The sequence below is a fragment of the Mobula birostris genome, chromosome 29, assembly GCF_030028105.1.
Source record: "Mobula birostris isolate sMobBir1 chromosome 29, sMobBir1.hap1, whole genome shotgun sequence".
Lineage (NCBI taxonomy): Eukaryota > Metazoa > Chordata > Chondrichthyes > Myliobatiformes > Myliobatidae > Mobula > Mobula birostris.
Window position 1 is genome coordinate 13,905,494 of NC_092398.1, and position 58,606 is coordinate 13,964,099.

At 46.8% G+C, this 58,606-nt stretch overlaps 1 protein-coding gene across 1 annotated transcript; it reads left to right on the forward strand.

The window, feature by feature from the left end:
• The first annotated feature begins 15,883 nt into the window (after nucleotides 1-15,883).
• LOC140190003 (ras-like GTP-binding protein RHO) lies at nucleotides 15,884-19,529 on the forward strand. The gene has a single exon (XM_072246390.1). The coding sequence runs from the start codon at nucleotides 16,123-16,125 to the stop codon at nucleotides 16,702-16,704; it is 582 nt and encodes a 193-aa protein (XP_072102491.1). The 5' UTR covers nucleotides 15,884-16,122; the 3' UTR covers nucleotides 16,705-19,529.
• Nucleotides 19,530-58,606: the final 39,077 nt, after the last annotated feature.

Consider the following 58,606-nt stretch of genomic DNA (forward strand, 5'->3'; position numbering starts at 1 on the left):
GCTAACACAATTATCAAAATGCAACTTGTGGGATCTTGCTGTGCAAAATTTGATAATAATCAAGCAATCAATTCAATTTTAATAATTTTGGCTAATGTGTGGCCTTTTTATTGTGTGGGCTGTGCCTTACTGATACCTTTATGTGCTTGCTATCTTGTACTTGCTATGTGTGCTTTGTGCTGGGTGTGACGGTGGGTATTGTGTTTTGTACCTTGGCCCCGGAGTAACACTGTCTCGTTTGGCTGTATCATGGGTATTCATGTATGGTTGAATGACAATTAAACTTGAATTGAATTGGTGATGTCTGCTTAAGGATAAATATTGACCAGAATAATGGATCAACTACCATCTCCAGGAGATGGCTAAAATAAGCTTAACATCTTATCCGGGTGACCATACGTCCATCGCTTCAGCACTCTCTCACTATTACACTGGACTGCCAGCCTAGTTCCTCACATGGTCTGTACATACCGGCTGTGTGGTGGAAAAAGCACAACAGTGCCTCTTCCGCCTCAAACGGTTCAAGTAGTTTGGCATGAGTCCCCAAATCCTAAGGATTTTCTACAGGGGCACAATGAAAGCATCCTGACTGGATGCATCACTGCCTAGTATAGGGACTGTACTTCCCTTAATCACAGGACTCTGCAGAGAGTGGTGCGGACAGCCCAGTACATCTGTAGACGTGAACTTCCACTATTCAGGACATTTACATAGAAACATAGAAAATAGGTGCAGGAGTAGGCCATTCAGCCCTTCGAGCCTGCACCGCCATACAGTATGATCATGGCTGATCATCCAACTCAGAACCCTATACCTGCCTTCTCTCCATATCCCCTGAACCCTTTAGCCACAAGGGCCTTATCTAACTCCCTCTTAAATATAGCCAATGAACTGGCCTCAACTGTTTCCTGTGGCAGAGAATTCCACAGATTCACCACTCTCTGTGTGAAGAAGTTTTTCCTCATCTCGGTCCTAAAAGGCTTCCACTTTATCCTCAAACTGTGACCCCTCGTTCTGGACTTCCCCAACATCGGGAACAATCTTCCTGCATCTAGCCTGTCCAATCCCTTTAGAATTTTATACGTTTCAATCAGATCCCCCCTCAATCTTCTAAATTTCAGAGAGTATAAGCCTAGTCGTTCTAGTCTTTCATCATATGAAAGTCCTGCCATCCCAGGAATCAATCTGGTGAACCTTCTTTGTACTCCCTCTATGCCAAGAATGTCTTTCCTCAGATTAGGGGACCAAAACTGCACACAATACTCTAGGTGTGGTCTCACCAAGGCCTTGTACAACTGCAGTAGTACCTCCCTGCTCCTGTACTCGAATCCTCTTGCTATGAATGCCAGCATACCATTTGCCTTTTTCACTGCCTGCTGTACCTGCATGCCCACTTTCAATGACTGGTGTACAATAACACCCAGGTCTCGTTGCACCTCCCCTTTTCCTAATCGGCCACCATTCAGATAATAATCTGTTTTCCTGTTCTTGCCACCAAAGTGGATAATCTCACATTTATCCATATTAAATTGCATCTGCCATGAATTTGCCCACTCACCTAACCTATCCAAGTCACCCTGCATCCTCTTAGCATCCTCCTCACAGTTAACACTGCCGCCCAGCTTCGTGTCATCCGCAAACTTGGAGATGCTGCATTTAATTCCCTCGTCTAAGTCATTAATATATATTGTAAACAACTGGGGTCCCAGCACTGAGCCTTGCGGTACCCCACTAGTCACTGCCTGCCATTCTGAAAAGGTCCCGTTTATTCCCACTCTTTGCTTCCTGTCTGCCAACCAATTCTCTATCCACATCAATACCTTACCCCAAATACCCTGTGCTTTAAGTTTGCACACTAATCTCCTGTGTTGGACCTTGTCAAAAGCCTTTTGAAAATCCAAATATACCACGTCCACTGGTTCTCCCCGATCCAGTGACAGATGTGTAAAAAGGGCCCCGAAGGATCACTGGGGACCCGAGTCACCCCAACCACAAACTGTTCCAGCTGCTACCATCCAGGAAATGGTACCACAGCATAAAAGCCAGGACCAACAGGCTCCGGGACAGCTTCTTCCACCAGACCAGCAGACTGATTAATTCACACTGACACAATTGTATTTCTAAGCTATATTGACTGTCCTGCTGTATATCCTACTGTACACACTATTTATTACTTAGACGGAGACCTAAAGTACAAAGATTTTTACTCCTCACGTATGTGAAGGATGTAAGAAATAAAGTCAAGTCAATTCGTGTTTAAGTGGGAGAGGGACCTTCCCGCTAAGTCCTGTTCGCCCAACACCAATGAAATTAATCGCTTAGTCTTCACATCACATCCCAAACCTGTAACATTCTCCAAGCTTGTAACTCTATGAAATCTCCCTGCTCTACCAATTCCAGCCAGCTGCACTTCAACAGTCTTTAACTAACTTCAGATGTTATAGCTCTACGCTCTCAAACCTCTCCTGAAGCTTCAAACTCACACATCAAAAACACAAAGGAGGTTCAAAGACACCACTTTGGATCAAGCACCAACACTCAGTTGCAACAGAAGCACCCTGCCTCGTGCAGAGCTGGTAATACGGCCGAACACCATCAGGAGGCGTGCTCAGCACAGCACGGGAGGCTGCACCCTTTCACTCTCAGCCATGCTGGAAGGTCGCAGGGCAGGCAGCAGATATCACAGAGTGAAATACCAGAGGAAACTGAAGATGAGCAGCTTGGGCAGAGATTTTTAGACGTCAGGGCAAAGTTGAATGTGGGGCGATAGAACTGTGGGTGACCAGGAGGAGAAGGAAATCATAAACACAAGAGGTCCTGCAGATGCTGGGAGTATTGAGCAACACGCACAAAATGGTGCAGGAACTCTGCCTAGTCAGGCAGCATCTTTAGAAGGAGTAAACAGTCGACGTTTCAGGCCGAGACCATTCACCGATCCTCGAAGCATCGACTGTTGGCTCCCCTCCATTTGTAGCTGCCTGACTTGGCTCGAGTTCCTCCAGCATTTTGTGTGTGTGCAGTTGGAATTGGTGGTGTGAGGAGATCTCAGAGGTCGTGGAGCTGGGGGAAGTTATAGACAGTGATTTACTGAGAATTAATGGGGTATTTGGAGGGGAGGGGGTGATGATACGGCCTTTGCCTTTCACAAGTTACATTTTCAAGCTTACCTGGTGATCTCAGATCACCTCTCAACGCCGACGTGTTTCCTTGGGAGCGAGACTGGGCACAGGAAGGGAGGCTTCACACTTGCCCAGCTCTTGCCACTGCCACAGACGTAGCCCTGCCCAATACTGCTTCCCCCCGCCCCGTTACATCTGAAACAAAGAAAAACTGCGACATCATTAACCCTTTCAACTCACTGAAAGGTCTCCAGAAAGAGAGAGAAAAAATAAACAACACTCATATTATATAGCCCACCTCAGCAGACTCGCCACCTTAACATAGAACATAGAAATTTTCAGCACATTACAGGCCCTTCGGCCCACAATGTTGTGCCGACCATGTAACCTACTCTAGAAACTGCCTAGAATTTCCCTACCACATAGCCCTCTAGTTTTCTAAGCTCCACGTACCTATCTAAGAGTCTCTTAGAAGTCCCTGTTATATTCACCTCAACCGTCATCACCAGCAGTACATTCCACACACCCACCACTCTCTGTGTGAAAAATTTACTTCTGACATCCCCTCTGTACCTACCACTAAGCAACTTAAAAGCAACTTAAAACTACGCCCCCTCATGTTAGCCATTTCAGCCCTGGCAAAAAGCCTCTGTCTATCCACATGATCAATGCCCCTCATCATCTCATACACCTCTATCAAGTCACCTCTCATCCACCGTCGCTCCAAGGAGAAAAGGCCAAGTTCACTCAACCTACTCTCGTAAGGCACGCTCCCCAATCCAGGCAACATCCTTGTAAATCTCCTCTGCACTCTCTCTATAGTATCCACATCCTTCCTGTAGTGAGATGACCAGAACTGAACACAGTACTCCAAGTGAGGTCTGACTGGGGTCCTATACAGCTGGAAGGGGTCTTGCACGAAATACATTAAACGTTGCAGGAAACCACGGCAGACTGACAAAAAACAGGGAACAGTAGTGTACGCAACACTCACAACACGTTGGAGGAACTCAGCAGGTCAGGCAGCATCCGTGGAAGAGAACAGTCAACATTTCGGGCCGGAACCCTTCGTCAGGAAGGGTTCTGTACTGACGAAGGGTTCCGGCCCGAAACGTTGACTGTTCTTTTCCACGGATGCTGCCCGACCTGCTGAATTCCTCCAGCATGTTGTGAGTGTTGCTTTGACCCCAGCATCTGCAGAGTATTTTGTGCTTAGTGGTGTACGCAACCTTCAACGTAATTCCTGCAAGACCTCTTCCACCAAATAGCTTCAACAGTGTACCAGAGTAACAGGGTGGGGGAGGAGATGCTGCCTCTGACCACTTTAGACATCTCATTCATACTGCACGACCCAAATGAGGAAGATGGGCAGAGAGCACGGAGGGGAAAATGAAGGCCACGCTGACAAATCCTTACCTTTCAAATTCATTTTACTTTCTGGACCAGTATTAGATCATAGTTTATCAAATATGTTCATGATCTACACACACACACACACACACACACACACACACACACACACACACACACACAGAGTCTGTTTCTCACTCTCTCTCTCTCTCTCTGCAGACACAGAGCATAGAACAGTAACAAGATCACACACTTCAGCCCACAATGTGGTGCCAAGCCAGCTGAAATGTAAATTAAAATAAACTACTACTACTACTACGGCGACTCAGGTCTAGGGGGCCTGAGTAAGGCATTAAAATAAAACCCAAACACTAATCCCTCTTACCTACACAATGGCCGTATCTCTCCATCTTCCTCACATTCATGTGCCTATCTAAACATTTAGACAAATGAAGTAAATATTTGTAATTGACTTATTTGAAAGATACACTTATACACACTGTATTTCTCACAAAACAGATAAATATAATTTAGTCATTCAGATAAGTCCTGATTTTACTAATAAGCATCCCGATGACATGAACATTGACTTCTCAAACTTCCGCTAATGCCCCATCTCATCCGTTATTTATTTATATACACTCTTTTTCTCTCTCTCTCTCTCTCCTTTTTCTCCCTCTGTCCCTCTCGCTATACCCCTTGCCCATCCTCTGGGCTTCCCCCCTCCCCCTTTCTTTCTCCCTGGGCCTCCTGTCCCGTGATCCTCTCATATCCCCTTTGCCAATCACCTGTCCAGCTCTTGGCTCCATCCCTCCCCCTCCTGTCTTCTCCTATCATTTCGGATCTCCCCCTCCCCCTTTCAAATCTCTTACTAGCTCTTCCTTCAGTTAGTCCTGACAAAGGGTCCCGGCCTGAAACGTCGACTGTACCTCCTCCTATAGATGCTGCCTGGCCTGCTGTGTTCACCAGCAACTTTTATGTGTGTTGTTCAGTTTTACCAGGGTTTTGCCTGGTTTAGAGGGCACGTGCTATAATGAGAGGCTGGGTAAACTTGGGTTGTTTTCTCTGGAGTGCTGAAGACTGACAGGAGATCTGATAGAGGTTTATGAGATTATGAGAGGCATAGAGAGAGTAGACAGGGAGTATCTGATTCCCAGGGTAGAAATGACTTCATTGAAGGTGAGAGGGAATAGGTTCAAAGGGGATGTGAGGGGCAAGTTTTTTTTTAAACTCGGGGAAAGGTGGATGCCTGGAATGTGCTGCCCAGTATGGTGATAGAGGCATTTAAGAGACATTCAGATAGGCTCATGGATGTGAGGGAGATGGAGGGATATGGACATGGTGTAGGTAGGAAGGATTAGTTTGGGGGATTTTTGATTTACTTTTGAGCTGGTACAGCAGAACATTCTGGGCCGAATGGCCTGTTACTGTGCTCTGTAAACATGCCCTTGCACACCACCTGACCAAAATCCTTATTTCATTGAAACCCAAATAAGAAAACTGCATTTCAATCATCTTTTTAAATCGCCTCTGATTCCTGGGACTATCCTGCCTAATTTTGGAGATCTTGAGCCAGAGGAAGGAAAGGGAAGTCACAAGCCAGTGGCCCCCTGGCCTGCAAATATATCCTTGGCTAATTTTGGAGATCTTGGGCCAGAGGAAGGAAAGGGAAGCCACAAGCCAGTGGCCCCCTGGCCAGCAAATATATCCTTGTATTGCTCCTGAATTTCCCACCAACTTTCCCTATCAAAACAAACCAGAAGAAGGTGAAGTGGAAATAGATTCAAAGTCCAAAATTCAAAGGAAATTTATTATCAACATGCGTATTTGCCATCCTGAGATTCATTTTCTTGCAGGGATTCACAGTAGATAATTCAGCCATGGATGGTTCCCAAACTGTCTGAGAGAGGAGGGTTGGGCATGGGGCACAAGAGAAAATCTGCAGATGCTGGAAATCTGAGCAACAGACACAAAATGCTGGAGGAACTCAGCAGGCTTGGCAGCATCCATGGAAAAGAGTAAACTGCTGACGTTTCAGGCCGAGACCCTTCATCAGGGTTGGGCAACCCTATCACATAAAAACCCAGAGCCACAGAAGCTCCAAAGACCTCATTCCTGGGAGAGGAAGGAAAGGCTGGCTGATCACAAAGGACTCCTGATCAGTCAGGGCATCAAAGGATATGGCGAGAAGCAAGGTGCATGGGGTTGCGTGGAATCCGGTATCAGTCATGATAGAGGGGCAGAGCAGACCCGACGGGCTGAATGCCCTAACTCTGCTCCAAAGTCCTACAGTCCTATGGACTCTGGTGAGCTGCTATCAGCAGCCTATGCCCCAGCAGGGATGATAAGCTCAAGAAGGAAAATATTCAGAATAAATACAAAGAAGCAGGATAGAATCAATGAAAAACTCCAAAAGACGGGCAAATAACCAATGTGCAAAAGAAGACAAACTGTGCAAATACAAAAAAAAAGTAAGCAATAAATAATACTGGCGGGAGGAAGAGATAGTAGCGTGCTGCGCGTGCGCAAATCTCCGGTGAAAATGATATCGTATCTGGTAAATAGGGACCGTGGACAATTCTGATTTGATAGAGAGGGATGTGAAAGCACAGAGGAACATCTGGAGAAATTTCTGAAACGCCAGTTCGCTGCTGTTGTTACTGCGCAATCGAGAACCTTCCGGAGGGAAGGCCTCAAAATCCCCGGCTTTGCCTGCTGTTGGTGACCGAGATTGAGGTCGAATCGCTCGGATAGAGATGGTGCTTGGTACTCGGTGTCGGAGGGCTGATCAGAGGCTCGAAGTTTTCGGACGACTCAGAGTCAGACTGTTGTCCGGCATGGCAGGGAGAGTTTTTTTCCTTCTCCCGTCTGCGTGAGATGTGGGACATTTGAGAGACTTTAAACTTTTTTACTGTGTCACGGACTATTCTTCATCAAGTTATGGTATTGTTGCACTGTTGTAACTATATGTTATAATTATGTGGTTTTGTTAGTTTTTTCTGTCTTGGTCTGTCTTGTGTTTTGTGATATCACACCGGAGGAAATATCGTATCATTTCTTAATGCATGCATTACTAAATGACAATAAAAGAGGACTACGTGTCTTCATAATCTAAATATTGAGAAGTTGAATTGTAGAGTCCATGTTACTGTTTATTCTCACGTCTTGTGGCAGCAGCCTTTTGTCATTCCCTTAGCAGTTTTTGTTTACGAGGACGAAGCGCTAGCTCAACACCCAACCCTAAACCAAGCGTGCAAGGAGCTGGCCAGTTTCAAACCCGGGACCTTTTGCCTCGGAGTCTGGTGCGGATGCCACTACGCCGCTAACCCACTTGGGGAATCCATGAGGCAGAACAAAATGTGAAGGTGTAAGTGGCGGGAAGAATGAGTTAGCATTTAGTGACCAAAAGGCACAAAGCAAAAGAGTTGTTTACAGTTGTGGACCTAAAGTTAGAATGGGAAACTTAGTCATCTGGCATCAGTTCAGAATTTAACTGCTAAAACAACAACCAGTACTAAACAGGAAAGCACCCTTGCTCATCTTAAGGTAACAGCCACTAATTTACATGGTGGTGGGAGGGCAAGGAGGAGACCTCACTTTGTTTTGGGGTTCCCCAAAATATGGAAATAAACACAGCGCCAACCTCAACCTGTTTCTGTCTTCTTCCAGATGCTCACACGAGTGCTTGCAGTTATAAACAGGTCACGCCTTGGCAGCATTTTAACTCTGATTGTTTTTAGATGTCGCGTGGGCAGAGGGCTGCAGTGGGGCGGCAGGGGAGGAGGGGCTCGTTCCAAATTCAGGATTCAAGTGTATTTGTCGTGTGTGTGTGTGTGGGCCTCAAAACATACCGGGAAACATGTCGTTTATGTAACAACCAACAGTCCAAAATTAAAGCTGTCCCATTCCCTTGGTCTGGGTGGGAGAGAGGAATTGTGGGGGGGGGGGGGAGGGGGGAGGGGGAGAGGAAATTGGAGGGGGGGAGGGGGAGAGGATGGAAGTTGATATGGGGGAGGGGAAGGCATGTAGGTGGGGGAGGCGTGGAGGAGATGGTGGAGAGCGTGTATTGGGGCGGACTCCAAGAAGATGATTCACCCATGGTGACTTTCCCTTATCGTATCTCGTCTTCGTCAGCTACGGGGACTTCAGCACGAAAACCCAGAAATAAAAGCTGCGATTTGAAGAATTCGCAGCTGCATGGGACACAAAACGAGAAACTACACACTGCCTTTCAGAGCTAACAGTGAGCGATGAAGTCTACCCACATGTGTGTGTGTGTGTGTGTGTGTGTGTGTGTGTGTGTGTGTATACAGATATAGTTCAACAAGAATTTATTTACAAAGTACATGTATACTACCATATACCATCTGAAATCAATTTCCTTGCCAGTGTTTACAGGGAAAACACAAATAATTTACAAACAAGAGACCACCTGCAGATGCTGTGAAATCCAAGCAACGCACACAAAATGCTGGAGGAACTCAGTAGGCCAGGAAGCTTCTATGAAAAGGAGCACAGTCGACGTTTTGGGCCGAAACCCTTTAGCAGGACTGGAGAAAAAAAGCTGAGGACTAGATTTAAAAGGTGAGGGGAGGGGAGAGAGGAACACAAGGTGATAGGTGAAACCAGGAGGGGGAGTGATGAAGTAAAGAGCTGGGAAGTTCATCGGTGAAAGAGATACAGGGCTGGACTCTTTTCCATAGGTGCTGCCTGGCCTGCCGAGTTCCTCCAGCATTTTGTGCGTGGTACTTGGGCCAAATCCACTACCCTTTGTATGATTTTCCTCTCAAAGGCAACGGGCCAAGACCCTTCGGCAGGAAGGGAGAAAAAAAAGATGATTTTGCAGATTTAAGAGGTGTGGGAAGGGGGTGGGGACGAGAGAAACACAAGATGATAGGTGTCTTTATTCACAATAAGTTACACAGAAATGGACAAAGACTGAGAAATAACCAACGTGCAAAGTTCAAGGTAAATTTATTATCAAAGTATGTATCTGTCACCTTGAAATTCATTTTCCTGTAGGCATTCCCAGCAGAACAAAAGAGACGCAACAGAGCCAATGAAAAACTACACACAAAGAATGACAAACAACCAACATTCAAAAGACGACCAACTGTGCAAATAATGAATAACCCCGAGGAGGTGAAAGTGAGTTAGTAGGTCGTAGAATCAATTCAGAGTGGTGCTGATTGAAATCATCCACGCTGGTTCAGGAGCCTGATGTTCGTAGGGTAATATCCGTTCATGAACCTGGTGATGTAGGACCTAAGGCTTCTCGATGGTGGTAGTGTGAAGAGGGCACACAGGTGTTCATGTTGTTTCTTATTTTACGAGCCGCGCCACCCAGCAATCCGCCCCCCCAATTTAATTAAAAATTAAATGATCAATTAACCTACCGACCAGTACAGCTTTGGACCGTGGGAGGAAACCAGAGCACCCGGAGGAAACCCACGTGGTCACGGGGAGAACGTATAAACTCCTTACAGGCAGTGGTGGGAATTGAACCCTGGTCGCTGGTACTGTGAAGCATTGTGCCATTCAGTCCATTGTGTCTGTTCCACATTCGATCACGGCTGAACTCGGATCCCACTCAACCCCATACACCTGCCTTCTTGCCATATCCGTTGACGTGCTGATTAATCAAGAAATGATCATCTTCCGCCTTAACTATACCCACAGACTTGGCCTCCTCCACAGTCTGTGGAAAAGCATTCCACAGATTTACTACTCCCTGGCTAAAAAAAAACAGAATTTATTTAAATTTCACATCCGTCTCATAACGTGAGGGAGTAAAAATCTTTGTGTTATGACTCTGTCGCAATGTACAGACATGTGAATTTAAAAGTCTAATGGCTTGTAGAAAGAAGCTTCCCCATAGCCTGTTGGTCCTGGCTTTAATACTGCGGTACCGTTAGCCAGACGGAAGCAACTGAAACAGTTTATGGTTGAGGTGACTGGTGTCCCCGACGATCTTCCAGGCCTTCTTTCTGCACCTGCTGCTGTAAATGTCCTCAATGGAGGGAAGTTCACATGCGCAGATGAGCTTGGCTGTCCATACCACTCTCTGCAGTGCCCAGCGATCAAGGTTGGTGCAGTTCCCTTACCAGGCAGTGATACAGTCAGTCAGGATGCTCTCAATGGTGCCCCTGTAGAAGGTCTTGAGGATTTGGGGGCCCATGCCGAACTTCTTCATTTGCCTAAGGTGGAAGAGACGTTGTTGTGCTTTTTTATTTGCCACCTGGCCAGTGTGTACAGCCCTGGTGAGATCATTGGTGATGTGTATACCGAGGAACTTGAAATTACTCACCCTCGTAATTGCAGACCCATCGATATTGAGCCTGTCTCTGTTCCTCCTGTGATCCACAATCAGCTCTTTGTTTTTTGGACATTGAGGGAGCACTGTGTCATGGTATCAACCTCTCCTCCGCAGGCTGTCTCATTACTGTTAGAACTAAGGCCAATCAAAGTTGTGTCATCTGCGAATTTGATCAGCAAATTGGAGCTGCGTGTGGCGGCACAGTCGTGGGTATAAAGGGAGTAGAGAAAGGGATTCAGGACACAAACCTGGAGGGCACCCGTGTTGAGGGTCAGAGGGGCAGAGGTGAGGGAGCCCATCCTTACCACCTGTCGCCGATCTGATAGGAAGTCTAGGATCCAGCTGCACAAGTGGAGTACAGGCCGAGCTCACTGAGCTTCCTGTCAAGTCTGGGAGGGACTCCTTACCTCTGTTCCAAACATAGAAACATAGAAAATAGGTTCAGGAGTAGGCCGTTCGGCCCTTTGAGCCTGCACCGCCATTCAGTATGATCATGGCTGATCATCCAACTCAGAACCCTGTACCTGCCTTCTCTCCATACCCCCTGATCCCTTTAGCCACAAGGGCCATATCTAACTTCCTCTTAAATATAGCCAATGAACTGGCCTCAACTGTTTCCTGTGGCAGAGAATTCCACAGATTCACCACTCTCTGTGTGAAGAAGTTTTTCCTCATCTCGGTCCTAAAAGGCTTCCCCTTTATCCTTAAACTGTGACCCCTCATTCTGGACTTCCCCAACATCGGGAACAATCTTCCTGCATCTAGCCTGTCCAATCCCTTTAGAATTTTATATGTTTCAATCAGATCCCCCCTCAATCTTCTAAATTCCAGAGTATAAGCCTAGTCGATCCAGCCTTTCATCATATGAAAGTCCTGCCATCCCAGGAATCAATCTGGTGAACCTTCTTTGTACTCCCTCTATGCCAAGAATGTCTTTCCTCAGATTAGGGGACCAAAACTGCACACAATACTCCAGGCGTGGTCTCACCAAGGCCTTATACAACTGCAGCAGTACCCCTCTGCCCCTGTACTCGAATCCTCTTGCTATGAATGCCAGCATACCATTCACCTTTTTCACCACCTGCTGTACCTGCATGCCCACTTTCAATGACTGGTGTACAATGACACCCAGGTCTTGTTGCACCAATTTTGAGTTTTGAGTGAACCAATTTTCAATTTTGAGGCTGTGCCCTCTAGTTCTGGATACCCCCCACCATAGAAAACATCTTCTCCACATCCACCCTATCTAGTCCTTCCAACATGTGGTAGGTTTCAATGAGATCCCCTGCATTCTTCCAAAATTCCAGTGAGTACAGGCCCAAAGCTGCCATAAGCCCTCACATGTTAACCCCTTCATTCCCAGAATCATCCTCGTGAACCTCCTCTGGACTCTTTCCAACGACAACACATCATTTCTGAGATATGGGGCCCAAAACAGTTGACAATACTCTAAGTGCAGCCTGACTAGTGTCTTAAAAAAGGCTCAGCATTATCTCCTTGCTTTTATATTCTATTTCCATTGAAATAAATGCCAGCCTTGCATTTGCCTTCTTTACCACAGATTCAACTTGTAAATTAACCTTCTTGGAGTCTTGCATGAGGACTCCCAAGTTCTTTTGCACCTCTGATCTTTGAACCTTCGCCCCACTTAGATAACAGTCTGCACTAGTGGTCCTTTTACTGTGACGACAAACCAAGTTATCAGAAGATTGATACTGATGAGCGAGATAAGGGAGACAATGGAGAAGCATTCAAAATGTTAATGAGAGAGGAGAGAGAGATAACGGAAGAGAAACACAATTAAGAGTATTGACAGACCGGTTGCTTTGAACCTGAACTGTTTGATGGACAGGCGATACCCCAGCAGGGGGATAAAAAGAACAGGTTCGCTAAGGCAAGACACACATCACGAGATCACGAGATAACGAGACCCTGGAAAAGCGGTGTGCCCCCACAAGTTGGTGGGAGTCGGAGGTCTGGTCGCGGGAACCGACCATAGATGCACAGGGTGAAAAGGGTACGATCGGTGGGAACCTGGTGTGTGTGTCCGCCCTTGCCTGGGTGCTGGGTTCACCGCGGAAGAACGGTTGTATCCGGAACGGAGGGGTCACAGTCGGTGACCACAGAAGACGTTAAAAGGGTTCACCCAAAAGCTAACTGCGAAAAACAAAGGTCTGTCTGGATCAGATTTGCATATTATCTCCCTCTCTCTCCAACAGCACAACAGCGATTACTGCGAACTGTACTAAGCTGACTGAACTCTGTGTCACTTGAGACTGACCATTTTACCCCTAGACTGCGATAGAGCTTGATTGATTCCTATTACCCTAGTTCTGTGTACATGTGCATTTTATCATTGATAACATGTTGCATTTATATCCTTACGATTAGAGTACTGTGTTACTTATTTCTTTAATAAAACTCTCTTAGTTCCAGTAATCCAGACTCCAACTAAGTGGTCCATTTCTGCTGGTTTGGCAACCCAGTTACGGGGTACGTAACATTACCAAAATGCATTATCATACATTTCCCAACACTGTATTCCATCTGCCACTTTTTTGCTCATTCTTCCAATTTGTCTAAGTCCTGCTGCAATCACATTGCTTTCTCGGCACTACCTCCACCTATCTTCGTATCATCCACAAATTCTGCCACAAAACCATCAATTCCATTATCCAAATCTTTGACAAACAATGTGAAATCTAGCTGTCCCAATACTGACCACTGAGGAACACTATGATTCTGTGCTGCTGGTAATTCACCTGCGTGTACACGGGCTATCAGAAAAGTGCATGTCCTCACTCAGGCTGGTTGTCAATTCGTCTCAGACACCAGGGTTCAATACAGCTCTAGCATTCAGAGTTCTGGACCTTAGTCCAGAAATAAGAGTTCAAATCCCACAACAGTAGCAAGGAATTCCCACACATCCGATCGGACACACTGGGGCTCAATGGCTCACACCACAACCTATACCCATTACGAGCAGAGGTAAAACAGAAGATTTCAGCTGGCAAGCCAAAGAGTCCCAAAGGAAGTTTTAAAAAGGCTGCGCGCGTGTATGAAGACTCACTCTATCATGGGCAGACATAGGGGGCAGCACTTCAGCCACTGGGAGGAGGATAACTCCAGCCAAGGACGGAATGTTTCCCTGCTGAACGTGGTGGGCATGCTATGTTGGTAGGGGAATGTGTGGTGACACTTGCGGGCTGTCCCCAGCACATCTTGAGGCCGTTTACGCAAAAGGACGCATTTTACCCCAGGTTTTGATGCACACGTGGTAAATAAATGAATTTGAATCTCGACTCTTCCAGTTTAGGCAACGAGGAGGCCCATGTGGTTACCGGAGTCTGTGCTGTCTTCTTACCACCGGAGCATTTGTGAGGTCGCTGGGCAAGTTTCTCTCATGGAAACTGAGCTTGTGAATTTACGACTGAAGATCTCTCCACCAGGTCAGAGATCATCAACAGTTACCACGTCTGCTCTCAAGGACAACAGGCACATGGAGGCCCAGTGTTAACAGGAATACATATGCCCACCTGTGAACTACCCACCCATCTGTCACGTCAGTCACACCTTTGATGGTACGTGTGGCTCACCTCAGAGACACAGAATTCGACTGGAAGGTGGTCACGCTCCATCCCCAAGGACAGGCTGAAGAAAGAAGATAGCAATTCACAGACACACAAGGGATTCTGCAGATGCTGGAAAACCAGAGTAACACACACTAAATGCCGGGGGAACTCAGCAGGTTAGGCAGCATCTCTGGAGAGGAATAAAAATAAGGAAATCAGTCTTGAAGAGGGGTCTTGGCCCAGAACAACTGCTTTTTATTCACCCCCGCCCCATCAGTGCTGTCTAACCCACCAAGTGCCTCCAGCATTTTGCTCCTGTTACTTAAGAGGACCTATAAAGTGGCTGAGCTGGTAACCTGGTCCAAACCAGGGGCAAACTGATCTCCATTCAGACTGGCATCACACACAAAATACTGGAGGAACTCAGCAGGTGAGGCAGCATCTATGGAAATGAATAAACAGTCGACAGTTCGGGCCAAGACCCTTCGCGAGTTCCTCCAGCATTTTGTGCGTGTTATTTTGGATTTGCAGCACCTGCAGAATTTCTGGTGTTTTCCAGACTGGGACTGCCTGGAATATTAATCCAAACCCATCACTGTAAAGCAGAGCAGTACACAAAATGTATGGCTCGGATTTCCAGCATCTGCAGATTTTTCTCTTGTTTGTGGACTGTAGAGCGCAGGACCTGATTATAATGTAAACTCGGGATTTTGAAATTTTAACAACCCAGCAATCTCAGAACGCCTGGCAACAATTAAATTCGCCCTACTGAGTCACTGATCAAAGTTCAGGAGAAATAAAAGGCTGCAGATGCCGGACTCTGGGGCAACGCACCATCTTCTGGAGGAACTCGGCGGGCGAAGAGGAAAACAATTGCCGACGCTTCGGGAGTTCTGAAACGCGCCTAATTCCTGACCCCCGCCCCTCACACGGATACCATTTGACCTGCTCAGCTCCCCTAGCGGACTGTTCATTGCTGGAGTTCAAAGTTGGTCCGGGATCATAAGAACATAAAAAATAGGAGCCGGAGTGAGCCATTTGGCCCGTCGAGCCTGCTCCGCCATTCAATAAGATCATGGCTGATCTGGCCATGGACTCACCTCCACCTACCTGCCTTTTCCCCATAACCCTTAATCCCCCCACTATGCAAAAATCTATCTAAACTTGTCTTAAATAGATTTACTGAGGTAGCCTCCACTGCTTCACTGGCAGAGAATTCCACAGATTCATCACTCTGTGGGAAAAACAGTTCCTCCTCATCTCCATCCTAAATCTGCTCCCCCGAATCTTGAGGCTATGTCTCCTCAGATCGAACACTTGCCGGTAAACGTTCCGGTACAACTAAACACAGAAACGGATTTTTTTTAAAAAGATGCGCTGTGCAATTAAAGATTAGATCAACCACTACCTCTGCTGTTACCTAAGAAGGGAGACTGTTTACACAAGGTTAGATTACAGCCCGCTCCACATTTCCTTTTCCCCTGGTTACTCGCCTCGCCTTTTATCTCAGGTGAGGTGTTGGCTCCGTCCCACAACCAGCAGAACCTGATTGGGAGGTCAGCCTTCCAGCTAAGCCCATAAAACGCAGGCAAGTCGCACCTTGTGATACTCGGGAGACTAGCAGCGAAGCCAAGAGACAGATCACCACCGCGGGAAATGTTTCTGCTCCCGCACACGGAGTGGCCTAACTGACCAACAAATTTCCCCCCGCCCTGTGGGCAAATCGGACCCTCGGTAGTTTGGAAGCGGCGTTTTCCTGTCAGCCATGAGCTTGAGGAAGAAGCTGGTGGTGGTTGGAGACGGGGGCTGCGGTAAGACCAGCCTGCTGTTCGTACTGAGCCGGGACCAGTTCCCTGAGGGTTACATCCCCACCATCTTTGACACCTACGTGGCGGATATCGTGGTGGACGAGAGGCAAGTGGAGCTGGCGCTGTGGGACACGGCGGGCCAGGAGGACTACGACCGCCTGCGACCCCTCTCCTACCCCGACACCCACGTCATCCTGCTCTGCTTCTCGATCGACAGCCCCGACTCCCTGTGGAACATCCCGGAGAAGTGGGTGCCCGAGGTCAGGCACTTCTGCCCCGGCGTGCCCGTGCTGCTGGTGGGCAACAAGAAGGACCTGCGCGCCGACGAGCGGACCCGGCGGGAGCTGGCCCGCAGCAAGAAGGAGCCGGTGCGGTGGGAGGAGGGCCGGACCGTGGCCGAGAAGATCGGCGCCCACGCCTACCTGGAGTGCTCGGCCAAGACGAAGGACGGCGTCTGGGAGGTGTTCGAGACCGCCACCCGGGCCACGCTGAAGGACGCGGAGCCCGGGTGCTTCAAATTTTCGTGCGCGGTGATGTAGGGCGGACGCCGCCGGTACAGATCAAGAGGGCACAAATCTTAACCCATCCAAGGAGGGAGTTGAAGTAAGGGGGAGAGGGGAGGGGGTCTTTGAATGGATTTTTATTGACTGGTGGGGTGGGGAGTCTGCATCTCAGTTGGACGATAAAGAAGGTACTGTTTATTTGGCAGCACTTTTACCTCAAAATCACTGGAGAGACTGAAGTTCGGCATCCTTGTGAGGATGCACTGAGGGACCCCTCTTCCGGGTGGGCCGGTCAACCAGAGCTGGATCCTGTGCGGCGCGCTCCCCGCTACTGTAAGGAGTAAAGCCTCTCTTCTGAACAGTGTTTCACCACCCCCCCCCGACCCCTGCCAACTTCACTCGAAAGTAAAACGGATTATTTGATTATTTCCCGTGGGATCTTGCTGTGCATATTATGGCTGCCTTGTTTCTTCTCGAGTAAATAGCACTTTAAAAATGACTTAAGTGACTCTTAAAGCACCGGACACCTTCTGAGATGAGATAAATGCAAATCTTCCTTTTTTTATTTTTAGAAAATGTTCAAACTGGCTTTTAAAAAAATTACCTCTGTTAACAAATAGAAGTATTTTGTGTTGTGGCAGATGACTGCTATGGTTCAATTGATAGACGTTATTTTGTGTCTGTGTGCAGAATGGCTACATTTTCTTTACAGACAGTAGGTAAGGGGCTATACTCCTGTAATTTAATAATTTCCTTGTCTTTTGATATCTATTGGCTGAAATATGAAAGACAGAAAACTTATTTAACACTGATTTGTCATGCACTTTTCCTTGTGTCGATAAAGGGTGTGGGCAAGTTCTGACCATCAGATGGTAGCCATCACAAACTATATTTAATAATAATTTAATTTATTTTTAATTTGGAGATACAGCACAGTAAATGGCTCTTCTGGCCCAATGTGCCCGTGCTGCCCATTTACACCCACGTTGACTCAATTGACCTAACAGCACGCACACCTTTGGAAGGTGGGAGGAAACCGCGGCGCTCGGAGGAAACCCTAACGGGGAGAACACACAAAAATCCTTAGCAGGAGGAGTGTCACTGCTGGACAGCAGTGGGAGCTGAACCCTGGTAACGCACACAAAATGCTGGAGGAACTCAGCAGGCCAGGTAGCGCCTACGGAAAAGAGTACAGTTGACGTTTCGGGTTGAAACCCTTCAGCAGGACTGGAGGGAAAAAAAGCTGAGGAGTAGATTTGAAAGGTGGGGGGGGGAAGGGAGAGAGAAATGCCAGGTGATAGGTGAAACTTGGAGGCGGAGGGATGAAGCAAAGAGCTAGGAAAGAGACAGAAGGCCATGGAAGAAAGAAGAAAGGGGGGGGTGGAGGAGCACCAGAGGAAGGCGATGGGTGGGCAAGGAGATAACATGGGAGAGGGACAAGGGGATGGGGAGGCATTACTGGGAGTTTGAGAAATCCATGTTCATGCCATCAAGTTGGAGGCTGCCCAACCTAAGTTGTTCCTCCAACCTAAGTGTGGCCTCAGCACAACAGTGGAGGAGGCCATGGATATGGGAATGGGAAATGGAATTCAAATGGGTGGCCACTGGGAGATCCCACTTGTTCTGGCAGACAGAGCGTAGATGCTTGGTGAAGCGGTCTCCCATTCTACGTCGGTTCTCACCAATGTACAAGATTGAACCCCGGCCACTGGTACTGTAAAGCGAGGTGCTAACCGGGACAGTATCGTGCCGCCCTGTTAGCGAGGAGTGCCAAACTATTGTTTTTATGAAATTAGATTGCGCTCTCCTTAGTGCATCGTGGGAAAACACAGAGCATAACAGCACAGTACAGGCCCTTCGGCCCACCATGTGACGACTGTTTAACCTACTCTAAGATCAATGTAACCATTCCCTCCTACGCAGCCCTCCATTTTTCTACCATCCACGTGCTCATCAAAGAGTTTCTTAAATGCCCCTATTGCCTCTACCAGTAGGTGATAAAAAGCCAGCAGACAATATATAAATCCAGGCCATCACAGTTTAAGATGTCCAGGTTGCAGGGCCTTAACTCAATTCACCTACAGGGCCACTGTGCAACAGAGTGGGCCTCCTGCCCCCACTGTGAGGAACTGCAGAGGCAAGAGGGAAGATTAAAAGGGGTTCTCTAGCCTAGGGAGACTGTGGTCGTGCGATAAATAGAGTCAGAGGACTACAGCACAGAAACAGGCCCTTCGGCCCATCTAGTCTATGCCAAACTTACTCTGCCTAGTGCCATCGACCCAGAGCTCTCTATATCTGTCCTGCCCCTGGACACCCAAACTTCCCTTAAACGTCAGAATCAAAACTGCGTTCACCACTTCCCCAGACAGCTTGTTTCACACTCTCAATATCCCCTGAGTGAAGAAGTTCCCCTCAAATATTTCACCTTTCACCCTTAACCTATGACCGTTAGTTCTAGTGTCACCCAACCTCAGTAGAAAAAAAAGCCTGCGTGCATTAACTCCTCATAATTCTGAACACCTTTATCAAATATCCCCTCATTCTCTACGCTCCAGGGGGGGGGAAAAAAAAAGTCCTAACCTATTCAACCTTGCCCTCTAACTCAGGTCCTCAAGTCCTGGTACCATCCTTGTAAATTTTCTCTGTACTCTTTCAATCTTATTGATATCTTTCCTGCAGGTAGGTGACCAGAACTACACACAATTTGCCTTCAACAATGTCTTGTGCTGCTGCAACATGATGTCTCATCTCCTGTACTCAATACTTTGATTTATGAAGGTCAATGTGCCAAAAGCTCTGTTATGATCCTCCTGTATATTTTCCCACTTGGGATCAATAAAGTACAAGTTATTATTATTGTATATCTGTGACGTCACTTTCAAGGAATTATGGATCAAGGGTGAGAATCAGAATTGGTATATTCCCTTTTCACCCTCTAATATTTAACACTTACAACATGCTGGAGGAACTCAGCAGGTCGGGCAGCATCCGTGGAAAAGATCGGTCGATGTTTCGGGCCGGAACCCTTCGTCAGGACTGTAGAGGGAAGGGGCAGAGGCTCTATAAAGAAGGTGGGGGGAGGGTGGGAAGGAGAAGGCTGGTAGGTTCCAGGTGAAAAACCAGTAAGGGGAAAGATAAAGGGGTGGGGGAGGGGAGGCAGGGAGGTGATAGGCAGGAAAGGTGAAGAAAGAATAGGGGAAAACACAATGGGTAGTAGAAGGAGGTGGGATCATGAGGGAGGTGATAGGCAGCTGGGGGAGGGGGCAGAGTGACATAGGGATAGAGGAAGGGAGGGGGAGGGAATTATCAGAAGTTGGAGAATTCTCTGTTCATACCAAGGGGCTGGAGACTACCTAGACAGTATATGAGGTGTTGCTCCTCCAACCTGAGTTTAGCCTCATCATGGCTGTAGAGGAGGCCACGTATGGACATATCTGAATGGGAATGGGAAGCAGAGTTGAAGTGGGTGGCTACTGGGAGATCCTGTCTGTTGTGGCGGACGGTGCATACACTGTCCTTTGTCTTTCCCCTTACTGGTTTTTCTCCTGGAACCTAGCAGCCTTCTTCCCACCGTCCCCCCACCTTCTTTATAGGGCCTCTGCCCCTTCCCTCTACAGTCCTGATGAAGAGTTCCGGCCTGAAACGTTGACCGATCTTTTCCACGGATGCTGCCTGACCTGCTGAGTTCCTCCAGCATGTTGTGAGTGTTGCTTTGACCCCAGCATCTGCAGATGATTTTGTGTTTAATATTTAACACTTCTAACATCTAATATTAGAAATAAGGTGAAACATTGAACACTTCACCTTATGTGCTTCTTAAACACAAAAGGGACGGCTGTGTGAACCAACCTGGGCCAAACGTGGCTGGTTGAACTGCGCCGGGGAGAAAGACCGCAAAGCAAGCGTAAACAGGTGGAAGATGGAGTTCTCACCACAGAACACACCGTATTCTGAGCCAGTTTGAAATTCCTGCCAGCAGGGCAGTGACACAGCCAAGGAATGCCACCCAGGCTGCTCCGGGAGCCCAAACCAGCAGGAACACCACCCAAGGAGGATTTCAGTTGGGCGATGAAGAGACAATAGGTAGCTTTATGTTCAGCATTTCCCCCACTCCAGGAAGTGCTCGTACACAAGGTCATTTTTTTTTAAATGTAGAGATATGATGCAGTAACTGGCCCTTTCACCCCAGTGAGTCAGTGACATTATACACCCATGTGACTAAGTAGCATACTAATCCATACACTTTTGGACTGGGAGGAGGCTGGAGCACCCAGAGGAAAATGCAGGCGATGATGGAGAGGGCGCACAGGCTCCTTATCGACGGCGGTGGAACTGAACCGGGGTTGCTTGCGCTATAATAGTGTTATGCTAAACCGTGCCTCGCGTGGAAGCTTCTTTGACAGTGACGTCCAGTCTTGTGACCCCGACTATCCGGAAGGTGAAGGGTTAAAAGGCTTCAGAATGGAGCCACTACAAGCCTCGTAACTCACTCATCCATCTTAAATTGCTGCATTGAAGTCCTGGATAGCAGGGGTGGGGTGGGATAACCTGCTCATTAAGTCAAAGCAGAAAGGCCACTCTCTGATTTAAGGGCACATGGTAAGAGGAACCTCAGTTATGAGTTGAGGTGGGGAAACAGAGACACAGGACCACAAGGCATCATCATCATCATGTGCTGTGTCATATGACCTGGGCGATCATGGTCTTTGACCATGATTCTCGGCAATTTTGTTTCCATTACATACAGTAATTGGTTTTGCCATTGCCTTCTTCTGGGCGGTGCCTTTACAAGACAGGTGACCCCAGCCATTATCAATACTGTTCAGAGATTGCCTGTCTGGCGTCAGTGGTCGCATAACCAGGACTTGTGATCTGCACTGGCTGCTCATACAACCATCCACCACCTGCTCCCATGGCTTCACGTGACCCTGATCGGGGGCAAAACAGGTATTATACCCTGCCCAAGGGCGACCTGTAGGCTAGCACAGGGAGGGAGCACCTTACATCTCCTTTGGTGGAGACCTAGCTCCACCCCGCCACCCTTCATAAGACATAGGAGTAGAGCTAGGCCATTTGGTCTAAAAAGTATATTCTGCCATTCCATCATGGCTGTTTTATTGTTCTCCTCAACCCCAGTTTCCTGCCTTCTCCTCATAACCTTTGATGCTCTTACTAATTAAGAAACTACCAATCTCTGATTTAAGTAAAACCCAATGATGTGGCCTCCACGGATGTCTGTGGCAACACATTCCACAGGTTCACCACCCTCATGGAATGAGACTGAAGGCTGATTTATACTTGTGCGTCAACTCGACGCCGTAACCTACGCAAGTGGCCTACGCGCATTGTGAGCATTTATATTTGTGCGTTGGTGTGTCTGCGTCGCTCTGCAATTCAGGCACGTTGCGCTTGCGCACACACCTGCCCGTGCAAGGCTTCATGGTCACTGTGGTCTTTCTCTGAGTAAACAAGTTTAAAGCGAGCACCTTTTTTCATTAAAGCGAAATGTGTCCTCCATAATTTCGGAAGTCTGTAAATATGGAAAGCATTGCAGCCAGAGTTCCTTCCCTGCCCTTCAGTCACCCAATGGGAAGCTATTGCAGCGTAGGAGGAAATGCGATGCTACCAGGCGGACCAGTCACAGTTGTTGCTGTCTGCATTGCTGCGATGCGTAGTTACATTTTGGGAGAGATGCGTGTCAGGCTACGGCGTAGGGATCCGCATAGGCTCTGCGTAGGGTTTGCGGCTACACCGTACCTACGGCGTCGAGTTGACGCACAATTATAAATCAGCCTTGAGGAACGAGCACACTGGACAGGGGTGGTGGTCACCACCATCAGAGAGTCCGATGTGGGGTCCATTCAACAGAAACAGAGTGGACAAGACGGGGAGATTGAAAGCGTTGGCTGGCGGGTGGGGGAAAAGACGGAGTCACGGTGCAAAGGCTTATAGTGAGTAAGCACATGCACTCTTTAACCAGGGAGTGGCGAGAGTTAAAGATTAGCCTGTTTATTGGGATTACATCATGGATAACAAAATTCACAGGAAACTTTCACTACTGAATGCAGACTCAGCAGATAAAAGCTACACGTTTCTTAGGGTGCAGTCTAGCCTTGTAATCATCTCTCCCTCGCTGTCTATTTTAAGAAATTGACTACAGCTCAGCACTTGACTACAGCTCAGCACTCAGCATTAACACAATCATTCCTACAGTTATGATCCAAAGCTTCAAAACCTAGGCCTTTGTACCTCCCTCTGCAACTGGATCCTTGACTTCCCAACCGGAAAAACCACAATCGGTGCAGTTTGGAAGTAACACCTCCACCTCACTGACAATCAACAGCAGTGTACCACGGGGATGTGTGCTTGCCCACAGCTCCACTCTCTCTACACCCATGACTGTGCTGCTAGGCATAGCTCAAACTCCACCCACAAATTTGCTGATGACAACTATTGTTGGCAGAATTTCAGATGGTGACGAGAGGGCGTACAGGAGTGAGATAGATCAGCTTGATGTGAGGCGTTGCAACACCAAACTTGCACTCAATGTCAGTAAAACCAAAGAACTGATTATGGACTTCAGAAAGGGTAAGAGGAGGGAACACACCAGTCCTGAGAGGGATTGAAAGTGAAAAGGGTGAGCAATTTCAAGTCTCTGGGTATCAATATCTCTAAGGATCTATCCTGGGCCCAACATATTGATGCAGCTACAAAGAAGGCACGACAGCGGCTGTATTTCATTGTGAGTTTGAGGAGATTTGGTACGTCACCAAAGACACTTGCAAATTTCTGCAGATGTACCGTGGGGAGCATTCGAACTGGCTGCATTACCTCATGGTGTGGCATAGGGGGAGGGAGGGGGTGCTACCACACAGGATCGAACTAAGCTGCAGAGAGTTGTAAACTCAGTCAGCTCCATCATGGGCACTAGCCTCCCCAGCATCCAGGGCATCTTCAAGGAGCGATGCTTCAAAAAGGCAGCCTCCATCATTAAGTACCCCCATCATCCAGGTCATGCCTTGTTCTCATATCTACCATCAGGGAGGAGGTACAGGAGCCTGAAGGCACACACTCAGCGATTCAGGAACAGCTTCTTCCCCTTTGCCATCCGATTCCTGAAAGGACATTGAACCCATGAACACTACCTCACTACTTACTTATTTTTACACACTTATTTAATTTTATATATAAAAAACACACACACACGCACACAATAATTCACAGCTTCTTTCATCTATTATTATGTATTGCATTGTACTGCTTCCGCAAAGACAACAAGTTTCACGACCTATGCCGGTGATATTAAACCTTATTCTGATTCTGATAACCAAAGCTTTCTGCGCCAAGTTCAGATAACTCTGTGAAACACTTCAGGAAATGCACTGTTCAGTGTAAAGCAAGCACTTCGAATCACCATGTCTTCTAGAATATGGTTTTAAAGTCTCAGATCACTGAGGCTTTTCTCCAGTTTTGTGCACAGGACACATCCCCCAGTATAGGTGTATCTGAGATCCAATGATACACATTTCCAAGATCTCTCGCTCGCACACACACACACACACACACACACACACACACACAACTGAACCGCACACCAAAAGATCAAGTTACGTGCTATGTAAATGCAAGGCCCCTCGCTCTGTCCAAACTGGTTAAAACTGACAGACAAGGGCCAGAGTGCGAAGCAGGAGATAAGAAATGGTGTGTGAGTGTCTCATAAGTAACAGCCCACTGCTCACCCCAGACAGAGTTTTTAATGGTGAACTGCAGGCCCTCTACTTACCGAGGGGAGATCACTGCCGTTGTGATTGTTGCTGTTTATATTCCCTCCCCCCATGCTAGTACTGCGGGATTCTCCATGGATTGTCACCTTGTCGTGGTGGAGAGGCTTGTGTGGTCCTGAGATCCTGAGAGCGATGCTGTCTGGAGCTATGCTCCTGGTAGGGTCACCATGGCGGTAAGGTCGAGGGTGAGGTCCCTGACAAAGAACAATCCAACCAAGACCTCAACGGTGGAACAGGCGGATGAAGTTACTTCGAACTCAACGGCTGTGAAGGCGGATGAAGGCCGCAACAAATCCATCAGCTCCAATCGTCGTGGTTTCCATGCCACTGGAGTCAGTTGGTTGATTTGTGAAGTATCGTGTGCTTCTTGGAGTGCAACATCAAGTACACGTTAAACAAATACACGCACAGGCGTCTTCACTCTGTGAGCCACTTCTTCAGAGCGAAGACCATCATCCTTGACCTCGAGGGATAGCCACGACGTCTGCGGGAGCTCTACAGTGCCATCTGCAACCTCAAAGCCACTTACCCCGATGGTGTCTTCATTGTTGCTGGTGACAGCGATCATGCCAGCTTAAAAACAGTCCCGTCAAAGTTCTGCAAGCACATCTGCTTCACAACCAGAGCCAGAGAATGTATTAGACCTGGTTTATCCCAATGTCCATGGAGCCTACAAGCCTGCCCCCAGCCCTCATCTCAGATACTCAGAGCACATATCCATTTTGCTAATCCCTGCATGCGGACCTTCGGTTAAACGAGTCGAACTAGTTCGCAGGGAGATTAGGGGCCACATCAGCACTGTTGGACTTCTTAGAAAGCACGGTTTGGAGCATGTTCGGGGGGGAGGAGGCTCTACCTAAAATGGTCATGTCAACATTAATGAATATGCGGGATCAGTGACTGGCTGCATAGGAAAATGCATTGAGAACGTTAGACCGTGATTAAACAGTGCCAGGGCAAACCAGAAGCCATATCTGACAGCAGAGCAACACACACAAAAAATGCTGGTGAACGCAGCAGGCCAGGCCCGAAACGTCGACCGTACCTCTTCCTATAGATGCTGCCTGGCCTGCTGTGTTCACCAGCATTTTTTGTGTGTGTTGCTTGAATTTCCAGCACCTGCACATTTCCTCATTCTGACAGCAGAGGTTCATGCGCTGCTTAGGGTTTGGAACGCTGCCCTCGGATCGGGAGGCAGGACAACTTTAAGGTCAGCAGGAGTCGCGCTCTCCCGTGCCACCATGTAGGCGAAGCGTGAGCCCTCACAGAAAATCCACAGGCGCCTTTGTGACTCCAGGACACATGGTACATGTGGCAAGTTAGTCATCGTCATACTTTATTGATCCCGGGGGAAATAGGTTTTCGTTACAGTTGCACCATAAATAATAAATAGTAATAGAAATAGTAATAGTAATATTACTATTAGTAAATAGTAATAGTCATGGAAATAATAACTAGTAATAGAAAAATAGTAATAAACAGTTAAATAGTAATATGTAAATTATGCCAGTAAATTATGAAATAAATCCAGGACCAGCCTATCGGCTCAGGGTGTCTGACCCTCCAAGGGAGGAGTTGTAAAGTTTGATGGCCATAGGCAGGAATGACTTCCTATGACGCTCTGTGTTGCATCTCGGAGGAATAAGTCTCTGGCTGAATGTACTCCTGTGCCCACCCAGTACATTATGTAGTGGATGGGAGACATTGACCAAGATGGCATGCAACTTGGACAGCATCCATATACAAATCATAACCGCTTACAAGTCCACCCTGCTCATCAGCATCAGCGATGCCTCCCTTCCTCAATGTCCTCTATCCACAGTTTGACACTTTGATTGATGTGACGTCGAGGAAAGCCCCCTCTCCTCCCGAGGGCAGGCACGCTGTCTGGCCACAGCTGAGGTAAGGAAAATCGTAGCCGGGTTAAAGCCATGCGAAGCTGCAGGGCCAGACAACATAGATGGTCAGATACAAATGGATTATGCATCCCATCTAACAGAGGTCTCAACAGTCATCTTTGATATCTGTTTGGACCAAACCACTGTCCCTGCGGTTCCTAAGGTTGTCATAGCCGGGGTGATAGTGAGGATAAGCTCCCACTACCTATAAAGTGCTCCAAATGGCGTGCGACTCTAACAGCCTCTGACAACCAAGTCCAACTCTTGGCCTTCACGTGTGGCTTAGCTACTAGGCCTAGTGGAACTGTTTCTACTGACAAGAGAAGGGGCAAAGACAGACCACTGGAGCCTCAAAACCAGTTGCTTCGGGCAGGTGAGGCTCGTCAGCCTTGGACAGCAGCCGCCTAGGAGAAGGAAAACCCACTGCGTGGGCAACAGCTGGTTCTTCAAAACTTCCCGGCCGGGCTTGCGCTCTGGAGAGTACACAGTCCACCAGAGGCGCAAACCCATGATCCCCTGGGATTGACGGCTGCCGATTACGACTGTCCCTGCAGACTTCAAGGTAGCCACCATCTTCCTGGTGCCCAATGTTAGAGTGGATTCTTTTTGGGTAGATGATTTGTTAACACTTAAATGACTTTGGCCACCAGACTTCTATTTTAACTGTTTGACAAAGGACTGTGGATTGAGTCCACCACAATAGGCTTCCTAAAAGGTGTAAATACCAGATGCTTCTGGTACCTGATGCTGTAGTTTTGAAAGCAGTATCACCTATACATTATAAATATTAATTGTATGAATTGTCTTCTATGTTAGCACGGGAAATGCCAAATAAATGTATTGTAGACTTAACTTACATTCCTAAAGGCTGTAGATACCAACCCAGACATGTTGGCGTCAGGAGGAAAGGATGGTGTGAGATTTTGTATGTAGCTTCAATAGGAAGCATTGTCTATGCATTGTCTGTAACTTTCTAAGTAGCGATTGCCTTTGTGTTTAGCATATAAATATCAAGCCCACATTTAGCTAGCAGACCTTTCTGTGGAAAGCGTCTCCGCTCGTTAAGATGCCTGCTGTGCCTTGTTGTGTCGAATAAAGAAGCTGCTTTGTATCTACCAGTGACTCTGTCTCTCCGGTAATTTCATCCACGCCACAACACCCAAAAGAGTGGCAGTAACTTGCCTAAGTGATTACTGCCCAGGGACTGACTTCAACAATGATGAAGTGCTTTGAGCAGCTGATAATAGATCATATAAATATCCCACCTTCCAGCTACTTTAGACCCTTTCCAGTTCACCTACCACTCAATCCAGTGCACTGGTGATGCCACAGCATTAGCCCTCCACTCTGTCCTGTCCCACCTAGAAAACGATGCCTCACTGGCCAAAGCTCTGTTCATCGACTTCAGCTTGGCATCTAACACGACCATCCTCCAGAGACTGGTGGGTAAACTGTCTGTGTTGGGACGCAACACCTCTCTCTGTAACTGGATCTTGGACGTCTTGATGGAAAGACCCCAGCCAGTCTGAGTTGGCGGCAACATCTCAAGCTCCATCACACTGAGCACTGGTGCCACCCCAATCCCCACCCTAGGGCTGTGTGCTCAGTCCGCTGCTGACTCACGACTGCACTGCCAGACTCAGCTCACATCACATCATCGAGTCAGGAGGAGAAAATGGCGGCGCGACACAGCACGTGCGGCCACTCCGGTGATGACGTCTGTTATTTGTCAAGTAGGGTACTGTGCACAATTCTGATTTGATGGAGACAGACGTGAGAGCACGGAGGAACTTCTGGAAAACTTCTGAAATTCCCGCATCGCTGCCGCTGCTACTGTGCGGTAACCGGAATCTCCGGAGCAGAAGGCCCCGAATCCTCAGCTTTGCTTGTTTCAGCGGCCGGGGCTGGGTCAAAGGCGCTCGGCAGAGGATGGCGCTCGGGAGGCTGTATCAGAGGGGTTGGTCGGAGGCTCGTCGGAGGCTCTAAGTTTTCGGACGGACGGACTCAGTGTCGGCTGTGGTCGGCTGCTTCCAACGCATGGGCAGTTGTCAGTGCCTGCAGGTTTATGGCAGGGAGTTTCTCCCTTTTGCCGCCTGCTATCGGGGACTCGGGAGTCGATCGACTCAAGGACTTTTTAGACTTTATTTACCATGCCCATGGTCTGTTCTTCATCAAATTATGGTATTGCTTTGCACTGCTGTAACTATATGTTATAATTACATATAGTTCTGTCAGTGTTAGTCTTTGGTTTGTCCAGTTTTTCTGTGATATCACTCTGGAGGAACATTGTATCATTTCTTAATGCATGTATGCATTTCTAAATGACAATAAACAAGGACTGAGTGTTCTCATAATCCACAGTGGTCAGCCTCATCAGCAACGATGATAAGTCAGTGTCCAGGGAGGAGCTGGAGAGGCTTGTCAAATGGTGTGGGAACAACAACCTGAGACTCTATGTGGACAAGACAAAAGGGATGACTGTGGACTTCAGGGAGGTGCAGGTCAACCATTCTCCATTGCTCTTCAATGGCTCTGCCATGGAGAGAGTGAAGAGTCAATGTTGCCTTCTTGTCAGCTTGAACTACTCTGGCCATTCTCCTTTGACCTCTCTCATTAACAAGGGATTTTCACCAGCAGAGCTGCCACTCACTGGATTTTTCTTTTTTTGCTTTTCACATCATTCTCTGTAAATGCTAGAGACTGTTGTGCATGAAAATCCTAGGAGATCAGCCGTTACTGAGATACTCAACCCATCCTGCCTGGCACTAACAATCATTCCACAGTCAAAGTAAATTAAATCACATTTCTTCCTCATTCTGATGTTTGGTATGAACAACAATTGAACTTCTTGACCATGTTTGAATGCTTTCACGTACTGAGGTGCTCTCAGATGATTGGCTGATTAGATACTTGCATTAATGAGGTGGTGTACAGGTGTACCTAATAAAGTGGCCACTGAGTATTTCTAACATTACACACACACACAGCACATCAAAAAGCATCCAATGGCTGAACTGCATACTGAAAGATCATATTAGGTGCTATATAAATGCAAAGCCCCTCACTCTGTCCAAACTGGTGAAAACTGAAGCAGAGGCTGATGGGAAACAGAAGATCTCATGAGGCCAAACTTATACAGAGATAAAGAAGATCTTGCACCATTTTTGCTGGCGGCAGTATTAGGGCATATTCTAGAGTTAGGGTACATGGTAAATACTGACTTCAGCAACCAACCTTCAAATGTGAATCTGGATTGTAGATTAAATTTAAAATGTGGCTCGGAATAGTCAGTTGCAGACCGGGAAACAGCCACTTATCTGGTATATATCTGCATATGCATGAATGCAATTGACACCCCACTGTATGAATAGGACTCAGTTGACAGCACTCAGACTAAATTGTAGACCAGCAGACATTTGACTGAGATGTCTGCATATGCGTGAATATAATCACATCCCATTGGATGAACACGACAGTAATTAACACTTATTTTTGGGTGGGAAGATCCAGGCATTTGAAAACTACATGCAATTCAAACAAAGCATCAGGGGAAACAACAGGAATTCTGCAGATGCTGGAAATTCAAGCAACACACATCAAAGTTGCTGGTGAACGCAGCAGGCCAGGCAGCAACTCTAGGAAGAGGTACAGTCGATGTTTCGGGCCGAGACCCTTCATGAGGACTAACTGAAGGAAGAGTTAGTAACAGATCCATTTTGGATCTCCCCCTCCCACTTTCAAATCTCTTACTAACTCTTCCTTCAGTTAGTCCTGATGAAGGGTCTCGGCCTGAAACGTCGACTGTACCTCTTCCTAGAGATGCTGCCTGGCCTGCTGCGTTCACCAGCAACTTTGATGTGTGTTGCTTGAAAGCATCAGGGGAAAATTGTTACTATATAAATTGAACTGTTAGCTTTGTTCTTTAACATATAAAAATGTGCTGCAATGTTGGACTGGGGAACCTCTCTCTCGTGTATCTCCCAAAAGCTGTCAGTGTGTGCGTGTCAAATAAAAGACTCATTTATATCTACCAGCTGTGTCTCTCCAGTGACTTTGTTTATGATACAACAGCAAGTGAAGGACAACCCAACCACTGAACCGTCTGGTCTGCATAAACATGACAAATGGAAGCAGAGTATCAATCACCATTTACGATGGAACTCTACTCCAATATATATACAATGTCACACCATGAAAATCACCCGTTCACATAAGGAACTGTGTAATTCACCCATTATCATGAAAATATCACTCCCAAATTGGCTACGTATGTCACAATAAAAGATCAGTTTTATTTGTCACATGTACCTCAAAACGTAGAGTGAAACGCATTGTTCTGTGACAAATCAAATCAGTGAGGATTATGCTGGGCAGCCCGCAAGTGTTGCTACGCTTCTGGCGGCAACATAGCATGCCCGAAACTCACTAATCCTAACTGTACATCTTTGGGATGTGGGATGAAACCGGAGCACTCAGAGAAAACTCACGTGGTCACGGAGCGAAGGTACAAACTTCTTACGGACTGTGGCGGGAATTGAACCCTGAGTAGTGATTACTGTAAAGTGAAGTGCTAACTGCTATGCCACTGTGCGGCCCCACATGATTCAACGGTATAAACCATTTCTCAGAGTGGAAGCACATCCCGGTATAAATCATCTCTCACCAGATACCATCGCTCAATATAAATCACCTTTCACTATGGAAACATCCTCAGTACAAATTGTCATTCAGTACATAGCCAAACCTCAGTATAAATCATCTTTCATGATGGGCCAGCATACACTTGTACACACTTTTCAAATTTGTGGAGGTAAAGGATCTCTTTTTAATTCTGCCTCTCCACAATAGTAGTATAATTGTTAGCACGACGCCCTACAGTACCAGTGACCTGGGTTCAATTCCCGCCACTGCCTGTAAGGAGTTTGTATGTTCTCCCCGTGACCGCATGGTCCTCCAATTTCCTTTTACAGTTCAAAGTCATACTGGCTAGTATGTTAATTGGTCATTGTAAATTGTACCATGATTAGTCTAGGATTAATTCAAGGGACTGCTCTATAATGCGCCTTGATGAGCCAGAAGGATCCGTCCTTGCTGTATCCCTAAATAAAATAAAAATATTTCTCTTTCAAAATCAAATGAGTTTGACCTGTAACAAATGAAGTTCTTCAAGACTTACGACCTCCGGCTGCCAACTTTCCTGAAGAGTCAAAAATATTCTCCCCTATTTCTCTGCTAAAGCCCTTCAATATTTCCCTCAATTAGCTCTCCACCAAAGGAGAGATTTTCTTCACAAGCTAAGTTTTTGTTTTTTTTTAAATCAAGTAATTTGGTTTCTACCTTTATTGTTGCCCTAAGTGCCAGTGGCATAACAGGCAGTAGGTAAACAGTCAATCTGGTTTCTCCCATTTTTCTTCATTCCATTCTCACTGGTCCCACCTAAGAAACTATCTGCATGCCCTCTCCAAATCCTTGATATCCAATGTTAAAACAAAGTGCCTGAGGTTGGACACAAAACTTCACTTCAGCAAGGATATGGGAGGGAAACATTCCTTCTGTAACCAAGAAGAAACATGAATTACTATAGAGCCTCTGGCACTGTGCTAGTTTAAAGACAGCGAATGCGGCAATGGGCTGGAACTTGCGACTTGTTTGCTGATACTTATTATAGTCATTGCCCTAGTCAGACATGCTCGTTGATTTTTGGTATCCAGATATTAAGAACTTACAGTGCTTTATGGGTGGCAAAACTAGAGGGCAAATGTTTAGGGTAAGGGGTGTCGGACCTGAGTGATATCGTGAACCAGAGTCTCCATGGTAGTCAAGATTAAGGTATACAGCTTGGTGGGTATGGCTGTTTATTAGGGGTTACAAGAATGAAGGATGAACAAAGAACAGAAGTCATCGTCGTCTTATACTGAAAACTATTTCAGAGTACTGAGATACCAAGATATCGCTGTAATAAAACCATAAGATATAGGACCAGAATTAGGCCATTTGCCTATCTAGTCTGGTCCGCCATTTTATCATGGCTGATCCAATATCTTTCTCAGCCCCAATCTCCTCCCTTCTCCCCAAATCTCTTCATGCCCTGACAAATCAACCTCTGCCTTAAATATATGTAAAGCCTTGGCCTCCACAGCTGCCTGTGGCAAAGAATTCCACAGATTCACCACTCCCTGGCTGAAGAAATTTGTTCAAATCTCTGTTCTAAAAGGACTCCCCTCTAATCTGAGGCTGTGTCTTTTGCTCTTTGACCATCCCACCAGAGGAAACATCCTCTCCACATCCGCTCTGTCAAGGCCTTTCAACATTTGATGTGTTTCCATGAGGTCACCCCCTCATTCTTCTGAATTCTAGTGGCTACAGGCCCAGAGGCATCAAACGCTAAGCAGGCGCTACACCTTGCCCAAGGGTGACTGCGGGCTAGCGGAGGGAAGGAGTGCCTTGCACCTCCTTTGGCAGACTTGTATCCCCACCCCGTCACCCCAGGAATAAAATATGAATTATTCACATTTGGCAGCATAACACAGGGAGCAGGGAAATTTCCAGAGTCAGCTACAAAAGAATTAATTGAAAATTCATTGAACAGTTACACACATAAAGGCGATTATATAAGGATTACAAGCACAGGAAACTTAAACCACAATAAAAAATTAACAATTCTACAATCTAATCCAACAGGAGATAGATGTTGAGGGAGTTTCCAAGGACTATTTTTCCCCAGAGGCTGGCTGAAATTTGGGCCACCCTTCCTGAGGCAATGGTGCAGGAAGGCATTCTCATAATGGTAGAACGTAGAAGAGTACAGCACAGGAACAGGCCTTTCGGCCCACAAGGTTGTGCTAAACCAGCTAAAAAGCAAATCAAACAAGCCCCAAAGACTAACCCCTACACAATGTCCATATATCTCCACCTTCCTCACCTGCTTGTGTCTATCTAAATGTCTCTTAAACACCTCTCACTAACGAGAGAAAATCTGCAGAGGCTGGAGATCCAACACACATGCACACACAAACAAATGCCGGAGGGACGCAGCAGGCCAGGCAGCATCGATGGAAAAGAGTAAACAGTCGACATTTTGGGCCGAGACCCTTCGGCAGGACTCATGCTTGAGGAAACCGTGCAAAGGGCAAGGCCAGACACAGTGCAGTTCATAAAAAAAAATGATGAGGAGATTAAAATGAAAGTCTTGCCAACTGGAGACCAGTGTGGGGCTGCGAGGAAAGGCAACTGGGACCTAGTGCAAGTTGGGAGATGATGCCAGGTTGTCGGAAGACACAGCGGCGGGAACAGTGCTGAAGTGCATATTGCAACAGTCAGGACAACAGATTTCATGATATACTGTACGGCAGTCATAATAAACTCGATTCTAACGTCATAACGTCAAGGATTGGGATGAAATTGTCCAACCACAAGGAAGCGCGACAGTGTAAAACTACCAAAATACCAGAGTCACAAACTGAAATTCCACATGGCATATTTCTCTGAAATTAGTAATAATAGCCACAAGGATGGTTGTAAAAATGCATGGAATCACTAATCCCCAAACACTTACGGTTCCCGATGGCCTGCTGTGTTGCAGCACCATGTCCTGTCAGCCTGCTCAATGTCAAGTGGAACAGACGACCTTCGGTCACTCAGGTCAGGGATCTGAGGAGAAAAATAAAGGAAATAATTTTTAATAAAGGTCAGTTAGCGTTTCTCCTCCCAATCACACTACGCACTGGAACATTACTGAATAAATTCTAAGGCTCTGAGGGGCGTGATGAACACTCTAACGATTGGACGGTTTTCCAGGACTCAGTCATGGGATCCCTCTTGACAATCCAAATTCTGATGTGACAGGAGTTTCCTCCACTCTGTTCTTTCGAACCCAAGTAATGATGGAGGAGCTTCATAAGCTCAGAAACTGAATCAGGTTTAATATCACATCAGTACACGTCGTGAAATTTGTTGTTATGTGGCGGCAGTACGTTGCAATACGTAATAATACAAAACTGAAATATAAAAAAAATCACCGACATAGGTCGTGAAATTTGTTGACTCTCTAACAGCAATACAACGAAATATATAATAACAGCGGGAAAAACTGTGAATTGCAGTACATATGTAGATAAAATAGTTAAATTAAATTAGTGTAAAAAAAATCAAAAAGTAGTGAGGTAGTGTTCATGGGTTCAATGTCCATTCAGAAAGCAGATGGTAGAGGGGAAGAGGCTGTTCCTGAATTGTAGAGTGTGTCTTCAGGCTCCTGTACCTCCTCCCTGATGGTAGCAACGAGAGGAGGGCATGTTCTTAATGATGGACGCCGCCTTTTCGAGGATTCCCTCCTTGAAGATGTCTTGGATGCTATAGAGGCTAGTACCCATGATGAAGCTGACTGAGTTCACAGCTTTCTGTGGCTTTTCTCGATCCTGTGCTTTGTCGCCTCACCCTGCCACCCCTCCCTCCCCATACCAGATGGTGATGAACCAGTCAGAATGCTTTCCATGGTACGTCTGTAGAAATTTGCGAGTATCTTTAGTGATATACCACATAAACTCCTAATGAAATATAGCCACAGTCATGCCTTCTTTGTAGCTACGTCAATATGTTGGGCCCAGGACAGATCCTCAGAGATATTGACACCCAGGAACTTGAAATTGCTCACTCTTTCCACTTCTGATCTCCCAATGAGGACTGGTGTGTGCTCCCTCATCTCACACTTCCTGAAGTCCACAATCATTTCTTTGGTCTTACTGACGCTGTGTGCGAGGTTGTTGCTGAAACACCACTCATCCAGCTGATCCATCTTGCTCCTGTATGCCTCCTCATCACCATCTGAAATTCTGCCAGCAGTAGTTGTGTCGTCAGCAAATTTATGCAATAGCAAACCTCAGGATGCCCAGAGGCCTTCACCAACAGTGAAATAGTTTTCTCCAAGAGGGCAGCACAGAAGTATAACCCTTTACAGGACCAGCTGTAAGACTGGGTGCTCAATTCCCACCTGTATCTGTAAGCAGTGTGTACATTCTCCCTGTGACTGTGTGGATTTTCTCCAGGTGCTCTGATTTCCTCCCACATTCCAAAGACGTATGGTTTAGGATGAGTAATTTATGTTGACGCCAGAGCACAGTGATATTTGCAGGCCGTCCCCAGCACATCTCAGACTCTGTTGGTCATTGGTGCCAACGATACATTTCAATGTACATGTGACAAATGAAGCCCAATTTTTTTTGAAATGAAGGAATTACAACGCAGTAAAAATCTACTTCTGGGTGACATTGGATGAAGGATAAACATTGGCCCAGACAGCTGGGTGGCGAGATAAAGCCTTGGATCAACACCTCACCAAAAGGGCGGTGTCTGTACTGTCTCAGCAGGTGCCGGAGTTTAGCTCTGGACAAGCTCATTAACATCTGAGTAACACGCACAAAAAGCTGGAGGAACTCAGCAAGTCAGGCAGTATCTGTGGAGGATAATAAACAGGCCGAGGCCCTTCCAGGCCCGATATGTCAACTGTTTACTCCCCTCCACAGACGGTGGACTTGCTAATTTTTTTCCCCAGAATTTTGTGCTTGTTGCTCAAGATCTCCAGTACCTCTTGTGCCACAGACATCTGAATCTGAGGCTTCGTCCACACTAGCCTGAATAATTTTGAAAATGCCGGTTTCGCGTAACAACGACAGGCGTCCACACTAGGCATTTTTGAAAATACCTCCGTCCACATTAAAACGGATATTTGGGCGAATCCCCTCCTACTGGGCATGCGCAGGACACACAGAAAACAAGCGAAGAGGAAACGGTATACTTGGTGCGCGTTTGTCCAGTTACAGACTAGGAAAACTTAAAAGGAAATTGTCAAACGAAAGACTTGGTGCACGTTTGTCCAGAAACATTTCCTACAGCCACAGTCTCTTCGCCGATGAAAGGGACGACAGCTACAACTAAATACAACAGGGCTTGTTACTGGGCAAAAGTGAAATTTGCTGTTATCTCATTTGTTTGCCTTTACTTTTGCCATGTCTATTGTCAGATATTGTTGTTGTGGTGTTGGAGGTTGCGTTAAAGAAAGCAATGAGATGCCGCCCTGCTGCCACCATTTCTTCCGACACGCCATGACAGCGTTTTTAAAATTAGCCGGTTACCCCGTACACACTACAACGGCCAACCGGCATTTTCAGATTTAAACATTCTGGAGAGTGTTTTAGAAAAGCTCTGTTTTAATGGGAGGAAAACGCCATTTCAGTGTGGATGGAGGGTCAAAACGAAGAGAAAAAGCTTTGGTTGCGGATTTATCTGGTCTAGTGTGGACGTAGCCTGAGGTAACATACCACTGGCAGGTCGCCATCTTTGATTTTAGAATATTTACCTGCTTCAGCATGGTGTTTTAGTGGGTTATTCTCCACACTGCTGCATCTTTGGGGGCCAAGTGGAAGCAGGAAAATCCCAGTAAACTGGAAGGGCTGGTGGTTAGGTTGTGGACCTGAGCTGGTAGGATATTTGCCCACACAAGCTCTGATACCAACCCTCTACAAGCGTGCCAATGCAAGGCCTCCCAAACTGAAAAGTGCCCGTTCATTCATTATATGCTGTGTCATATGACATCATCATTATGTACCATGCAATATGGCATCATCATCATGTCGTGTGATATGACATCATCATCATGTGCCACATTGTATGACGTGGTTAATCATGTTCTTTCCATGACCGTGATTGTTCTTGACAAATTTTTCTACAGAAGTGGTTTGCCATTGCCTTCTTCTGGGCAGTGCCTTTATGAGATGGCCCAGCAATGATCAATACTCTTCAGGGGTTGTCCGCCTGGCGAAAGTGGTGGCATAACCAGGACTTGTGATATGCACCGGCTACTCATACGACCATCCACCAGCTGCTCCCCTGGGTTCATGTGACCCTGATTGGGTGCTATGCAGATGCTACACCTTGCCCAAGGGTGACCTGCAGACTAGCGGAGGGGAGGAGCGCCTTACCTCTCCTTTGGTAGAGACATATCTCCACCTCACCACCCCAACAGTGTATTAGCTCCAAAAAAAGGGCAATGACTTTAAATGCAGGTACTCTAAAGTTTTGAGACAGGGATGGAAGAAAAGGGTGTGAATTTCATGCAAGAGGAAAAGGAGGAAAATTGGGGAGAAAAGAGTTGAGGGGGTTAGAAATGGAGTGAAGTGGAGGAAAAAGTGCAAAGATGCAGGGAAAAGCTCAGGTAAGTAGTGCCTCACTTTAATGTCATATCAGAAAGGTGACATCTCTGACAACAGTGCACCCCTCAAGAGCATTGGCCTGGATTCAATGCCCAGTGTTCTGGAGTGAAATGTGAAGGTGTTACCCACCAAGAGAGGGGTTAGAGTTAAGGGGCAGAGGTGACACACGTTTATCCAAATTCCCCATATCCATACAGGCTCGCACAACTTGCCGGCGTCCTACCTGCATTCAGAGCCTCTTCAGATCCAGACGGAATGACATCAGCGAGGGCAAAACCCTGCGACCATAAGCATGCGTGTGATATCAACCCTGCGACCCGATGGGAGGGTACTGCAGAGATGAAAGCACGGAAGGCTGAAAGCCTCCTTGCATCTCCTTCCTCCTGCTGACTTGGACAGAAGCGATAGTGCAACTCAGACAATTTGGAAAAGCCAGAGCAGCACAAGCAATCAGCTCAGAAAGGGAGACAGGAAATGAGATCACAGGAAATGAGGTTTTTCAGAAGGCCTTGCTCCAACATTAAAGGCACAGTTGTCTCTTGAATAATCCTACAATGTAGTTACATATTAAACCAATGGTAGTACATTTAGTAATTATTTCATCATTTTACCCTTATTTTTTCTGCTGACACTTGGTTTTCTCCTTCCCGCCACAGAGATGAGGCTCTTGCTGGTTCATTGTCCCATCGGTGCTAATACTCCATCTTACCCAGTTGCCTACTCTTTTATGAGTATTATTAGTTGACCACATAAGCCATCACACAGCAATACTGATATCACTTAGGATGATGGTGAACATTGGTAGCTCAGGCCGAAGCATTTGATGTTGGATGTTCACTGATCTTAGCAATTAGCTTGCAGACATTCCAAGGTGACAGCCTTAGTGCACAGATGTTGGTGTTTCTCTTTGGGAGTGCTCGCGTTTATATAAGCCCCCATTCGCTAACCTTGGTCCTGATTGGTTACCCTTCAGATGCCCTTTGGTCTCTGTCAATACTTGGAGGGAGGAGAGAGAAGCAGCGCGCCACGCGTGCGCAGCCCTCCGGTGAAAAATGATATCGTATCCGTTAAATAGGGGCTGTGGACAATTCTGATTTGATGGAGACGGACGTGAAAGAACAGAGGAACATCTGGAAAAGTTTCTGAAATGCTCATTTGCTGCTGTCGTTACTGCGCGGTCGGGAATCTTTCGGAGGGTAGGCCTCAAAATCCCCGACTTTGCCTGCTGTTGGCGACCGAGAAGGAGGTCGAATCGTTCGGATAGAGATGGCGCTCAGTACTCGGTGTCGGAGAGCTGATCAGAGCTCGAAGTTTTCGGAAGACTCAGAGTCAGACCGTGGTTGGGAATGGCAGGGAGAGTTTTTCTGCCTTCCCTCCATCTGCGTGAGATGTGGAACCTTTGAGAGACTTTGAACTTTTAATGTGCTCATGGACTTCTTCATCAAGTTATGGTATTGTTGCACTGTTTGTAACTATATGTTATAATTATGTGGTTTTGTTAGTTTTTTTTAGTCTTGGTCTGTCCTGTGTTTTGTGATATCACACCGGAGGAAATATTGTATCATTTCTTAATGCATGCATTACTAAATGACAATAAAAGAGGACCGCGTGTCTTCATAATCTAAACTCTATTAGTTCATGCATCTTTGGCTCTTAGGGGTTTGTAGATAGCTTCTATCTTGATATATTTGTTCACAGAATTACCAGAAGATCAGCTTCTAAGAATTCCCGTGCCTGCTTCGTGTTGCCCTGCGCCAGAACTTCTGCGGTGTCCCAGTTAAAGTGGTGTCCTTCTTGGTCTTCATGTACCGAGATCAGCGACAGTGGATCGTGTCTCCGTACCGCCAGCTTGTGTTCCTATAAACGAGTTGAGAGTTCACGTCCTGTCTGGCTGATATAGTTCTTGTTGCAGTCTCCACAGGCGATCCAGTACACCATACTGCTTTTGTCGGTTGTCCTCAATGGTATCTCGGTTCTTGAGATCAGCTTCCTTAAAGTTGCCGTCGGTTTCTGAGTGATTGTGAGGTTCGAGCCGTCGAGCTGAAGGCCAAGAAGGACGCCATTTTAACCGGGACACTGCGGAGGTTCTGGCACAGGCAAACACGAGAATTTTTAGAAGCGTGGTTCTCTTCTGATACATCGGAAAACAAACATTTTGAAACAGAGACCATCTATGACCCCCTAAGAGCCAAAGATACGCGAGCCAATAGAGTTCAAAGGTCAACTGAAGGGGTGGCCCATCGGGAGCGAGGCAAGCAAACAGGGAATGAGAGCACTCCCAGAGAAAGACACCAACAACTGCATGCAGAGGGTGTCACCTCGACTGGCAATGAAACGTCAGCAAGCTAATTGCCAAGCTCGGTGAACACCGCAACATCAAACCAACGTCACGAAATGAAGGAACATTTTTATAACTACCTGAATCAGGATATCCTCACATTCGTATAGAGGGGGCTACAACAGTGACTGTGCTTCAGAGTTACTTCATAGATTATAAAACACATTATAATGATTTAACAGGAGCACTAAAGGAGCTTTATAAATATAAACCATTGTTCTGCACATATTATAGATGACACGAATCTCACTAGGTGGAGGTCAAGGTCAGAAACCTCAGTTTATATCATAGCCACTTCTATGGTCAACAGGAGCATTAGCTTTTATTAGCTATGATATGAAGGGAGAGTCAAATGGAGGGTGTTCGATTCCATGTGACAACTGTGCCTGGCATTAATCTGAAAGATATTTAAAGTGCAAGTCTGAAACTGGCCAACTGGGTCTAATGCAGGCATTCAGTAACCACAGGATAGATCTATGTCTTCTGACGATCATCTCAACTGAGGAACTGGAAGGCGGGTTGTTATTGGACAGATCTCAACTGGAGGACCGGTAGGGGTAATGTTATTGGCCAGAAAGGAGTGCTGTTATTGGACAGAGCTAGCTGGGAGAATTGGAAGAGGCGCTGTCATTGGCCAGAACTCAGCTGGAGGACTGGAAAGAGGTATTGTTATTGGCTAGAGCTCAGTTAGCGGACTGGAAGGGGTAATGTTATTGGCCAAAATTCAGTTGGGGGATTGAAGGGGTGCTGTTATTGGCCAGAGCTCAGCTGGAGGACTGGAAGGGGTTTTGTTATTGGCCAGAATTCAGTTGGAGGATTGGAAGGAGCATTCTTATTGGCTAGAGCTCAGCTCAAGGACAGGAAGAGGTGTTGTTATTTATTGACTTATCTATCTATCTATTTAATTTATTGAGATACAGCACCGAATAGCCCCCTCTGGCCTCTGAGCCATGCCATTCAACGATCCTCCAATCTGACCCTAGCCTAATCACGGGACAATTCACAATGACCACTTAACCTACTAACTGGTATGTCTTTGGACTATGGGAGGAAACCGGAGCACCCGGAGGAAACCCACGCAGTCACGGGGAGAACGTACAAACTCCTTACAGGCAGTGGCGGGAATTGAACCCTGGTCACCAATACTGTAAACCATCGTGCTAACCACTATGCTACTATGCAGAGTTCAGCAGGAGGACTGGAAAGGGAGCGCTCAGGTAGAATCCTGAAAAGGGCATTATTATTGGCCAGAGCACCCTATATTAGAAGGGAAGAAATGAACTCTGCCTCCGAGACAGTTCACACTGAGTGATTGCTATGAGTGTAGATGTGAGAGCAGGGCTGAGCTTTGTTGGTGACCTCATCCAACCACACCCCACATTCCTGCTGAATGATAAAAGACCGTGTTTTGGTTTAAGACAATGAAATGATCAAAGAAGTTTATAAACCATGAATTACTTTTTGACGTGTAATTTGTCTTGTAATATAAACAACCGGGGTACTGCCAATTCCCTTAAACAGAATAGCCTTGATCTGTTTTATAACGTGTTCCCTGGAGAGTTGCCCAGTTCTTCCAAAAATCCCCAACGGAAGATGTTTTTTGTCGACCTGACTGGCAGTCAGGATCTCTGGTTACTGTCCCATCTCAGAAACAGTGCAGACCCTTCTCAGCGTTCCAGCCGTGGGCTTGGGTTTCAGTAGTGAAACTCAAATCTGTGGCTCTCCTGCCTGGAAGTTGTGATAATCAGTACCATATGGTAGTTGTACACTGTGTCCGACAATGACAGGGAGCCCGTGCAGGAGAACTTCTGAAGTGTTAAAGCCATTGCACTCTTGTCCTCAGAAGTCCAGTGGTATGACCAAGTGTCAGAAACCGGGGGGGGTCTTCCTTGGTTGCAGTAGGTGAACATGACCTCTTCCGTGCCTTGACATGCCCTTCGCTCTCCACAGAGCGTGGCGGTACTGCCATCCTAGCCAACGGATCTCACTGTGGAGCTCATTCACCCAGTCCGCTGGAGCTGAAGTTCACGTGCTCGGACAGGCTTATATTACAGTACATCCAAAGGTTCAAACAGTTCAACGGTCCAATTTAATGTCAGAGAAATGTATGCGATATACATCCTGAAATGCTTTTTCTTCGCAAGCATCCACAAAAACAGAGGAGTGCCCCCAGAGAATCAACGACTGTTAAACCTAAGAACCCCACAGTTCCCTCCCTCCCACGCGTAAGCGACAGCGAGCAACAATCCCCCCTCTCCCCACCGGCAAAAAAAAAGCTCGCATCAGTACTGCCACTGAGCACTCAGCGTGAGCAAAGCAATAGCAAAGACACAGGCGTCCGGTTACCCAAAGACTTCGCGTTTCACCCGGTATTCAACATACCACAGGTTCTCTCTCTCCCTAATAAGGGAGAAGATGGAGTCTCCATTTTTTCCCCCAGTGAGCGGGGACGCATGACAAACAACCCACTGGTTTATGATATTAAATGTCCGTTACGTCACTTTTTCTGAGCTCTGATCCCAAAGATCTCAAAGCCCCCGGCTCTTCAAGCACCCAACAGCAGAAGATTTTCCGACTCCCCCGACGACACACGGGTCTCCTGCCGTGACACCGACCCTCGATCCACCCATCTCCTGAGCCCTGAGATCCTAGGCTTCCGAATCTGAGCCGGACTCTCAGGCTGAACCCTTGGCGTGCTGAACAACGGCCAATCCTGAAACCCCAAGAACGGGACCCATTCCCGCAAAGAACCATAGTCAGTGTGTAACTCCAGGTCAGGGTCTTCAAAAGAACCCTGAAAGGGTAAAATAAAGATATTAGAGATGGAAATAAAGCACATTCTGAAGACAAAGCCTGCTTACTCCCTGGAGTTTGGAATAATGGAAGGTAGTCACATTGGGCCTCTTCCCTCCATCTATTACCACAGACTGTGAACACTTCAAGCCAATTTTGTATAAGGCTGTTTACATTTTAAATGTCTGCTATTTATGTATTGATGCACTTTTTATTCCATATCTGTACTTTAACATACTTTTATATAATACTTTGGGGTGTATGGGGTGTCAGGGAGGGGTAGCGCCTCTGGTGGGGGAACATGTCACATCCTTTTCAAGGCGGTTAGTCCACCTTTGGTCCCCACCTGGCACTCAGCTCTCACCTGTGGCTCCCCGTAGCTGTTTGCATGCGACAGCGGCCACACCCCGGGCAACGGCTTCGACAAGCCGGCTAAACCAGGTGAGGGTAGCTGACGGGTCTCAAACCCTCGGTGAGACAGGGAGTTGTCTATCCCAGCATGTGAAGACAGACGCCGGCGGATTGAGTGGAGACCAATGGAAGGTCCAATGGTTAAGAAGGTGGCCTCTGCAAGTGTCGTGGAACGTGTAGAGCAGGACAAGACACAGGAGATGTCCTGGTCATCCACTGCGCCTAGTCCCATCTCCAGCCGTCTCAACTCTGGCTTGCCACTGGATCCAGATGGGAATTGGGAAGAGAGAGTGAGGCTGACTCTGCACAACTCTCCCTCACTTAAATCCAAATCACGCGCTAGTCTTGACACCATCATAATGGTGTCGAGGTCCTCATTGATGTCGACGATGGACGAACACGAATATAATACTTTATTCCTTAGAGTTTTGGATGTTGTTCTATTTGTCATGCCAACTGAGTCTGAGTCTGAGACCTCCGTTGGTCAGCGTTGACCTAGCTGTCTAGATACGCAAGCCTGGGCAGTACAATACGGAGAGCAAGCTGTTGCCCGTGTAGCAAGCTGCCCCTTTCCCCTCAGCTGATGAACTCAAAGGAACGGCAGAGTTTGGACTCAATGTAAAACTGCCTTGGGGACTCCAGCTCCGGATTTTTCCCTCGGGGTTTACTCCCAAAGCCTTTCCCATGAGTGGGTGCAGCCGCAAGCCAGCAGAGGTTTGAGATCAGAGTTTTCCTTCTCCTAGATGAGCTGCCAACCACAGCTGACGAGCCCCCTCTGCCTGAAACGACTGGTTTTAAGGTGCCAGTAACCTGCCTTTGCCCCTTCTCCTGTCAGTAGAAACTGTTCCGCTGGGCTTAGTAGCTAAACTACAAGAGAAGGGCAGGAACTGGGCTTGATTGTCAGAGGCTATTTGAGACACACGCAATTGGGAGCATTTAATAGGTGGTGAGAGCTTGTCTCCGTTACCACCCCCTTAGACAACACACTACAGCAATTTCCTAAGACATCTGAATGTATATGGTAATTAAAGTTGATCCTTGACCCTTCGACCAGAAGGCTCGACAGGATTTAGATTCTTTGACCATGTGCTCACCCAGACCAGTTACCACCACAGCTAACCTCTTTCCCTCCCACCCCCCACCTTTTAATTCTGGCATCTTCCCCCTTCCTTCTCAGTCCTGAAGAAGGGCCTCAGCCCGAAACGTCTGTTTATTCTTTTCCATGGATGCAGCCTGACCTGCCGAGGTCCTCCAGCGTTCCATGTGCGTTGCTCTGGATCTCCAGACCTGAAGGCTTTCTCCTGCTTGCGATTAGCTGTCAATTCCTCTGCCTTGCCTGTGGCTTGAGCAGACGGTGATTGCAACTGGGGCAGAGCAGTAAAATGCGCAGTGGAGTGTTTCAGGGAATGGGGTCACGGGAGGCTTTTCTACCACTTAATGTGTGAGGTACCTGGAAAAGAAAGGCCCAGGCCAAACAGGATGCTCTTTCCCAGTGCTTCTCCCCCAGCCCACTACAAATACTGTATACACCCCTAATTCTTCCAGAATAGGACAGGAGAAACCAGCCGTGAGCAGAGCCCTCTCAGAGTAAACCTACGACAGGTTCTAAAGGTCAAAGATATCTTCACGAAGCAGGTAATAATTAATATGGTTTCAATGCCACCATTATAAGGAGACAGGTGACCTGAACAAAGACCGGGGCAAGTTAACACGATCTAAAAGAATTGCTTCTTTTCAAAATCAGATTTAACATCACCAGCGTATGTCCTGAGATTTGTGGCAACAGTACAATGCAATACATAATAGGAAAAAAAAACCTGAATTACAGTGCACGTATATATATACACACACATATGAAATAATATACATATATATACACACACACACACACACACACACACACACACACATAAAATAATATACATATATATATATAAAGTAATTAAATTAAATAAGTAGTGTAAAAATAGAAATTTAAAAGTAGTGAGGTAGTGTTCGTGGAAACGGTAAGTCAACGCTTCGGGCTGTAAATCCTGTCGAGCCTTTCGTTTGAAGGGTCAATGCGCAACTTTAGTGACCATATACATTCACATGGAGGAGGAGAAGATGGCGGTCCGAAACGTTGACTGATCGTTTCCATAGATGCTGCCCGACCTGCTGAGTTCCTCCAGCTTGTTGTGAGTGTTGCTTTGACCCCAGCATCTGCAGAATATTTTGTGTTTAGTGAGGTAGTGTTCATGGGTTCAATGTCCATTCATAAATCTGATGGCAGAGGGGAAGAAGCTGTTCCTGAATCACTGAGTGTGTGTCTTCAGGCTCCTGAACCTCCTTCCTGATGGTAGCCATGAGAAGAGGGCATGTCCTGGGTGATGGGGGTCCTTAATGATGGATGCCGCTTTCCGAGGCTTTACTCCTTGAATTTCTCTTTGATACCACGGAGGTGAGTTGTTGTTACTTTTCCCTGGTACTGCCACCTTGATGTGCTTGTGTTTGGAAATGATCCATATAGTTGCCAAGCAAAATGAAGTTTTTCACTTTACATTGTACAGGCCACTCGGCCCACAATGTTGTGCTGTACCAGCTGAGTAGCAAACCAATAACTCCCAAACACTAATCTCTCCTACCCACACCATGTCCATATCCCTCCATCTTTCTCACATCCATGTGCCTATCCAAACATGTCTAAAAGCCTCTAATGTATTTACCACTACCACCATACCAGGCACGGCATTAAAGGCATCCATGACTCTCTGAGTAAAAAACTTACCCCGCACATCCCCCTCGAAACCCTTTGTGTTGGGCACATGGCCAAGTGGCTAAGGCATTTGTCTAGTGATCTGAAGGTCGCTAGTTCGAGCCTCAGCTGTGGCAGCGTGTTTGTGCCCTTGAGCAAGGCACTTAATCACACATTGCTCTAGTGTCTGTGCGAGGAGTGGCGCCCCACACAGACTTCCAATCTGCGCCTTGCAAGGCATGAAAATGCTCGACGCAGGCCTCTCATGGTCTGAGTCGACGTTCACTCCCTCCCCCTTGAAGCTACCCTCCTTTCACCTTCAATGCATGCCCTCTGGCACTAGACATTTCTACCCTGGGGAACAGATACTCTCTGTCTATGTTTTTCATAATCTTCTAAACCTCTAACAGATCTCTCCTCAGCCTCCGCTGCTCCAGAGACAATAATAAACCAACTACAATTAACAATGCATCGCAATGTTAACGGATCAATGTAAAGTGGTCACCCTCTCCCAGGAATCCCCCTCCTTATTACAACGACAGGATATAGGATCCGTGCCACTATACAAATTGCAGGACTTGCTTTTATGTCTGGAAGGATAGACTAAAAAGGGGCAATTCATTTAATGAACTGAAGAACACTGCCATCAGTTCATAGGATTTCGGCCCCGAAACATCAACTCCTTATTCCCCTCCATGGATGCTGCCTGTCCTGCTGCGTCTCTCCACCATTATGTTGATCAATTCAGAGCCCATCTCTTTTCACAGAAAAGCCATCACCACTATCTGCTTAAGGATGGGCAATAAGATTCGATCAAACATCTGAATCCCCCTCAAAGTTACACAAACTCCGAAACTAAATGTTCAACTGCTACTTATCTGAGAGTGCACACAGGGTCCCCTAAGTCTGGAGCAAACTTTCCCAAGGGTTCTCCAGAACTGTTTGTGACCTCAGTGTGTACAGGCCCAGGGGATGAAAGAAGGAGGCCGAGCCTCACACGTGTGCTATTCTTACACTCCTGAGGTGCTTGAAACCGGACTCCAGTGCCGTGGTGCACAAGGCAACCAATGGGAAAAGGCTGCTGCATCCTTCAAATGGGCCAATCGATGACCGGCACTATGGAAGCGGCGTTCGACCAACAAGCAAACTAACCTCCGCATGACACCATCATTGTTCCTTCTTCGAAATGGCTTCTTGCTTGGATTGTTGCAAACTTCAGCAATTCTCGCTGTTGAAGAGGTGGTGCACGTTTTTGTGGTTGAAGATGTGTCACATGGGCATCTGGGTCAAAGTTCAAAGTTCATTTATAATCTAAGTTTGTATACGTTATACAACCTTGAGATTTGTCTGCTTGCAGGCAGCCACAAAACTAAGAAACCGGAAAGAACCCATAAAAGAAACACTCAATGTGCAGAGAGAGAAGGAGAGAAAGAGAGGAAAAAAAACAAATCGTGCTAGCAATAAACGTAAGCAAACAGCATTTAGAATGAGTCCTCAGGCATGGAGCGCAGAGCAGGCCCACAGCCTCAGCCTCAGTTTATTCACACAGGGGAGTAAAACGTCGCGGAGTCTGCGGAAACGGAGCCTGGAACAGCTGGAGTAGGCCCACAGCCTCAGCCTCAGTTTATTCACACAGGGGAGTAAAATGTCGCGGAGTCTGCGGAAACGGAGCCTGGAACAGCTGGAGTAGGCCCACAGCCTCAGCGCAGCAAAGACCAGTGTAAACGTCATGGAATGGTGAGTGGAAGTGGTCCAACACTCTCACCTCCAGTCCTGACACTCTCCCTCTTCAATCCATCTGGCCTTCTGGCCCGGCGTTTAAAGGTCCAGACATCGTCCAGACCTGGGCCCTGTCGCGTGGATATGCTCGGGGTCCAAGCGAAGAGTGGGAAGGTGGTAATGGACCAGGGGTGATTCTGGGTTTGGGTCAGCGATAGGTAAGTGGTCAGGGATTGGCTGGGAAGTAAATTTGGGACTAGAGGGTGGATGGTCGAGTGGAGCTCAGATTAAGTGTCAGATTGAGGATGAAGAGATCAAGATTACTTCCCTTGTGGGGCTCGGCTCACCTCGTCAAGTGGTGGAAGGAGGAGATTGATAGACCTCAAGTGCTGGAAGACTGCTTATGATGGTGGAGGGGATGGGGTGTTGGTATTGTGAGCCAAGAACCTGAGAGACTTTCCTTGGAGGGCTCTTCCTGTCACTGCCTACTGAAGACCTTGTTTTCTTCGGAACATCCAATGCTGGTCCCACAGTACAGCTTGGGCTAAATTCCGCTCGTGATCCAAAATAGGGTTTGTGTTGGGAACGGCATCATCCTGGGTGTGACTGATCAAGCACGAGTCCTGGATGGAGCCCTGATCTGTCTCTTCTGAAGAATATAGGGGGTGGGGAGGGGGCGGGGGTCAGTCGCTCTTCCATTTCCTTCTGAAAGAAATCAATTTCAGACATGTCCTTAAGGAGGGCCTAAGAAGAATATTGTGATAAAGGGAGCAAAACAGCAAATATGCTTCATTCGGAGTGTGAAGAGATTTGGCATGTCAACAAACACACACAAAAACTTCTATAGATGTACCGTGGAGAGCATTCTGACAGGCTGCATCACTGTCTGGTATCGGGGGGGTGGGGCTACTGCACAGGACTGAAGGAAGCTGCAGAAGGTTGTAAATCTAGTCAGCTCCATCTTGGGTACTAGCCTACAAAGTACCCAGGACATCGTCAGGGAGCGGTGTCTCAGAAAGGCAGCGTCCATTATTAAGGACCTCCAGCACCCAGGGCATGCCCTTTTCTCACTGTTACCATCAGGTAGGAGGTACAGAAGCCTAAAGGCACACACTCAGCAATTCAGGAACAGCTTCTTCCCCTCTGTCATCTGATTCCTAAATGGACATTGAAGCCGTGAACACTACCTCACTTTTTATAATATACAGTATTTCTGATTTTTGCACATTTTTTAATCTATGCAATATACATATACTGTAATAGATTTACATATTTATTATTATTATTATTTTAATTTCATTTTTTTTTCTCTGCTAGGTTATGTATTGTATTGAACTGCTGCTGCTAAGTTAACAAATTTCACATCACATGCCGGTGATAATAAACCTGATTCTGATTCTGATTCTAAGAGAAACACATTCCGTTTCCTTCGCCAAAGTATCCATGTGATGATGTGAGGGCTAAGTATCTGTTTGGACAGACACACACAAAATGCTGGAGGAACTCAGCAGGCCAGGCAGCGTCTATGGAAAAAAAGGACATTTTGATGTTTCGGGCCGAAACCCTTTGACAGGACTGGGGAAAAAATAACCTGAGGATTAGATTGAAATGGTGGTGGGAGGGGAGAAAGAAACATGAGGCAATAGGTGAGATCATGGCGGGGGTGGGGGAGGATTGAAGTAAGGAGCTGGGAAGTTGATTGGTGAAAGAGATAAAGGGCTGGAGAAGGGGGAGTCTGATAGGAGAGGACAGAAGGCCATGGAAGAAAGAAAGTGGGGGAGGAGCACCAGAGGGATGCAATGGGTGGGGAAGCAGATAAGGTGAGAGAGGGAAAAGGGGATGGGGAAAGGTGAAGGGGCAGGGGGGAGGCATTACCAGAAGTTTGAGAAATCGATGTTCATGCCATCAGGTGGGAGGCTACCCAAAGGGAATATAAGGTTTTCTTCCTCCGACCTGAGTGTGGCTTCATCACGACAGTGGAGAAGACCATGGATGGACATATTAGAATGGAAATGGTAAGTGGAATTAAAATGGGTAGGCACTGGGAGATCCTGCTTGTTCTGGCGGACGGAGCGTAGATGCTCGGTGAAGCAGTCTCCCAATCTATGTCGGGTCTCACCGATATACAGGAGGCCACACCAGGAGCACCAAACACAGCATATGACCTCAACAGACTCGCAGATGAAGTGTCACCTCACCTGGAAGGTCTGTTTAGCACCCTGAATGGTAGTGAGGGAGGAGGTAGCAGGGCAGATGTAGCATTTGTTCCGCTTGCAAGGATAAGTGCCAGGAGGGAGATCAGTGGGGAGTTCGAATAAGCGATCCCACTGCCAAGCATACTTTTCCCACTCCCCACATTTCTGCTTTCCGCGGGATTGCTCCCTACACAGCTCCCTTCGTCCCTCCCCACTGATCTTTATGTTTTTGTATTGTATCCTTTATCTGCCCCCCTGACCCCCAGTAGAAGACAAGCTGTATTGTAGTTGACTGAAGATTTGAATGGACTGTAGGGTCTGGACTATATATATTTGGAAAGGTTGTATTTTACTCTTATTCTATATGTGCTTGTTATCTTGTATATGTGAGGACTGGGCCTCAAGCTGCAGTGTTGCCTGGGAGAGGCATCAGAGCCATAAAACCAGGGCGAACCAAAAGGGACCAGTTATGCTCACAGATCTCAATTTTGCAGATGACATAGTCCTGCTCTCTGACCAGATGGAGGAAGCACTGCAACTACTGACAAAAGTGGAAATTGAGTGCAATAAAGTTGGACCTCACCTAAACGCTAAAAAGACAGAGTACATGGCGTTTAACTGTGACGAAGGTACTCTCAAGACCGTAGAGAATGATACCATTAAGAAAGTCTTTGACTACAAGTACCTCGGGTCAAGAATGATGAGTTCGGAGAAGGACAGAAAGATACGGAAGGCGCTGGCGTGGAGGGCTATGAACGACATGAAGGAAATCTGGAAGTCGAACCTGACCAGAGGGCTTAAAAAGAGGATTTTCATGGCAGTCATAGAGTCCATTCTCACGTATGGATGCGAGACGTGGACACTCACCAAGACGATGCGAAAGTCTCCAGATGGTTGTTGTACATGAATGCTCCGGATGGCTCTTGATGTGAGTTGGCAACAGCACATGACGAACGTCGAGCTCTATAACAACCTGCCGATGCTCATCACTAAAATCGAGGCGAGAAGACTGCAACTAGCGGGGCACTGTCTACGCCACTCCAAGCTACCTGCCAGTCTAGTCATCATATGGGAGCCCAAACACGGGAGGATGAACCCTGGGCGCCCTCCCAAGACTATGGTCAACACGCTCCTAGAAGACAGTGGCGTGGCTAATGTAGATGAATGGAACACACTGATGAGGGAGAGGGAGAAGTGGAGAGTCTGTCATCGTGCCTGACGCCGGCCCCCTAGGCCTGAGTCGATGTAGTAGTAGTGGTAGTGACATCGGAGCCGGTGCGCTCCACCGGCGGAGGGAGGGCACGGTGTGGCGCGGCATCCAGGCTAGAGTCAGTGCTGTCCCCCAGTGTTCACTTGGCAGAAGGCAAGCTCTATTGTGGTCGACTGTAGACTGATGGCTTGAGTTTGGACTCTTTCATTGCATGGATGTGTGCTTGCTATCTCGTTTGTGTTGTGCGTGCTTTGCGCTGTGTGTGACTGTTGGTATTGTGTTTTGCACCTTGGTCCCAGAGTTACGCTGTCTCGTTCGGATGTTTTCATGGGTATTCATGCATGGTTCTGAATCAGAATCAGGTTTATTATCACTGGCACGTGTTGTGAAATTTGTTAACTTAGCAGCAGCAGTTCAATGCAACACATAATATAGAAGAAAGAAAATAAAAATAAATAAATAAATAAATCAATTACAGTATATATATATTAAACAGATTAAAGATCTTGCAAAAACAGAAGTAATATATATTGATATATTAGATGGTAATTAAACTTGAATTGTGCGGCACCTGATTTGAAGTAGTCGTTATTTCACTCTCCTTTACACCTGTGTACTGCAAATGACATTAAACAATCTTCAATCTTCAGTCCCAAAAGCAAAACTAAATTATAGCAGCAACTGCACTTGCTAAGCGAACCTCTCAGAGGGAAAGCGTGACGCAAGTCCATAATCCCTGCAAATGGCTGCGCCACTAGACGGGATGGTAAGGAAGGCATATGACAGAGTTGCCTTCATCGTGATCCCACTCACGCTGAGGATAAAAGTTGGCAAGTGACATTGCAGACGTACAAAACTTCAGTTAAGCTGCATTTGGAGTTGTGTGTGTGCAGTTCTGGCTGCCTGTTCCAGGAAAGATGTGGAGGCTTTGGAAAATGTGCAGAAGAGATGCCTTGATTAGAGCATATCAGTTATAAGGACGGAAGGACAAACTGCAACAGTGTTCTCTGAAGTGTTGGAGGCTGAAGATCAAAGTACATAAAATTATGAGAGGCCATGATAAGGGAAAGGGTCAAGTCTTCTCCTCCATTGTGGAAATGCAATATATGTAGCTTGAAGGTGAGAGGGGGCTGTTTAATGGCTTTATGAGCAAGTTTTTATTTTACGCAGTGCGGTCAGTGCCTGGGATGTGCTGCCAAGGGAAGTGGTGAAAGCAGGTACAATGGAAATTTTAGACAGGCCCTTGAACAGGAAGGAAATGGAGGGATGTGGACCACATGCAGGAAATGGGCTTACTTAGAACAGGTATCACGGTGTTTTGCTTCACAGGTACACCTGTGCACCTGCTCGTTGGCGCAAGTATCTCATCAGCCAATGGTGTGGCAGCAACTCAATGCATAAAAGCAGGCAGACATGGCCAAGAGGCTCAATTGTTGTTCAGAGAAAACATCAGAATGGGGAAGAAATGTGATCTGAGTATCTTTGACCATGGTGCCCGATCAGGTTGTTTGAATACCTCCTGGGATAGGCTGATCTTCTGGGAATTTCACACAGAACAGTCTCTAGAGCGGGGGCTCCCAAGCTTTTTTTTTGTGTTATGGTCCAATATCATTAAGCGAGGGCTCTGTGGACCCCTAGGCTGGGAACCTCTGTTCTAGAATTTACAGAGAAAGTTGCAGAAAACTAAGAACATCCAGTCAGTGGCAGTTCTGTGGGCAAAAATGTCTTGGCAATTAGAGAGGTCAGAGGTGAATGGCCAGACTGGTTCAAGCTGGCGGGAGCGCAACAAGTAACCACTTGTGTGCAGAGGAGCATCTCTGAATGTACAGCATGTCGAACCTTGAATTGGACGGGCTACAGCAGCAGAAGACCACGAACGCACACTCGGTGGGCACTTTATTAGCTACAGAGGGTACTCCATCACCCAGTTCATGCTCTCTTCACACTGCTGCCATCAGGACAAAGGTACAGGAGCCTCAGGACCCACACCACCAGGTTCAGGAACAGTTACTACCCCTCAACCATCAGGCTCTTGAACCAAAGGGGTTAACTTCACTTGTCCCATCGCTGAAATGTTCCCACAACCTACGGGCTCACTTTGAAGGACTCTTCATCTCATGATCTTTGTATTTATTGCTTATTTATTCATTATTATTATTACTTTATTTTTGTATTTGCAAAGTTTGTTGTCTTTTGCACACTGGTTGGATGCCCAGTTGGTGCATTTTATTGATTCTATTATGGTTATTATTCTATTATGGATTTATTGAGTATGACTGCAAGAAAATGAATCTCAGGGTTGTTTATGGTGACACTTATGAACTTTGATAATAAATTTACTTTGAATTTTATGTTTCCATGCTTTTTGAAACATAAGCCTGACCTCTTGTGACTGCATCACATACAGACTTGCAACACTGTTCCGGCAGCCCATCTGCAGTGAAATCGCAAAGTGATCAGATCACTCTCAAGTTGAGGGCATAACCGAATCGTGTTTACCAATGTCACTGCGTTGCAAAACTTGATAGAAAGCTGAAGGCTTTACTTCAAAGAAAAGCTCTGATCTTTCTAAACCGAGGGCAGCTTTTGTTCAGGATGACGAGCCTTTATTGTGGTTAGTTTGTCTTTATCTTGTGGGTCCTTCCTACATATTTAATTGCTTTTTGTTGTTGCTTTGGTTAGCAAACTAATCTTTGCACCAGCTGTCTGGTTTACGTAACAGGGATTTCAGATTTTAAATCCTCCAGAATGTAGTGGATTCGGCCCAGTACATCATGGGTAAAGCCCTCCCAATGATTGAGCATATCACTGTTGTTGGAAAGCAGCATCCATTATCAGAGATCCCCACCTCCCAGGCCATGCTCTCTTCTCACTGTTGCCATCAGGAAGAAGGTACAAGAGCCTCAGGACTCGCACCACCAGGTTCAAGAACGGTTACTACCCCTCAACCATCAGGCTCTTCAACAAAGGGGATAACTACACTCACTTGCCCATCCATTGAGATGTTCCCACAACCAATCATCTCATTTTAAATACTCTTTATCTCATGTTCTCATTATTTATTTCTATTTATTTATATTTGCATTTGCACAGTTTGTTGTCTTCTGCACTCTGGCTGATCTTTCGTTGATCTTGTTTATAGTTACTATTCTACAGATTTGCTGAGTCTGCCCACAGGAAAATAAATCTCAGGGTTGTATATGGTACTTCAATAATAAAATTTACTTCGAACTTTGTACTGATTCTCAGTAATCCCTTTCTATATTAGAAATATTGTTGGGGTACAGAAAGCAAAGGAAATGTACAGTTTGATGAGCTGTACAGTTGGTTCTAGTGCTGAGGTGAATGGGGTGTCCAGGGAGAGGGAGCATCTCTGGTGAAGGGCCTTGTTGGATCCATTCCGAGGCAGTTCATTCACCTTTGGGAGTCAAAAGGACACTCAGCTCTCACCTGTGGCTACAAGTAGCCGTTTGCAAGCGGTAGTGGCCATAGCCTGGGACACTGCTTCAATAGGTGGGCAAAAGCAGGCGAGTGTAGCTGTTGGGCCTCATATTTGTGCCTGACCAAACATCTCAGGCAGACATTTCAGAAGAGGTCAACAGTGAGATGCAACAGGCTGGGACACGGTACTACACCAATTTGAGGAGAGGAAGGGCATGACAAGGCACAGAAGTCAAGGTCATCGACTACAACCAAGGAAGACCCCAGTTGTGACGACCACTCTTACCTCTGGACATGGAATTCCGAGGCCGAGAGAGGGGATCAGCCCCAGTGCAATGGCCCTCCCACATTTAATAAACTCTCCTGCACAGGTTTCTTTGAGCAGTTCACAAACAAACTTAGCCGTTACTGTCGGATAGAATGGACCATCATTCGATCACAGTAGGGATGTTACGGTAGCAGTGGGAGGAACTGATGACACGTTTGAACTCAGCCTTAGAGGGCGTGAGAGGAGAAGAAAGGATATGCCATCTGATCCAGCGGGCAGTATGAAGTTGTGGACATTAGCATTAATCGCGTTGGAGAAGCTTCACAAACGAGAGAAAATTCTGCAGATGCTGGACATCCAAAGCAACACGCACAAAATGCTGGAGGAACTCAGCAGGCAGCGTCTGTGGAAAAGAATACAGTCGACATTTCGGGCTGAAACAAATTTCATGTACCACAAAGCCACAGCCCACTTTCCTTCATCCATGCTGGTGAAGATGGCTGCCAGAAAGCTCTTGGTAACTTTCTAAGATAGGCTACTGTTTAAGCCCCAAAATAGACAGCAACATGGGGTTTATAGTGGAGGCAAAGAGCAGGAAAACAAGCTACAGAGAACTGCAAACTCAGTCAGCTCCATCATGGACATCAACCTCTGAAGTATCCAGGACATCTTCAAGGAGCGATGCCTCAAAAAGGCAGCGTCCATCTTTAAGGACCCCCATCACTCAGGACATGCCTTGTTCTCATTGCTACCATCGGGAAGGAAGTACAGGAGCCTGAAGGTACACATTCAATGATTCAGGAACAGCTTCTTCCTGTCTGCCATCCAATTTCTGAATGGACATTGAACCCATGAACACAACCTCACTACTTTTTTTATTTCTACACTACTGGAGGGGTGTCCATTTAAACAGAGATGCAGAGAAATTTCTTTAGGCAAAGGGCGGTGAATTTGTGGGATTTGTTACCACAGGCAGCTGTGGAGGCCAGGTTGTTGGGTGTATTTAAGGCAGAGATTGATAGGTTCTTGATTGGACATGGCATCAAAGGTTACAGGGAGAAGGCGAGGTAGTGAGATTAAGGAGGGGAAAATAATATCAGCCATGATTGAATGCGCAGCAGACTCGATGGGCCAAACGGCCTAATTCCGCTCCTATATTTCGTGGTCTTACCTCTGTGATATGGAACCCAAGCTGACATCTGACTATTTCACATTTGATCTGCCTCACTCCATCTCCTGCCCAATCCCCACATTCTCTGATGTCCCGTGACTCTAATTGTTGATGTTCACTTTGGATATACATGATAGGCTGAAGCTGACGTCCATTTGGAACCGAGATGAGGAGGAATTTCTTTAGCCAGAGGGTGGCGAATCTGTGGAACCCACCGCAGACGGCTGCGGAGGGCAAGTCATTGGGTATATTTAAAGCAGAGGTTGATAGTCGGGATAATCCAAGGTTACGGGGAGGCAGCAGGAGATGGGGATTGAGAAGGAAGATAAAACAGCCAAGATTGAATGGCGGAGGAGACTCGATGGGTTGAATAGCCTAAACCTGCTCCAGCGGCGGGGTGGAGATATGTCTCTATGAAAGGAGGTGTAAGGCATTTCTTCTCTGTTAGCTTGTAGGACAAGGTGTAGCACCCCCTTAGCCCCTCGATCAGGGTCACGTGACCATGGGAGAAGGCGATGGATGGTCGTATGAGCAGCCGGTGCAGATCACAACTCCTGGTTATGCGACCACTGACAGTCTCTGAGGAGTATTGATAGTGGCTGAGGGTCACCCACCTTGTAAAGACACTGCCCAGAAGAAGGCAATGGCAAACCGCTTTTGTCAAACTTTGCGCCAAGATTAATCACGGTCATGAAAAGACCATGATCACCTATGTCATTCAACAAGGCACAAAACGAATGAGCAGACTGAAGCTCAGTACTGTATTTGATTCCCCTCCTTTTCCCCAGTATACAGCACATCAAAAGGTTTGAAAATACCTCCCTCAACTAAACTTTGGGTCTTTTGCCAATTACCCTAAAGATGTGTCCATTCTGTAGAAACAGATGTTCCCTAATTATTCAACCAAATATCCTTCGCTGAGCACACTGTCTCTGGCCTTGGTGAGGCACAGACCCAATGAAACCATTAACTCAAGAGATTCTGCAGATGCTGGACATCTGGAGTAAAACATACAAAAGGCTGGAGGAACTCAGCAGATCAGGCAGCATCCCTGGAGAGGAATGACCAGTCGGCGTTTCAAGCCGAGATCCTTCATCGGGACCGGAAAGGAAAGGGGAAGAAGCCGGAGTATGAAAGAGGGAGATGGGAAGGAGTACAAGCTGGAGGATAACAGAAGCCAGGTGAGGAGAAAAGAGTGCTGAAGTCGAGACGGTTGACGTCTCATCGGCAGTTCCAGAGTGAGTAGAAGACTAGAATGGTGTGTCCAAGAAGAGGATGTTGGAAACCAGTTTTTTTTAGTTTTTAACAAACATGTATTTTTCACAGTGTATGGTGGTTCATCCCCACTCACTGGCAGAAAGTGGTACAGCAGCTAAACTAACGATTCATCATTTTTCTAAATTTCCATTGGCTCAGTATTAGCACATCACTCATGTGATGTAATTGTCCTATTTATGTACTTCACTAAGTAATTTATCTCTATCTAAGGAATTTCCTTATCTTTAAAAGAGATGGATTTTTCAGAGGCACCATCTTTAATCCTTTTGTCATTGCATTCTTTCACCTCTCGCTTTCATTTCTCAGCTCTTTATTTAGGTATATTAGTATTTGTGGTCATAGTATTTAGTAAAAGCAGGTCCTGCCGAAGGATTTCAGCCTGAAACATCGACTGTACTTTTGTCATAGATGAGTTCCTCCAGTATTTAGTGTGTGTTGCTCAGATTTCCAGCATCTGCAGAGCTTTTCTTGTTTAGTATCTGTGTGTTTTTTGGTACTGCTCCAAAATAAACTATTGTTAGAAATAAGACAGCTCGCTGTTTTTGACTCCCTGGAAGAACCCCAAGGATCAGAAAATAAACAGAGGTCCAACAAAGGAGGAGGGCTGAAGTTGGGAGAAGGGGGTCACTGGCGCAAGGTGGGAAATACTCGCTAAAAAAAGTAGGCTCAGAGACAGAGGTGATGGAAGGAGAGCTCAGCATCATGGCGGGCGAGGGAGCTCTCTCCATCATCCGTCTTCACCCACCATGTAGATGCTGCCTGACCTGCAGAGTTCCTCCAGCATTTTATCTGTAAAATATTGTTCTGTGTGTGCCATTGTCACATTTCTTATGCTTTCTTATGATGTAGAAAGCCATTTGGCCCATTGAATCTACTGGCTCTCGCATGAATCCTCACGATTCCATGTTCTCGCCTATTTCCGGGTTTGTTTCCTCTCCTAGCCCTCGCCTGTGCTAGGCAAAATTCACATTTGCTAACAAACCTTCCGGGTGCCGGAGGAAACCGGAGAACCCGGGTGAAGCTCCGCGCCATGGTGGAGAGGATGAGAAGGCTCCAAAGCCGACAGCGCCTGGAACCAGGATCAAACCCAGGCCACTGGAGCAGCAGGAGCCATCGATTGGTGATTGGGGCTCAACCGCGTCCGCTGCCTGCAAAGACTTTGTACCTCCCCCCACCGTCACTGCGCGGGTTTCCTCCGGGTGCTCCAGTTTCCTCCCACAGTCCAAAGATTTACGGCTGGAGTTAGTGTTAGCAAATTGAGCCGATGCCAGAGGTGCGTTTCCTTGCTGATTTGATTTGACGCAAATGACACATTTCTCTGCGTGTTTCAACGTACTTGTGACAAATTAAGCTAATCTTTAAAATTCCTGAAAAGGTCACTGCACCACCTGCACTGCTGTAATTTGATGCAGAAGCTGGTGTCATGACTCCATCCCCTTGTCTCCAACGTTACAGCCTCCAGAAAATCTAATGGAATGCTGCCTCTGCACAGTT

Bases quoted from the DNA above. Each gene is read 5' to 3' on its own strand.
- LOC140190003 (XM_072246390.1), top strand. From the start codon at position 16,123: ATGAGCTTGAGGAAGAAGCTGGTGGTGGTTGGAGACGGGGGCTGCGGT.